Source organism: Malus sylvestris, chromosome 9 (assembly GCF_916048215.2).
Source record: "Malus sylvestris chromosome 9, drMalSylv7.2, whole genome shotgun sequence".
In the NCBI taxonomy this organism is placed as follows: Eukaryota; Viridiplantae; Streptophyta; class Magnoliopsida; order Rosales; family Rosaceae; genus Malus; species Malus sylvestris.
Genome location: NC_062268.1, coordinates 16,730,053 through 16,799,955, shown reverse-complemented (window position 1 = coordinate 16,799,955; position 69,903 = coordinate 16,730,053). Strand labels below are relative to the sequence as shown.

General features: G+C 37.5%; 7 protein-coding genes across 10 annotated transcripts; 2 read left to right on the top strand and 5 right to left on the bottom strand.

Annotated features, from left to right (window-relative positions):
• Positions 1-31,040: 31,040 nt before the first annotated feature.
• LOC126633734 (nucleosome assembly protein 1;4) lies at positions 31,041-34,364 on the bottom strand. Its single transcript, XM_050304303.1, has 11 exons — positions 34,070-34,364; positions 33,791-33,834; positions 33,378-33,473; positions 33,121-33,213; positions 32,862-32,949; positions 32,711-32,772; positions 32,437-32,621; positions 32,173-32,350; positions 32,050-32,093; positions 31,673-31,856; positions 31,041-31,394 (listed from the first exon to the last, which is right to left on the bottom strand). Exons 1-11 carry the CDS (start codon positions 34,134-34,136, stop codon positions 31,326-31,328), a joined length of 1,110 nt encoding a protein of 369 aa, XP_050160260.1. The 5' UTR covers positions 34,137-34,364; the 3' UTR covers positions 31,041-31,325.
• A 1,485-nt stretch (positions 34,365-35,849) lies between these two features.
• On the bottom strand, positions 35,850-40,177 carry LOC126582411 (glyoxylate/succinic semialdehyde reductase 2, chloroplastic). Its single transcript, XM_050246554.1, has 12 exons — positions 39,832-40,177; positions 39,375-39,453; positions 38,623-38,688; positions 38,222-38,297; positions 38,087-38,142; positions 37,784-37,868; positions 37,616-37,676; positions 37,449-37,501; positions 37,298-37,368; positions 37,126-37,198; positions 36,203-36,307; positions 35,850-36,118 (listed from the first exon to the last, which is right to left on the bottom strand). Exons 1-12 carry the CDS (start codon positions 40,004-40,006, stop codon positions 35,960-35,962), a joined length of 1,059 nt encoding a protein of 352 aa, XP_050102511.1. The 5' UTR covers positions 40,007-40,177; the 3' UTR covers positions 35,850-35,959.
• A 694-nt stretch (positions 40,178-40,871) lies between these two features.
• Positions 40,872-44,146, bottom strand: LOC126582409 (uncharacterized). 2 transcript variants are annotated; one of them, XM_050246553.1, is made up of 7 exons: positions 43,962-44,146; positions 43,603-43,860; positions 43,440-43,480; positions 42,364-42,527; positions 42,144-42,246; positions 41,886-42,055; positions 40,872-41,794 (listed from the first exon to the last, which is right to left on the bottom strand). In XM_050246553.1, the coding sequence occupies exons 2-7, from the start codon at positions 43,794-43,796 to the stop codon at positions 41,279-41,281; spliced, it is 1,188 nt and encodes a 395-aa protein (XP_050102510.1). In that variant the 5' UTR covers positions 43,797-43,860; positions 43,962-44,146; the 3' UTR covers positions 40,872-41,278. The 2 variants fall into 2 exon arrangements, with proteins under 2 accessions (XP_050102510.1, XP_050102509.1); XM_050246552.1 differs by having other exon boundaries at positions 43,603-43,834.
• A 1,029-nt stretch (positions 44,147-45,175) lies between these two features.
• On the bottom strand, positions 45,176-46,861 carry LOC126634104 (transcription initiation factor TFIID subunit 7). The gene is made up of 2 exons (XM_050304594.1): positions 46,400-46,861; positions 45,176-45,826 (listed from the first exon to the last, which is right to left on the bottom strand). The coding sequence occupies exons 1-2, from the start codon at positions 46,830-46,832 to the stop codon at positions 45,345-45,347; spliced, it is 915 nt and encodes a 304-aa protein (XP_050160551.1). The 5' UTR covers positions 46,833-46,861; the 3' UTR covers positions 45,176-45,344.
• Positions 46,862-48,736: 1,875 nt separating this feature from the next.
• On the top strand, positions 48,737-51,606 carry LOC126582267 (protein MAIN-LIKE 2-like). Its single transcript, XM_050246339.1, has 6 exons — positions 48,737-49,064; positions 49,425-49,539; positions 49,628-50,266; positions 50,370-50,537; positions 50,625-51,038; positions 51,132-51,606. Exons 2-6 carry the CDS (start codon positions 49,450-49,452, stop codon positions 51,315-51,317), a joined length of 1,497 nt encoding a protein of 498 aa, XP_050102296.1. The 5' UTR covers positions 48,737-49,064; positions 49,425-49,449; the 3' UTR covers positions 51,318-51,606.
• A 128-nt stretch (positions 51,607-51,734) lies between these two features.
• On the bottom strand, positions 51,735-56,776 carry LOC126582266 (serine/threonine-protein phosphatase 7-like). Of its 3 annotated transcripts, XR_007609344.1 has the most exons (12): positions 56,612-56,776; positions 56,301-56,509; positions 56,024-56,188; positions 55,128-55,901; positions 54,340-54,807; positions 53,932-54,072; positions 53,635-53,739; positions 53,248-53,316; positions 52,866-53,063; positions 52,686-52,757; positions 52,444-52,611; positions 51,735-52,331 (listed from the first exon to the last, which is right to left on the bottom strand). XR_007609344.1 is itself a non-coding variant. In XM_050246338.1 (11 exons), exons 1-10 carry the CDS (start codon positions 56,622-56,624, stop codon positions 52,735-52,737), a joined length of 2,181 nt encoding a protein of 726 aa, XP_050102295.1. In that variant the 5' UTR covers positions 56,625-56,776; the 3' UTR covers positions 51,735-52,611; positions 52,686-52,734. The 3 variants fall into 3 exon arrangements, 2 of the variants coding, with proteins under 2 accessions (XP_050102295.1, XP_050102294.1); XM_050246338.1 differs by having other exon boundaries at positions 51,735-52,611; positions 52,850-53,063; XM_050246337.1 differs by having other exon boundaries at positions 51,735-52,611.
• A 7,319-nt stretch (positions 56,777-64,095) lies between these two features.
• On the top strand, positions 64,096-68,746 carry LOC126583145 (uncharacterized). The gene is made up of 10 exons (XM_050247440.1): positions 64,096-64,615; positions 64,994-65,088; positions 65,501-65,568; positions 65,658-65,701; positions 65,897-65,974; positions 66,059-66,212; positions 66,969-67,118; positions 67,242-67,349; positions 67,845-67,910; positions 68,283-68,746. The coding sequence occupies exons 1-10, from the start codon at positions 64,329-64,331 to the stop codon at positions 68,376-68,378; spliced, it is 1,146 nt and encodes a 381-aa protein (XP_050103397.1). The 5' UTR covers positions 64,096-64,328; the 3' UTR covers positions 68,379-68,746.
• Positions 68,747-69,903: the final 1,157 nt, after the last annotated feature.

Genomic DNA, 69,903 nt, shown 5'->3' with positions numbered 1-69,903 from the left:
ACATAAGCCAACTGTGCTTCGAAAGGGTTCAACATACTTTGTGTCATTCGACACTTGCTACAATGTGCCTCGACACCTTGCCCTTATTCTCACCAACCAGGTGATGAAACGTGAAGAAGGAACTTATCTTCATGCCACAAACCAGGTGATGAAATGTACAACCCATACTCTCCTTCATGCCACCAACCAGGTGATGAAATGGACAACCCGTACTCTAATATCATTTGGCAACTTGCCATTCATGCCACCAACCAGGTAATGAAATGTACAACCCGTACTCTCCTTCATGCCACTAACCAGGTGATGAAATGTACAACCCGTACTCTAATATCATTTGGAAACTTACCATTCTTGCCACCAACCAGGTAAAGAAGGAACTCATCTTCATGCCACCAACCAGGTGATGAAATGTGATGAAAGGTGATGAAGGAACTCACCTTCGTACCACCAACCAAGTGATGAAAGCAACTCACTATTCATTCCACTTACTAGAAGACCAGTGGTACAACTTATACATGTGAACTCCTAGCATTCATAAATAATTAAAAACCCTCAAGCTTGACAACTCAACTAGGGGAGCACTTATGCCCAACAAGAGTTATAGTCACCAACAAAGTCTTATTGGAAGCCAACAACAACTTCAGTGCATGGCATACGAAGATCAAGCTATTCAGCCCTCTTGCATCTGCTTTAAACATTTATCCTCCGTAAAAATGCAAACACTACAACTCGTAGAAAGGTTCACACACTCTTGATCAAGACATTGTGAAGCAAAACCAATTTATGGTGCCAACAAGAGCTTCATCAATGGAAGGCAACCACAATTCTCAAAAGCTTCACACACTCTTGATCAAGACAATGTGAAGCAAAACCAATTTATGGTGCCAACAAGAGCTTCATCAATGAAGGGCAACCACAATTCTCAAAAGCTTCACACACTATTGATCAAGATAGTGTAAAGCAAAACCAATTTATGGTGCCAACAAGAGCTTCATCAAAGGAGTTCAACCACAATTCTCAAAAGCTTCACACACTCTTGATCAAGACAGTGTGAAGCAAAACCAATTTATGGTGCCAACAAGAGCTTCATAAATGGAGGGCAACCATAATTCTCAAAAGCTTCACACACTCTTAATCAAGACAGTGTGAAGCAAAACCAATTTATGGTGCCAACAAGAACTTTATCAATGGAGGGCAACCACAATTCTCAAAAGCTTCACACACTCTTAATCAAGACAGTGTGATGCAAAACCAATTTATGGTGCCAATAAGAGCTTCATCAATGGAGGGCAACTACAATTCTCAAAAGCTTCACACACTCTTGATCAAGACAGTGTGAAGCAAAACCAATTTATGATGCCAACAAGAGCTTCGTCAAAGGAGTTCAACCACAATTCTCAAAAGCTTCACACACTCTTGATCAAGACAGTGTGAAGCAAAACCAATTTATGGTGCCAACAAGAGCTTCATCAATGGAGGGCAACCACAATTCTCAAAAGCTTCACACACTCTTGATCAAGACAGTGTGAAGCAAAACCAATTTATGGTGCCAACAAGAGCTTCATCAAAGGAGTTCAACCATAATTCGCAAAAGCTTCACACACTCTTGATCAAGACAGTGTGAAGCAAAATCAATTTAGGGTGCCAACAAAAGCTTTATCAATGAAGGGCAACTACAACTCGTAGAAAGCTTCACACACTCTTGATCAAGACTGTTCGAAGCAAATTCAATTTATATGGTTCATCCAAACCTTCGACTACTACAAGGTGTGGCTTGCATCACAATCTTTTGCTCAACAGTGTGAAAGCAAAATTTGTATATGTTGTCTCTCCCACATTTTCCAATTTCTAGTTTCCCAAAAAAAAAAAAAAAGGGAAATTCAACAAAGCTTCATTAATGGAGGACAACTACAAATTCTCAAAAGCTTCACACTATCTTAATCAAGATAGTGTGAAGCAAAATCAATTCATAGTACCCAACAAAGCTTCACCACAAAAGCTTCACCAACAAAAGCTTCATCAATGGAGGACAACTACAAATTCTCAAAAGCTTCACATTATCTTGATCAAGATAGTGTGAAGCAAAATCAATTCATGGTACCCAACAAAAGCTTCAACTCCAAAGCTTCACCTACAAAGCTTCAACTCCAAAGCTTCACCTATAAAGTGTCAACTCCAAAGCTTCACCTACAAAAGCTTCAACACAAAAGCTTCACCTACAAAGCTTCAACTCCAAAGCTTCACCTACAAAGCTTCAACACAAAAGTTTCACTCACAAAAGCTTCACCACAATAGCTTCACCTACAAAAGCTTCACCCATAAAAGCTTCACCAGCAAAAGTTTCACCCACAAAAGCTTCCCCCATAAAAGCTTCACCAACAAAAGCTTCACCCACAAAAGCTTCACCCACCACAAACCTTCACCCACAAAAGCTTCACCCACCACAAAAGCTTCACCCATAAAAGCTTCACCAACAAAAGCTTCACCCACAAAAGCTTCACCCACCACAAAAGCTTCACCTACAAAAGCTTCACCCATAAAAGCTTTACCTACAAAAGCTTCACCAACAAAAGCTTCACCCATAAAAGCTTCACCCATAAAAGCTTCAACTCCAAAGCTTCACTTACAAAGCTTCAACACACAAAAGCTTCACCCATCACAAAAAGCTTCACCAACAAAAGCTTCACCCACAAAAGCTTTACCCACCACAAAAAGCTTCACCAACAAAAGCTTCACCCACCACAAAAGCTTCACCACAAAAGCTTCACCCACCACAAAAGCTTCACCTACAAAAGCTTCACCAACAAAAGCTTCACCCATAAAAGCTTCACCAACAAAAGTTTCACCCACCACAAAAGCTTCACCCAGAAAAGCTTCACCTACAAAGCTTCAACACAAAAGTTTCACCTACAAAAGCTTCACACTATCTTGATCAAGATAGTGTGAAGCAAAATCAATTCATGGTACCCAACAAAGCTTCAACCTCAAAGCTTCCCCTACAAAGCTTAATATATATATATATTTTCGGAAATTCGAAAATTCAAAAATTTGGAAATTCAAAAATTCAAAAATTCGAAAAAAAAATTTTTAAAAACAATTACCTAGGCCTCCTCTTCTTTGGGCCTAATAACTTTCATAACAAATATATATGAAGGAGGAGTTGTGGGCTACCACTTAGAAAGGAAAATGGTGAAGTTTTGTTACTTTAGAAACTTGGCTACTAGCAAGACACCTCATTCGTCAACTCCCTCGATCGGAGACTTGGGAGACTCCTACCATATGCTACTGCACCTTGATACTCAGAAGTCTCACAACCACTCAGTGACTTGGATTTTTCAAGTCTCCAACCGAGAAGTTTTCCTCACTCGGGAAATTGAGGGAGCATTACCTCAACATACATGCTTCACTCACAAAGCTTCAACATACAAGCTTCAACAAAAGAAAAAATTCAAAGAACTTAGTGAAGAAGGCCTTGGTGTATTTAACACAATACGTTGAAATAAAGCAAAGCTTGTTTATTGATATCTCCGATAAGTTACAAATATGTACATATTCATGAATCAAAATAAACAAACAAGAATGAGCCTTCACAAAGGTTGCTCAGGAGAAATCTCAGCAATCGGCAGAGCCCTAAAAATAGGAGGCACCGAATGGTGATTATTCGGAGTCTCAGTACTAGGCAGAACCTCAGAAGGAAAAGGCACCGAAGGTTGATCATTTAGAGCTTCATTATGCGGTACAGCCCCAGAAGACGAAGGCAATAAATGCCTTTGGAACAAACCCACAAACCTCTGATGATCAAGTAAAATCTAACCATCAGATTCCTGCATCTGGTTAGGCTTCCTCTTCATGTTTGTAGCATAGTCATGTGCGAGCCTGTGCAACTGTTTATTCTCATGCTTGAGCCCTCTAATCTCCTGTTTGAGACTTATCACTTTAGCAGCCAATGATTCAACTTGGCGGGTTCAAGCAAACAAGCGTTGGGCCATATTAGACACATAACTTGCACACTGAACACTGAGAGCTAGAAAATCCTTAACAGCCAACTCATCAGACCATTTAAAAAGTAGTCTGTTATCTTTGGAAGTGAGAAGGTTCTTGGCTACTATCGCAGCGGTCATATCATTCTTCATCACAGAGTCCCTAACGGTAAGAGGACCAGTAGGGGATAAGAAGGATGAGCGCTATATGTTGTCATGAGGAGGCCTGGCTGCCTCTTTACCAAAGTTTAAGTCAAAACGACGGTTGGATGGGCCAAACATTTTCAAAAATGAGGTCCAATAAATCTCTGAAGTACAAAAATAAGGGGAAAATTCCTACAAGCAATAACTCTCTGAATGTACTTCTTGCACATAATTGGTGCCCTTATAAAAGAAAGGGCAATAGGGCCGTTGGTTCAAAAAATCGAAGAGGCACCACTCTTCGGATTTTAGAGAGGCACCACTCTCCACACACAACATTAGCTCATCGGGTACCACAGATAACTTTGCCAAAGATCTCTGACAAAGTTTAGACACATAAATTTTGAAGGTCCAGCTACCCTACTATTACCCACAAGAGTAAAGGAACAGCACCACTGCTTAATAACTGAAAAGTTCTTATGTGTGTCAACCTCGGTGCCCCGTGGCAAGGCAGACTGGCAAAAATGCCCAACTTTTACTCACATTCGAGAAAACACTCCCAACAAGATTGCTTGCTCAAAAATCAAAGAGGCACCGCTCTCCGAATCTCGAAAACCAGACTCCCAACAGGATTACTTTCTCAAAAATCAAAAATGCACCGCTCTCTGAATCTCGAGAGCTAAACTTCAAACAAGATTACTTTCTCAAAAATTGAAGAGGCACCGTTCTCCGAATCTCAAGAGCCAGACTCCCAATAGGATTGCTTTCTCAAAAATCGAAGAGGCACCGTTCTTCGAATCTCGAGAGCCAGACTCCCAATAGGATTACTTGCTCAAAAATCGAAGAGGCATCGCCATCCGAATCTTGAGAGCCTGACTCCCAACATGATTACTTTCTCAAAAATTGAAGAGGCACCGCTATCCGAATCTCAAGAGCCAGACTCTCAACAGGATTGCTTTCTCAAAAATCGAAGAGGCACCGTTCTCCGAATCTGAAGAGCCAGATCCCCAACAGGATTGCTTGTTCGAAAATCGAAAAGGCACGCTCTCCGAACTTCAATAGCCAGATTTCCTTGGATAAATCTTGTCTGCAATCTTCACACGCAACATCAGCTTTGCAGATACCACAGACCACTTTTTCAAAATGCTCTGACAAAGTTAAAACACGTGAAGCTTGCAGCTCCCACTACATTGTTATGACCAAGAAGGTTAAAGAATAGCATTAATACTTGTTGTTGGGGAAACTCTTATATATGTCTACCTCCACCCTCCACAAACAGGCAGACTTGCAAAAATGCTCAACTATTCCTCATATCTGAGAGGGCACTCCCAACGAAGCCTCTCAAAATACTCACATTTCTTCCCCCTCCCAATAATACCTATGCAAACCAGCCATACCAGAGCAAGAGTATCTCATATCATCAGGGTCAAAAGCAAGAGTATCCCATATCATGCTTTTCCCCTGTCTTTTTCTTTGCCCTTGTTCTTACCTGCAAGACAAGGAGAAAGAGAGCAATCAATCAGCACTTGGAATCAAGCTTCCAGTCAGTAATTGACTGCCTGGAACCCCTTGCTTGATTACTTACCTGGCATTACTCTCAAGTACTCATCTTCAACATCTTATGCTTCCAGAGAAGATACCAAATCTGCTTGAGGAACATATAGGGCAAGTAAGAAGGATACAAGAAAGCATGTGGAGACAAGCATAACAGAACACGTGCCGATACATCCACTACTTTGTCAACAGCAAAAATATCCCATATCATTATGGTCGAACGTACAGATTTGATGGAGTTGTTTTGACCTTTAAATTCTTGAGTTAGCCTTATACTCTGGAGGAAACTAGAAAACCCTCTAACCCAGTTCAAGAATAAGCATGTGGAAAGTTACTTCTTCAAAAGCAAAAGTATATCATATCATTTCTTCTCATTTTTCTTCTCTTTATCCTTCATGCTGCCTGTAAGATAGGGAGAATGAGAACAATCAGCCGGAATTTAGAATCAAACTTCTGATTTGGGACTGATTGCTTGAAGCTCTGATTGCTTACCTTGTCTGTCACCTCTTTCGGTAGATCTCCTAGCTCGGCGACTTGGGGGACTCATACTACATGGTTTGTATCGCGTTTGACCAAGCCTGAAACTACAAGGTTCAAGTGAAATTGATACATTACCTTGTGCATCTCCACCGGTTAAAGATACCACCCCTGGATGGAGGAAGAGTACTTCCAGAGAAGATGTCACATCTACCTATGAGACAGATAAGGCAAGTGAAGACGATACCACACTTCGGTACTTAGAAGTTTCGTGATTACTCAACGGCTTGGATCTTGCAAGTCCCCAACCGAGAAGTTTCCCTCACTTAAGAACTTAATGGAGCACTGTTTGTACCATACTTGACCAATCCCGAAACTACTGAACACCAGTCAATGTTATACCGTCAAGGACCCAGAAAATTTTCCCTCCAACCAGAAGGCCAACCACAGTGCGACAAGTGTCGACATCAAAAGCTAATCACAGCGCGACACGTGTCAACATCAGAAGCCAATCACAACATAACACGTGTCAATATCAGAACAAAGCTAGAAACTTTTCTATAAAAGGAGATCATTCTCCCATAATATTGCCTAATGTCATTTGTACTAAATCATTCAAAAGTACTCACAAAATGAGAGCTTGAACCTATGTACTTGTGTAAACCCTTCACAATTAATGAGAACTCCTCTACTCCGTGGACGTAGCCAATCTGGGTGAACCACATACATCTTGTGTTTGCTTCCATGTCTCTATCCATTTACATACTTATCCACACTAGTGACCGGAGCAATCTAACGAAGGTCACAAACTTAACACTTTCTGTTGTACCAAAGTCCTCACTGATTTTGTGCATCAACAATTCTTACTTAACCTCCTCGGTAAAGCAACTTAAACATTTCGAGCCTTCGAACTCCCAAAAATTCCAGTATGTTATTGCCTTCTCAGTTCTTCAATTCTTGCCCCCCCCCCCCAATTCCAACTTTTCCTCCTATCTTCTTCTCAAAGTCCTCAATGGCACCCAAAGTTCCTCAAATCCAAACCTCATACAAGACTGGTGAGTGGATTTCCACCATGCGCCGCTTACTCAATGGCCTTCATTGCCCTCAGGCAAGCCTGCACACTGAACTCTTCTTCGAGGAGGGATGAGTGCATTCCTTGGGACCTGCATAGTGTTGGAAATATGCCCTGAAAGTCAATCTTTGGAAGAAACCTTTTAGGACAATAAATGGATGTATAGATGACTCTTATACATCAAATGGCAAATATACTATTTAGGACTATCTCTATAAACGATATATGTCCTAAATGGTGAATCCATGGACAATGGATCGATTGAAGAAGTAATCTAATGAAGTTAGACTACAGAGACCTTCTTCACATAACCATCATGTCCAAAAGGTTCCTGGTCATAGGATTGTCGGAGGGATACTGACAATGCATAGACCGGTACATACTATGTCCGCTTCAATTAGAAGGATGGAAAGTCTCATCTCATTCGTGTAGTGACACTAAGACAAGTATGTAAGTGCTCATTAAGGGAATGAGTTCACTGAACACAATCGAACGAGAGTACTTGTATGGAGGTCTACTCACATGTCAAGCAAGTAACCCTAATAGTTGGAATAATGTAAGTAGTCATTTGACCTGAGGCATCATCGTTGTCTTGTGGTTAAGTACTTGATCTTTGATTATGTCAAAGTCATTCCATCCGCGGGTGTCCACAGCATAGTCGGGGTTAAGCCACTTAGTCATGAAGGCAAGTGAATGCGCAACAAGGAATCTCTAATCCTCGTTAAGAGAGGATGAATACTCTAAGATATGATTCTGGAATCTTCGGCCGAAGTATCGAGCGTAATAAAGGAAAGCGTTCTTATACGACTCAATTGAATCATATAAGAAGGAATAATCACATTAGGGGTTTGACATAATATATTCATACCCTAGTGATGTGATTGAGAGTATTGTTTTAGAGAATGATCGAATTGCATTGTAATTCCAACTGAATAGGTTCTCTGAACAACTTCTACATTAGCTTGGGTAGCCACGATATATGGTTAGATGTCACTCATGGCTTGTGAGTTCTTCTAGATGATTAAATGTAGTCGTCAAAGAAGAAGGTGAATTAAAAGTAAGTTTTAATTCACTAAGTGATTGGATTAAATATAATCAATTGGATTGGTGCCAATCATCTCACTGCCTTACTAATTAGAACCTAAAACGATTGTTCACCAATACACTCTTGTAGTGAGTAACTGATGGATGATGGAAATAATTAATTGGATTAATTAAGTGTTGTGATTAATTAGAAAGTCTAAAGAAATCATAAAAGCGATATAAGATCGTTTTAGGCTTAAAGAAACGTTCGGGTTTAATTGGGCCTAAACCCATTGGGCTTTTATTCAAGCATTGGATGACTTGAAATAAATAAAAGCCCAAAGCCCAAACAACACAAAGGGGCCGGCCAAAGGAGGGAGAGAAAGGTCAAATGTTGACTTGTTTCTTTTTGGCTATAAAAGGAACTTTATAGCAAATGTTTCATTAGGGTTTTTTGAAGTGTTAAAAGAACAAAAGAGAAAAAGAAAAAAAATCTCTCTAACACTCAAAGGGCCGGCCACCATAGAGGGATTTAGCTAATCATCTTTTCACCCCTTTGGTTATTCCTTCATCCTTCTCCCTACACTAGTAGGTGAGGATCTTTAGAGGTTTTCAATTTTGGAAACTTGAAGAGAACCTAGGAGCACTCATACTAAACAAAGCGGAGGAGGCAAGGAAGGAGGCTAGGAAGGAGGCTAGGCTCAAGGAGTTCAAGGAGCAAAGGGCTTGGAGGTGGTCCATCCTTGGTCTAAGATCTAGATCAAGAGGTATAAAACTACTCCTAAACTTTGTTCTTATATAAATTTGTTTTTGATGCATCTTACATAAACTTATGCATCTTGAAGGGGATTTACATGACTAAAGCTTTGATAATATATGTTGAAATGCTTTCGTTGCTTTCGTATATAAATTTTGAATTGTATATGCATGCTAGTCACTAGAAATCCCACATGAAATCTCATAGTTTTCCCTACACATAGACTTCTCAGGTCCCAATTGTCGTTGAAAACAACATGCCCAAGGAGAAATCAATTTTTATAATATCCTCATAAAGGTGCACTGCTTCCAGCTTCTGTTTCAAGACTTCTATGGCATTAAGGAGTAACCAAGCAGCTTTAATCGCACCGGTAGATTTTACTTGTGGATATAAAGCTATATTTTCTTACACTGATATCCATAAGCCCAGACTTCCCCATAGCCTCTGCTTTCTTGATCACAACATCATCAGGGGTGTATGCTTCGGGATCAACTACCACGACCTTATTGGTTTTAGGATCAACGTCAAAGACTTCGGTAAGACTTGTGGAAAAAGGCTCTGCTATAGAGGCAAGGATCACAGAGGTGTCTTCTGAAAATGAGAGGTTTGAAGAGCAACTATCAAGTGACATTTAGACAACCAAGATTCTAGGGTAGTTACCTTATTCAATGATGAAAAACTAGTGAGCTGATTCTTATGTAACTTCATCATTCAATGAAATGAAAATGACTTCTTTAATTCACTCTGGCTTGCATTTCCTTCTTGAAACTCAACTATGATGAGCACATAAGCTAACTTTAGATTTCTTGCAATGCTTATACTTCTTCAATGTAGAAATCCCTAATATCCCACAAGGTTAGGTGATATTTCTTCAAAAACTTAGGGTTGATTGGATGCTTCTGTAAGCTTCCATCCACATATGCCAAGTAATATCCTTCTTTGTCCAGTACTTGGTTGATAATGAAAGGACCCTCCCAAGTCGGGCTCTATTTCCCAAATCCTTTAACTTGAGCTCCCAAAGGCAGAATTACTTTCCAAACTAACTCTCCTTCCTTGAAGGTCTTTAATTTTACCTTCTTGTTGTATGCTCATGCCACTACTCTCTTCCCTTCTTGAATTTTATCTAGAGCTTCAATTCGGGTTGTATCTAGATCTTCAACTCCTTGACACATAGCCTAAATGTATTCTTCACTGTGTAGCCCGAATTGGTTCTGAATCTTGACAAAACTCACATTAATCTCCATGGGCAGTACAACATCTTGCCCAAAGGTTAGAGCATAAGGAGTAGTTCCAGTTGCTGCCCCCTTGGAAGTTCTATAAGCCCACAAAGTTTCTCCTAATTTCTCATGTAATACCCTGGAAAAAAAAATTAAATATATGAATTGGATATTCATAATTATGAATAGGGTTTTTATCAAAAATGATCCCTGGAATTGACTCACCCCATCAAGATGGTCCCTGAAATTGAAAATCAATCAATGTAGTCCCTGAAAATTAGTGTTGCAAATCAATGTGGTCATTCCGTTACAATTCCGTCAAAATTTCTGTTATGTGCTAACGTGGCACATAACTTGTCCCACAAGTCTAATTAAATATTACTATATGAATTAAAATGTTTAAATAATTTTTTTTAAAGTTTTATATAATTAAAAATGAAAAAAAAAACAAGAAGATGAACATTTCATCTTCTTCTTTGCCTCCCACTGGAGCAACTACCCCAGTCCCCACCCCACCCTACCGAAAAACATGGACGAAACTACAAATCTGACAAGACCGCCATCGCCATCCAAAAAGCAGCCTATTCCGTTGTACGTGAAGGCGTTGTCGAGCTTGCTCGATGGCAATGGAGGACGCGTGTCTTCAACCCATCAACGTCATCAAGACCCGGTTCCAGCTCAACTAGACCTGCACCTATAAGGGAACGTTTAATGTGCAACGGGGTGGGGTGGGCTGTCGAGGTTGCTCGAGTGCAAGCCTGGGAGGGGAAGAAGAAAATGAACAATACATCTTCTTCTTTTCTTTTTTTCCTTTTTTTTAAGTTTCTAATTATATAAAACTAAATTATTTTTTATTCTTTAAACATTTTTAATCCAATGAACTGGGCAAAGGAACAGGAAGTTTCTGAAATAGGAGGAACAAGACCCACACTTTCTGTTTGCAGCTTCCATCTCCAGAAGAGCCGCTACTCCGCCTGTGCTTACCCTGCTACTCGTCTCAGAAAATATAACTAGAGTGAGAAGGCGCTGTGTTGAAAGACTACCAGAACTGGGCGGATTAGGTACCTAAGGAATGTGCCGATGAGGTACCTGGGGTGGTTGCTCCGGTGGGAGGCGAATAAGAAGATTGAACTATTCATCTTCTTGTTTTTTCCCCATTTTATTTCATTTTTAATTAGAATTGTAGAACCAGTTATGTGCCACATCAGCACATAACAGAAATTTTAATGGAATTGTAACGGAATGACCACATTGATTTGCGACACTAATTTTCAAGGACTACATTGATTGATTTTCAATTTCAGGGACCATCTTGATGGAGTATGTCAATTTCAGGGACCATTTGTGATAAAACCCCTTATGAATATGTGGAAAGAATCAAGAATTTATATTAATTTATTTGAATTTAGTTTTAAATTAAACTAGTAAAAAAAAGAGAAGGTTTTTAAATTTACTAGAACGAGATTTGATTTCATTCATATCCACAATTAAACTAAAAATTTTAAAACCTTCTCTTTTTTTTTTTTTTTTTTACTAGTTTAATTTAAAACTAAATTTTAAAAAATTAATATAAATTCTTGATTCTTTCCACATATTCATAATTATGAATATCCAATTCATATATTTAAATTTTTTTTTCCCAGGGTATTACATCTCATGCCACTTTTCTACACTATCGGCCACCATTCTTTTAATAATGTTCACCAAGATCTTGTTGCTGGCTTCTACTTGACTATTTGACTGGGGGTAGTAAGGACTAGACTGAATCATCTTTATCTTGAACTTACATGCAAATTCCTCTACTTCTCTTGAAATAAAAGATGGTCCGCGGTCTGTGACAATTGTTTCGGGCACCCCAAATTTATGTAAGATCTTGGTTTCAATGAACTTCTTGACTGTGGTTGAAGTGATAGTCTTCACAGTTGAAGCTTCTACCCACTTGGTGAAGTAATTCGTCGCCATAATTATGAATGTGTGTCCCTTGCTAGAGGCTAGGTGAATTTGCCAAATGAAGTCCATTGCCCATCCTTTGAAGGGCCAAGGTTTGACCATGGGGTTCAAGGGTATTTAGGGCATATGTTGGAGAGGTCTATGTCTTTGACATTCTTCACACCCTCGAGTATAAGCTTTGCAGTCTTTCTCCATCTCAGGCCAGAAATAGCCATATCTTCTAAGCAACCATCTCATCTTAGTTCCAGCCTGATATGCCCCATAGATTCCTTTATGTACTTCGGCCATTACCCTTATTGATTCTTCCTGGCCTAAACATTTCAGCAAAAGTCCATCTGGAGTCTTTCTTAATAGATTTCCTTCCCACAAAACATACTTAGTTGCTTGTTGTCTATTTTTCTTACTCGTGGGGAAGGATGAATCTTTCAAATACTAAACAATAGGTGTCCTCCTATCCTCTCTCTCTATTTCTTCAGTCATCACATCTAGGCTGAATCCCCTTTCAAAGATAGAGGGGAAATGTCTCTTCTGAACCTCTATATCCCATTTGAACTTCTTTTTTTTTATCTATGCTCCAGAAGCTAGTTGTGCCATCTCATTGGCAATCATGTTTAATTCTCTAGGAATATGGCTTATTGATATTTCAGTGCCCCAATAGCTCAATAGTTGTGTAGATGCCAAATAATAACCTGCCATGGTGATGTGTCTACACTTGTATTCTCCATTTAACTGATTGATCACTAATTTTGAATCACCAAACATCTCAACTTCAGTTGCCCCCAACTCTATTAAGATCTCCAAGCCAATTATCAATGCCTCATACTATGCCCGATTGTTGGTAGTCTCTTGATAATCCATAAGGAATGAATAGCAATGGTGAGTACCCCTGGGATCAATGAAGACAATCCCAGCTCCCGCAGCATTTTGAGTGCAAGAACCATCAAAATAAGTCTCCAATGAGTGATCCAAATGCTAGTTATTCTTTTTATTTCTTGCTGGATCCATTCTTCTCTGCTCGAGAAGGCTTTGCTTTGTGGGATCCACATACTGGCTACCTTCAGAGTTCTTGGGATGTTGATAATCTTTTCTTGAGACTCCTGGTGCTCAACCAAGAAGTCTGTAATTGCTTGTCCCTTTATCGCTCTTTAAGGCATATATTGAAAGCTAAACTCTGATAGTGCTAGAATCCACTTTCCAATTCTCCCAGTTAGCATTGGTTTTGACAGCATGTACTTGATCATATCTGTCTTAGCGATGATGTGGATATGGCAAGGCAACATGTAATGCCTTAGTTTGCAGGCAGTGAAGTATAGAGCCAAGCACAATATCTCCACTGGTGTATATCTCGTCTCCACCTCAGTAAGGATTCTACTGAGGTAGTATATTGCTTGTTCCTTCCTGCCTTTATTATTTTGGGCCAACAAGCTTCCCATTGACTTTTCAGAGGCAGAAATATACAGTTTTAAAGGCTTCCCCCTCTGAGGTGGCATGAGCACTGGTAGGGTGGCTAAGTAAGCCTTTATTCTGTCGAAAGCCTCTTGGTGTGGTGGGCCCTATTCAAATTCTTCCTTGTCTTTCAATCTCAATAGAGAAATTAGTGGCTGAATCTTGCCCGTTAAGTTAGCAATGAATCTCCTCAAGAAGTTGATATTTCCTAGTGGCCTCTGCAGTTGTACTTTATTGGTAGGAGAAGGTTATTCCATTATTGCCCGAGCTTTGTTCTTGTCAACCTCTACACCTCTTTGATGAACAAGGAATCCCAAAAAGTTGCTCGACCTTACCGCGAAAGCACATTTCTTTGGATTCATTTTCAACTTATGGATTCTCATTCTTGTTAAAGCTTGTCTAAGGTCTACCAAGTGTTGTGCTTCAGTTTTAGACTTTACCACGATGTCATCAATGTATACTTCCACGCTATGGCCGATTAAGTCATGAAAAATGGCATTCATCTCTTTGATAGGTTCCATCATTTTTAAGCCCGAATAGCATGACTAAGTATTCATATGGTCCCACATGACCTGGGCACCTAAATGCTATTTTGTGTATATATTTTTTAGCCATTGTTATCTGATTATAACTGGCATTCCCATCTATGAAAGATAAGACTTTATGTTTGGCAACTGCATCTATGGATAAGTTAGTCATAGGCATGGGATATTCATCTTTAGGCGTGGCTCCATTAATAGTCAACACAACATGGAACTGCTTTAGTTATAGCTTTCAATACAGGTACAATGTTGGCCAACCAGTCGACATATTTGGTAGGCCTAATAAATCCTACCTTTACTAGTCTTTCAATTTCTTCTTTAACTTTTTCCTCGATCTCCTTTGACATCTTCCGTGGTCCTTGCTTTACAGGTTTATATCCTTCCTTAATAGGCATCATGTGTTTTACTAAGGTTGGATCTAAACCCAACATCTCAGTGTAATGCCAAGCAAAACAATCTTTGAAGTCGTGCAAAAGGCTGACAATTCTTGCCCGATCCTCCACTTCTAACAGGCCACTAATCTGTATAGGCCTTGGATCTTCCTTAGACCCCAAATCAATAGTCTCCAAGGGGTTTTGCACCTCTGGTGGTGGCTTGTCAAGTTCTGCACATAAAAACTCAACTAACTCTAGATTCTCGGGTAAGTCTTCTGGCCCATCCAGGTCATATATACATTTAGGCATTTGTATGGTCACTTCCAACTCTCTTCTAAAAAACTTTTCTTCACCTCGGTTTTGGCTGCTTGAAGCTTCTTCGCCTTGTTTGTCGGCCAAGCTATCCCTTTCTTGTTTTCTCTCTCTCATACACCAATAGTCTTTTGATTAAATACATGACCGCAATTACTTAGTCCTTCCTTCTTTGTTCTGACATTACTGGTGTTAGGGAGTTGCGAAAATATGGGGTCTATCTCATTCTTCCTTGGTAAGGAACAATCCTTACTCCAAAAGTTTTTGGGTCATCACCTTAATAGGGCGGCTGTTCTTATCAGCTCCTAAGCACTGGAGAATCCAATACTAGGATTGTAAACGCTGGCTTCTGCAACATTAGCTATGGGGAAGAATGACAGTGACTTGGCCTCCACCATCTCCCAAAATCCTGGTCCTGTGGCTCATTCCTCATGGTAAACTGCTACTTGTTGGTGTAGGGAGGAAGGAACATATAATTCAATCTCGGCCAAGCAAAGCTCCATAAGTGGAAGTACTGTCTACCACGAAGAAGGCTAGCATGATTTGCTTAGAACCCAAGTCAACCTCTAAGGGCATTATCCTATAAGTTCTAGTGATGGCCCCGAAGAAGCTGGAAACTGTTAGATCCGTGAGGATGAGATCCTTCTCACTTTTACACATCCTCTTCATTTGCTTGTACAATAACACATTGACCGCAGCTCCTCCATCAATCAAAACCCTCTTGAAGGGCACTCTCTCCAGATGAGCAGTTACATAAATAGGCTTAAGATGGTTAGCTAGGCTCAAGTTTAGGCAACTGAAAACCATTTTGTTCGAGTACACTTTCTTAGGCCCTTTCCTTGTAAGCTCGGGCAAATCTATTATGCCCGACTCCTCTTTTCCTGCTTCTTCAACACTAACATGTGCCATCATAGGTTATGTTGCCAAGTAATCACCCTCCATTGTGGCAATTTGATCATGTTTGGGACAAAACATGGCAGATAGAACATATGTCATGTTTACGTGGAAGTTGATAGGTTCAGGTAAGTCATCATTCTTTCCCCCAATGCGGCTCATGAATTCATTTAACCAGGCTTCTGCTTCTTCGGGTAACATCAGCTTAGGCAACTTTTCTTCCCGAGTTATGTTAAAGTTATATGTCCATGCTGAGTTCTCATAGAAAGTATCAACCAGCAATGGTGCGGGCAACCCTCTCTCAGGTGAGATAGTTTCAAAGCATATTGGTTTTGGACTCCATCTTGGGGTTAGCATCATCACCATATCCTTTTGAGCTCTTCTTAAGATTCTGTACTTCCCATGATAGGGGCTTTGTGGCACATGATCTCATTCCCCTTCGGTCTTGCTATTAGCCATTCCCCTTCGGTCTTGCTATTAGCTTTCTCTACCTCTTTTTTGCTTTTCCAGTGAAGTTGATTTCTTCCCCCATGAGGTACTTTCTCAAACTTCACATTCTCAGCTCTTTCTAAGGCAATGGGGACTTTTAATGAGTTCATGTGGGCTTTGTGCTGCCTCTAAACTCTCCTAATCATAGAGGCTTTCATTTCCTAAATGGGTTTCCCATCCTTTCCAACCACATACCATTTACGCCCGAGTCAGGCAAGATTCTTCTTCGTGACTGGATTCACTATCATTTCCCTACTTCTAACATCTTCACCAGTATAGCTTGGTTAGGGTGGCCTCACATCCACCCATCTTGGTGTTTTGGCTTCTCTATCTTCCACTTTTTCAGAGGCTTCATAATTTTTGAACACTTCTAACAAGCCCTTTAGTTGAGAAACTTATCCCAACCTTTGGAAAACATTTCTCGATGTCTCTTTCTCAGCTGTTCACAAGACACTTATGCAGGTTTCTTGTTATTCTTTTTCTCTTCTTTTGATCAACTCCTGATTAATGATAGCTTCTAATGCTGGTACTTCTAACTCACATTCACACTTAGACCTACTGCATAATACCACTATTTTGACTATGGTTGCTTTGGGCTTATCAGGCAACTTAATAGTTCCTTCTGTTGGCATGTCAACTACTTGCTTCCTTTCTGCTTTTACTTCCCAGGTGGCATTCCCTTTCCCTTTCTCAACTCATGTCAGGTTGATCATGTTTATTGGGGCTTCCGGGAAGAGATATGTTTCAATCGTCATATTGGCATGTGGTTTCTCTAACAACAACTTTCCCTTTACTATAAGGTTTTGTATCCAATCCCTGAACTAGACACAGTTGGTTATAAAGTGATTGAAAGTATAATGCAGCTTGCAATACTTCTTCCCTACCAGCTCTTCTGGCTTAGGCAACTTCTTGGTGCTGTCGGGCACAATCACTCTTGCCCGCACCAACTCCTCATAGATCTTCGTGACCTTGGTTAAATCAATAGACTAACTTTGGTATTTAAAGTGCTTTATGGGGATAAAACCACCATCGTTTATTACCACTTTATGATCCTTGACTGGCTGGACTAACCCCTTTACTATTAAAGGATTAAAGAGGGTAGTCATCTCTGTTGCACATATGTCCATCCCTTCTCTTCTATGGCCATCACTTTCCTCTGGCTCTGCCTCTTCAAACTCCACTTGGCGGATTGCAGCTTTACTTTTGTAGAAATGAGGTACTTTAGACGAGTGATTCACTTACTATTTTTCAAGTAATAGCTTCTCATACTTTGTGGCAGTAATCACCAACTCTTGCAACTCATTGAACTGTACATCATAAAACTTCTTCCTCAAAGGCAGCCTCAAGGCCTTCTGAGCAATGGATAGAAGTTGGGCATGATTGATAGGAACTGGCACCTCATCCTTGTCCTTTTGAACCTCATCATGAAGTATTCTGTAGACTCATGTTCATATTGTTTCACCTCCACAAGGTCATTAATGGACAACTCGAGCTCCATCCTATATAACTGCTCATGGAATGCCATGTCCATTTACACCAAGTTAGCAATAAAATTGAGGGGCAACAAAGAGTACCACTAAGATGCTAAGCCAACCAACGAGTTCCCAAACAACCTTAACTTATAGTTAGGATTATCTTTAAATGCCACATAATGGTTAGAGAACTTGAAGATGTGATCTCTAGATGATACACTGCCATCTTCTCCACTAAAAGTTGGAAACGCGGGCATCTTGAAGTTAAAAAGAAAAGGATTATGCTCATCAATATACTCCGAGTATGGCTTTCGGTAGGTGATCCTAAACAGCGAGCGAGCTTGGGTTGAGCATTATGGGCTATCATCATTCTTAACTCAGCCAATTCATCCATGAGCTGTTGGTGAGCTACACTATCAAGAGGAGTATGAGGAAGTTCCCATTTCAGGCTACAATCATTGCCCGAGAAAGTCTCTTTTCTTGGTTCGGGCTTCTTCCACTTGGCATCTCCTCCTTTATTGGCCAATAGTGGGGGCATGTAAGGAGGAGGCTTATTTGCATTAGTAGGCTCACATTTTCCACTAGATTTCCTGATCAACTGAGGCATCCCATACTTTGTTCTTTCTTGCCCGCTCTGCCCGCTACTATCTAAGGAAAATAATAGGGGGTCGAGCAACTCCGCATCTAGGATTTCCTCCAATACTGGTCATCTAGCTCTAGATTCTTCCTTGTTTTTTCCTTTATCCCTCTTTTCCTCGAGCCAAGGAAATAGAGGGATAACTGGATCTTTCTCAGGACCTTCTTCCCTGGCACAACCATTTTTTGGAGTAGAGTACTCCAAATCTAATCTTCTATGCAAACTTCCTATTAAAGAACAGAGTCTACTTACTTCTCATCTGGTTTCTAGAGTGATCTTCTCCATAGTCCTCAATACTTACACCACGGTGGCTTTCAAGTCCTCATTGGTCATCTTCCCTCCTGACTTCTCGGATGAAGTCGGGATTTCTATAACAGTTGTCCTTACAGGGAAGGAAAATCCTCTGGATGATTTGTCATGCTCACTTTTGGTAAACACTGGGGTGACCTGTATTCTATATTCCACCTTAAGGTTTTCTCCTTCTTTCTTCTTCTTGGCATACAAGACTAAATGTATCCCACTGGGCATGCCAAAACTATGTTTGGGCGAAGATTTGTCCGGATATGGCTCATCAGCACTCAGCATAGCTTACTAAGGGATTGGCACTTTAGATGTGTAGTCAGGCTTTTGTCTGTTGATGTACTGCAAGAAGAGGACAAAGTTAGTTTTGAAAGGTATCTTTGTGGGGCCTTAGGTGTAGGCCTTGAGGCTCGCAATCAAAACTAAGTGTTAGGTGTGCCACTACTATCTCAGTATAGCAGATGTAGAACAAGATTGTGTTTAGTCGATTACTTGCACCCCAAGTTACTCGAACTTCTTGTTATCAAATGATTGTCGTGGACGGGTTAAGTCCACATTAAGTTCTTTTTCTTGCCTTGTGACCAAGGACTTTCAATTCATAGTCTTGTATATTCAAATGAAGGAAGTCCAGATCCCTTAAGTCATTTGTTTGGTTCTTGATTGGTTTTAAATGAAAGCATATCCATTAAACTGATTAGATCCAGATTCAAATAAGACTTTTAAAATAGGAAAACATGCGGATATGACTTGAATACATACTGGAGAATGCATTAAGTAATAGATCTACAAATTCAGAAAGCAAACAAAGAGCTTCGAGCAAGATTTCACCTTGTCTAGCAAGGTTGAACCTCTTGTAGTCACTTCTCTTTGAGTTTACAAAGGTTTCTATGCTAGAAATGGATGGATGGTAAACCAGTTTACACAAGGGAATCAATACTACACCACTAGGGGTGATAACAGAGCTTCTAAACAAGACAAAAGATAGCTTTCATGAGGGAGATATCCTAAAAAGAACTGAGATCTGGGCTGATTACAGCTTTTAGATGCAAATCTGGCTTGAGAGCAAACTTTGTATGTTTGTTTGTTTGTTTGATTGGTTGAGTGTCCTTGTCTCTGAGGCCTCTTCTTCCTTTTATAGGTGAATTAGCCCAACTGCAGTGACTTTGCTTTTACCCGAAAGCACTTGGAGGGTAGTGAGTCATCAGCTTTTTACTTGTATTACCACTAAAAAGTACTTTTTGGCCGATTGTGAGTTAGTCCCCATCACTTGACATTTAAATCATAGGCACATGGCCTATGCATTAATGGGAAGGCGCCAATTTGTCTCTGGGCCTGATGCTTGGACTCCAAGCAAGTCTCCCTTCTAATTGGCATCCCTGGGCTTCCACACACTTGTAGCTCAATGTTCAAATATTAACCCAAACATATAGGGTTTGGGTGCTACGTACTAAATAATTTCTCACGAATCAGGGGATGGCTAGGGTGAACTAGAGAAACAAATTCTACCTAGAATTTGTGTTGCTATAACCTACCATTATTGCACTCCTCTCTCTACCTTGATGTGGCTTAGCCATCCTAATTTTTTGAGAAATTTTTCAGTGATCCAGAACACGACTCGATATACCAAGTGTCATAATATAATTGGTTGAAATTTTTTTAAAATTTCCAATCAATTGTAATATTACATTTAGTATTCCGAACCGTGTTCCCAACACGGTAAAAAAATCTCTCCAAACTTTTGTTGCTGGATCCGTGCATTGGGAGAGTAAGTGTTGACTTCGATTACTATAATCTATATCCTACGTAACGTATGTGTATAATATACTTGGGGTGTACAGGTTCCATGTTCCTATGTACTTATTAATTGGATGATATTAGACCCGGCAGTTTCTGACACGACACGAAAATAACGGATTTCGGGTCAACACGATAACTTATCGGGTCATTATCGGATGACCCGTTAATAACGGGTTTTTAACGGGTATACACACGGGTAACACGTGGGTAACCTATTTCAACCCGTTAAGAAAAAATTTATTTTGATAATTTTAAAGTTTAATTACTAAAAGATTTATTATAAAATACAATAGCCATATTAATATATACAATATATTCTATATTAAATATATAGTTTTGTATTATTATTCTATATAAGTTTTTAAAAAAAGTTTTAGCCATTATTTATTTTTATTATGAGGGTTCCTTATTATCGTTACTAGGATAAATTTTACTTAATATGTTGTTGTCCAAAATTAAAATAAACTAATATAGTATTTGTATAGGCAAGAACTAAGAAGACATACATATAAGTATGAAAAATGTGAAAGAATATATATAACACTCGTGATTCATCATTATTCCTCCACGAGTAGATAATGGTTACACTTACATTATCGTTTAGAATTTTTAAAATCCTCCAAACCTTCATGAATAATGTTTTTTATTTGAGGGCAAAATTAATAAAATTAATAATAATTATTGTAGAAGTGTAAAAAATGTAAAAAAAAAAAAAATATATATATATATATATATATATATATATATATATATATATATATACAAACAATCACTCATAGTGACAAACTTTACAACTTTCATAAAGGGGTCAGCTTCGAAATCCAACACTATAATTCATAAACATTAAATTTATATTTAACCGTCGATTGTCATTTACGCTTTATTCTTCTTACTGAATTTCATTTTGTAAATTTTCTTTTTTGAAAACATGATCATATGGCGGATGTAAGAAGATGAACGGTTCAGATCTTTGATAACACGTTTCGATATTTACGGTTAACTGAAATATGAGTCGATGTCATGTAGTTTGTAGAAACTTTATAAACATCAAGCAATATTTTCACTAACCGTAAAACTCTGACTATAATATCAACGATCCAAACCGTTCATCATCATGCATCCTCTAATAGATCAAGTTTTCAAAAAAGAAAATATGAAAAAACAGAATTTGATAAGAACAATGAAGTGTAAATGTACACAACAATTAACGGTTAAATTTTGATCTATGATTTATATGATTATAGTGGTGAATTTCGAAGTTAAGCTCTTCATGAAAGTTGTAAAGTTTGTCATTACGAGCGTTTATATATTTTTTTTCTATATTTTTTTACACTTCTACATTAATTAAAAAACTATTAAAGACTTAAGGTAAGTGAATATATACTTAAAAGAAAAATACGTTTTTTATGTTTTGGATGTTTGTATATACTTATTTAGTATTATGTTTTTCATTTGATTATTTATTGGTTTAAAATATATTTTCCTTAACGAGTAATGGGTCGGGTCATATTACCTGTTAATATTATCGAGTCGATTTCAGGTCGGGTCGATTTACCCCTTTATTTTAACGGGTGTTACACAACACAACCCGTTAAGATATCGAGTATGACACGAAAATGACACGAACACGGAAAACATGACACGAATGTCAGGTCTAGATGATATGTCGTTGGTAGTTGAACTTAGAGGTGGAAAAAAATACCGAATATCCCAAACCAAACCGAAAAATTCCCAAAACTAAACCGAAAATCCTGAAAATTTCGGTACCCAATACCGAACCGAACCAAAATTTTTGGTACGGGAATCGGTCTCAAGTTTTCGTTCATTCGGTAATCCCTAAACGAACCGAAATAAATATATATATATATATATATATATATATATAATTTAATTTTAAATATATATTTAGAATTGTAACAACCATTGGATTTGGTTGAGATTTAATCTCAACCGTTGAATACAAAATCAAAGTTCAAATCCTAACTCAACTCAGTCACTCTCTCTCTCTCTCTCCGTCTCGACTCTCTCAACTCGACCTCACCTCACACTCACAGACAACTTCACGGTCCTCACCACCCTCCTCGACCTCACCTCAGAATCCGACCACACCCACATCACACAAGTGACTCACCTCTCAAATCTCTCTCTCTCTCTCTCTCTCTCTCTCTCTCGCTCGACTTCTCATCCCTTTGACCCTCACTATGGAGGATCCTTCCTTCACAACACAGAGACAAAGCCACGGCCACTGGTGCCGCTCATCTCTCTAATCTCTTTATCTCGACTTCTTCATCCAGATTTCAATGCATTGTGCACCGATTCCCCCTCAAATCAAGTAAATTTGGGAATTACTTTAGGGTTTGTGAAATTTAGATTAGGGTTTGTGAAATCTAGATTAGGGTTTGTGAAATTTAGCAATTGGAACTGATATGGAGGATGTTGAAACCTGTCGAAATGTGGGCATTATTTTTGGGGTTAAGTTTTTATTGATTTCGGGTTTTGCAAATTGATGATCTGGCTGTATTTCTATCATCTATGTGCATGTGCAATAATTCTCTTTATACATATTGCATTCAAAAGCTTGAAATTTGTGTATATTTAGCATTGGAAAATAATTATTGTCCAATGATCAGAGCTATTCAAATGTTTACCATTTTTTTCAAAGCTGAAAGCAACTTGATTGGCCTTCAATTTCCTGGCCAAAAAGTCTTCAACCATACCTATAATTGGCTTGAGATTGGCACTGAATAATTGAATATTCTCACACTTTGTGTTTGATGAATAGTATTTCGAGCCGGTGGAAGTTGGAATACTTGCTAGGTGCTTCTGTATATAGTATGCCTCTCGTATCTATTCGTGTGGGGAAGATCAACAAGCAAGGGACTCTCTTATGTCCCACTGCTGCTAGGTAAACATCCGACTATCGATATCCATTGGTGCTCTGGTTTGGTGTGTGTGTTTGTTTGAAATGTTGTTTGTAATTGATGTTTTTCATTATTTTTGCTCGTTTAAATAGTTTGAACAAGAACATGATTTTTGAAGAAAGTTAAGAGCTTGAAGTCTTACACTGTCTTAGAAGCTCCTTTGCCAAGGATTTCATTGTACTGCAACCAAAAGCCCAAAACTATTTCGGGATTCCCGAAAGTTTGGTTTGGGATCGGTCTTGAAATTGGGATTCCCGAAAACTTCGGTTTGGGAATTGGGACAAGGATTTCGGTTCTGTATCCCATACAGAGCCCTAGTTGAACTTCAAGTGATCTCATCACACCATGATTATAGAAATCTTCAAACCACTCAATTCACAATCAACACATCTAACCTTATTGGCTCGCTAGATGTCTAAGATTAAATTGGATTTAATAATCTGTTAGTGTGTAAATTGTGATCTGATGTGGCAACTGTAATTCTATCTCATATTGCTAGAATAATTAGCTAAGAGTTAGTTCGGTTGTTTGGTTTCTTATTTAAGTCTCATAAGTCTTAAGTAAGTAAGTTGCCATGTGACTTCTTCTCATAAGGTGTAAGATGGAAGACTAAGATTGCCTTGATGTAATTTGAATACTGCCAAAAGTGTATAACTGTTAGAATCAGAGTGATATTCCCTCACTTTCTCTCTAGCGAATGTCATGGTGAATGTGTGAATGAAATCAGAGTTACATTCTTTGTTGCCCTCTCTCTCTCTCTCTCTCTCTCTCTCTCTCTCTCTCTCTCTCTCTCTCTTTCTTCTCTCTCTTTCATCATCTTCCATTGTTGTACTAGAATTTCATCTAAATTCTTTAAGAATCTGTGCAATGCATCATTATTTTCTCACTCTAACATGGCCTCAGAGCCAAGTTAGGTCTGAATTTTTGGGCGTCGATTATGTGAGTGGTAGTGAATTCATTCTCGCAACATCTTGTTGCAGAGAAACTAGTAGGAGAGGTGTGATCTAAGTCTCACATGGTTGGATCTGGCGGATGGGAGCTTTGAGCTCCGATATTCAACGAAGAGAATTTTGATTTCTGGCAAATCAGGATGAAGACGATCTTTCAATCGCATGAACTATGGAGTATTGTTGAGATGGATTTTGTTTCTCCGACGAAGGAAGAGGACGAGCTTACAAAGGCGGAGAAGAAGTTGCATCGTGAAAATCTAGTTAAGGATGCAAGGGCTCTTGGAATCATTCAATGAGCTGTATCGGATCATATTTTTCCACGCATCGCAAATCAAGAAATTGCGAAGGCAGCATGGGATATTTTGAAGCAAGAATTCATTAGAGACAAATAGGTATGATCTGTGAAATTACAAGGTCTTCGTCATGATTTTGAATATACCCGTATGAATGAGGATGAGTCTCTAGCTACATATTTGGCTAGGTTTTTTTATTTAATCAATCAAATGAAGAGTTATGGAGAAGATCTTAGTAATCAGAGAGTTGTGCAAAAGTTATTGATCAGTTTGCCTAAAACTTATGATAGTATAGCTTATGTTATAGAGAATACTAAAGATATTGAAGTAATTGATGCTCAAGATGTGGTTGCTATATTGAAAATGTATGAACAAAGGCTAACTAGACATGGAGAAAGTAGTATGAGCATGCATTTGCTAGTATGAATATCTCATCCAAGAATGTTAAATTTGGTAATCAAAATAGCAATGCTAGTGGAACAAAATTTCAGAAGAATTTCAGGTTTAAAGGAAAACAGTGGAATAATAAGTCCATTGTAGGAACAAGGAATGAACCTAGTAACACTGAATGTGCTTGCAAATGTTGTGATAGACTCCATTATGGAGAATGTTGGCTGAAAGGGAAAATTAAATGTCTCAAGTGTGGCAGACTTGGTCATATAACCAAGAACTGTAATCTCAACAAGAATGTTCAACCGGGAAATTTTGCAAACAAAGTGGAGGAACCTGGAAACCTATTTCTTCCCAAGCAAACAAGTGAAGTGAAAGTTGTGAGTGATATCTAGTATATAAATAGTGGATGTAGTAATCATATGACATCCAGGGAGGATTTGCTTGTGGATATTGACAGAAACATTAAAGCAAAGGTGCAGGTTGGCACATGAGTTCTAGTGGATGTAAAGGGGAAAGGAACATTAGTCACTAACACTGAGAAGGGAAATATATATATATATATATATATATATATATATATATATATATATATATATATATAAAGGAAGTTATATTGGTTCCTGGACTTGCAGAGAATTTACTTAGTGTTGGACAGATGACTGAGCATGGGTATTTTCTTGTATTTGGTGATTATAAGGTGGATATTTTTTATGATAGAACACTGACAAACTTGGTGCTTAGTGTGAAGAAAAAAGGGAACAAGTGCTTTCTACTAGTATTCAGATCCAATGATCAACTAGTTCTAAAAGCTAATGTACATCAGTGTGCTATAATGTGGCTTAGAAGGTTTGGACACCGAAATTACAAGAGTTTGAAGCAACTACAAGAACATGATATGGTTCTTGGGTTACCTGTGATGCATGACAGTGAAGGTGTGTGTCAAGGATGTGCATTGGGAAAGAATCAAAGAGAGTCATTCCAAAATGAGTCAACATGGAAGGCAAATGTGCCACTTGAATTAATACACTCAGATGTTTGTGGCCTTATGAAAATTCCAACAATGAGTGGAAACAAGTACTTCATTACATTCATAAATTACTACTTAAGGTTATGGTAAAGCTTCAAAGTGGATACCTTATGAAGAAATTGAGAACTCATAAAGGAAAAGAGTTCAATTCAAATGAGTTTGAGAAGTTCTGTGACTCTTTGGGGTTAGAAAGACAACTCACTATTGCATATTCTCCACAACATAATGGAGTTACAAAGAGGAAAAACAGAACCATAGTGGAGATGGCTAAATGCATGTTTCATGATAAAGAACTTCCATACAATCTCTGGGGTGGGAAGCAGTGAACACAATTGTGTATTTGCTAAACAGATGTCCCATAAAAGCATTGGAGAATACTACATCTTTTGAGAAGTTCAGTGGAAGAAAACCTGGGATCAAACACCTAAGAGTATATGGCTCAATGTGTTATTCTTTTATTCCAGGAAATTTAAGACACAAATTAGAAAAGACAAGTGTCATTGGTATCTTTATTGGATATGGTGCTTGTGAGAAAGGATATAGAGTGCTTAATCTTGCAACTCAGAAGGTGATACTTTCTAGGGACGTAATATTTGATGAGAATGGCAAATAGGACTAGGAGAAACATAAAGTCAAGGAAGTGTGCATCCCATTATCTACAATTGAATATCCGAAAAATGAGTGAAGTTGATAAAGGTTCTAAATCCATGGAACAAGTAGTATCTGATGGTTCTCAAATTCGAATTGAAAACTCTCTTGCTACAGTCACTAGTGAATCAACTAGTACAGTTACGATATCTCAATATGATGACACTCCACTCAGGTACAAGAACTTGAGTGAGATCTATGAGAGATGTCATTTGTGCATTGTTGAGCCTGAGTGATATGATGAAGCTGCACAGGATGAAGCATGAAAGAAGGCAATGGAGAATGAAATGAGTATGATTGAGAAAAATCAGACATGGGAATTGGTGAGGAGACTATATGATAAGCCTGTGGTTAGGGTAAAATGGGTGTATAAAACAAAGTTGAATTTAGATGGCTCAGTTCAAAAGAATAAAGTTAGGCTTGTTGCAAAAGGCTATGCACAAAATCCTGGGATAGATTACAATGAAACCCTTGTATCTGTGGCAAGGTTAGACACAATAAGGACCCTTATTGCACTTGCTGCAAAGAACAACTGGAAGTTATTTCAACTGGATATGAAATCAACCTTATTTAATGGTGTACTTGAAGAGGAGGTGTATGTAGATCAACCATATGGATTCATTGTGCAAGGAGATGAAGATAAGGTTTATAAATTGCACAAAGCATTGTATAATTTGAAGCAAGCTCCTAGGGCTTGGTATGGAGAAATTGACTCCTACTTTGCTCAGTGTGGTTTCAAAAAGAGTACTTTTTAGGCAACACTATTTACAAAGTATAAAGGAGACTTAAAGATGGTCATAGTATCCATTTATGTTAATGATATAATCTATACTGGAAGTTCTCAGGAGTTAATGGATGAATTCAAAGCTGACATGATGCATAAATATGAGATGACTCATCTGGGGATTCTACATCACTTTCTTGGTATGAGAGTTATGCAAACTGAAGAAAGTATTTTCATACATCAGAGAAAGTATGCTTCATCTCTATTGAAAAAGTTTGGACTCTAGGATTGTAAACCTGTGAGAACACCACTGGTACCAAGTGATAAATTGAGGAAGGAAGATGACAGTGGAGCTGCAGATGAAACTCAATACAGGAAAATTGTAGGTAGTTTGATGTATCTCACAGCAACTAGACTTGACATAATGTATGATGCATGTTTGTTAGCAAGGTTTATGCATTGTCCTTCTAACAAACACTATGGAACAGCAAATAGGGTTTTTAGATATGTTCAGGGGACTCTTGATTTTGGCTTGGAGTACAAGAAAGGAAAATGAGCAATTCTGATAGGTTTTTGTCATAGTGATTAGAGTGGTTTAGAAGAAGGCATGAAAATCACATTTGGCTATGCTTTTACCTTTGGCAGTGGTGTCTTCTCCTAGGCTTCAGTTAAACAACAATGTATTGCTTTGTCCATAGCTAAAGCAAAATACGTTAGTGAATCTGAGGCAACTACTCATGCTACTTGGCTAAGATTTGTACTATAAGACTTTGGTGAAGTACAATCTGCTACAACACCAATGAATTGTGACAATACCTCAGCCATATCTATCACTAAGAATCCTATATTCCATCAGAAAGCCAAGCATATAGACAGGAGGTATCACTTCATAAATGAAGCATTGCAACAAGGAGTGATCGATTTGGTTCACTGTCCTACAAAGGAGCAAATTGTTTATATCTTTACTAAGACATTAGTAAGAGAGCAATTCACCTATCTCAAGGAACTTCTTGGAGTGAAATCAGTTCACAATTTAAAGGGGGTGTTAGTGTGTAAATTACGATCTGATGTGGCAGTTGTAATTCTAGCTTATATTGCTAGAATAATTAGCTAAGAGTTAGTTTATGCTTTCTTATTTAAGTCTCATAGGTCTTAAGTAAGTAAGTTGTTATGTGTCTTCATCTCATAGGGTGTAAGATGGTAGGCTAAGATCGCCTTGATGTAATTTGAATACTGTCAAAAGTGTATAACAGTTAGAATCAGAGTGATATTCCCTCACTCTTTCTCTAGCGAATGTCATGGTGAATGTGTGAATGAATTGATCAGAGTTACATTCTCTGTTGCTCTCTCGCTCTTCACTCTCTTTCATCATCTTCCATTGTTGTAATGGAATTTCATCTAAATTATTTGTGAATCTGTGTAGTCATAGCTCACAGTGCATCATTATTTTCTCACTCTAACACAATTCACCAAATGCGAGGGGAAAATGAAATTTTTGTTTAATTGAAAGTTAAAAGTGAATTACTCATTAAGCAAATTTATCTTTCTAAATGGTAGGTTTAAAAGGGATGACTAACTTTCATGTCTAATCCTTGCGAAATGAAAAATCATTCACCTCTAGCTTCAATATATTGCAAACTACGAGTAATCCAATCCAATACGAGACATCAAGTCTCGTTTGGTTTACATGATTGGATTGGAATGGATAAGACACCATTTTCAAGGTATGTTAAAAGAAATGAAACAATTGTAACCAACTTACAGATACGATAAGTATTACTTAAAAAGAAAATTTGTCCATTCCAATAATATCCTCCTCAAAATGGGAGGATTAGATGAGTTTTTTTTTTTTTTTTTTTTTTTTTTTTGTCTAATCCTTTTTTAATCCCCTCAAGATGAAAAATAATTCTCATTCACATTCAATATGCATTAACTTTATAGAGTTATCCCTTCTAATTCAATCATTTCTACCGAACTATTCTCATCCGATATTCTTCGGTCTACATGAGAGATTAGCAATATATTCAGGAAATGTAAGAGATGATGAGATTATCAATGAGACCAGATCATAAAAACATGTTGCATTCGCTAAATTTAATAAAAACAAACAATAAAAAGATGTGTCGTCCCCAAAAAAAATAAAATAAAATAAAATGATGTGTTCTTAGGACATGGGCAGCATTGGCCAACCCAAAGGAAAAAGGATCCTCTCACTTTGTCTGAATCCAAGGTTCCCCACATTGTAGTCGTTCATCGTATATCGTGCGGTTAGTTTTTGTCAGATACTATTTGTGTTTAATTTTAAATAAATAAAAAAAGTCAAATGATTTATGACCACATGATATACGATGAATGATTAAAATTTGAAAATCCCTAAGATCCCTACAATTTATATCTGGATGGAATCCAATTCCAACCCAAAGCATCCTAACAGAAGAAATAAAACCCAATGCACAAGTAACAAAGACTATCCTAAACTGGAGAATAATTTCATACGAATCAGGGGATGGCTGAACTGGACAAACAAATTCTACCTAAATTTTTTGTTGCTCTAATCGACCATTATTGCAGTCCTTTCTCCGACTTAATGTGGGTTAGTCATCCTAATTTTTTGAAAAAATTTTCAGTGTGTCTGGAACACGGTTTGGTATATTAAGTGTAATAATGTAATTTGTTGGAATATTTTTTGAAGTTTTCAGTCATCGTATTATTACATTTAGTATTCAGAACTATGTTGTCAACATACTAATATATCTCTCCAAATTTCGTTGCTGGATCCGCTCATTGGGACAGTAAGTGTTGACAATTTAATCAGCATATAAAAACTGTTCGATTACTTTAATCGATATCCTACGTAACGTCTGTATATAATATACTTGGGGTGTACATGTTCCATGTTCCTATATACTTATTAATTGGATGATATGTTGTTGGTAGTTGAACTTCACGTGATATCATCACACCATGATTATATAAATCTACAAACCACTCAATTCTTAATCTACACATCAACTTTATGGGCTGGCTTGTTATCTAAGATTAAATTGGATTTAATAATTCACTAGATTCAAGAGGAAAAATGAATTTTTTGTTCAATTGCAGGTAAAAGAAAAATGAATTACTAATTAAGCAAACTTATATTTTCAAATGGTAGGATTTGAAAGGTTGACTAACTTTTTTGTCTAATCCTCGTGAAATGAAAAATCATTCACTTCTACTTTCAGCATATCTTAAACTTCGAGTAATCCAATCCAATTTAACCCATCAAGTCTCGTTTTGTATACATAATTGGACTGGATTTTATAAGACATCATTTTCAATGTATGTTAAAAAAAATGAAAAGAATTGTAACCAACTTATAGGTACGAGACGTATTACTCAATAAGAAAACTTATACATTGCAATCATATCCACCTCAAAATGGGAGGATTAGATGAGTTCAGCTTATTTTTGTCTAATCCTCTTTTAATACCCTCAAGATGAAAAATAATCCTCATCCACATTCAATATGCGTTGAATTTATGGAGATATCCCTTCTAATCCAATCATTTCTACCAAACGATTCTCACGAGATTTTCTTCGGTCTACGTGAGAGATGTGACGTCATTAGCAATACATTCAGAAAATGTAAGAGATGATGAGACTATAAATGTGATAAGATCATAAAAACATGTTGCATTCACTATAGTTAATAAAAACAAACAATCAAAAAGATGTGTCGTCCCGAAAAAAAAAAGAAAAGAAAGAACAAAAAAGGATGCGTTCATAGGACATAAGACAGCATTGGCCAACCCAAGGCATCCCAACAGAAGAAATAAAACCCAACGCACCCCTACGGATAATGATCTTCCCCAAACAATAACAAAGACTATCCTAAACTCGACTCTCAAGCACCACAAGCCACCAGCACAAGCCCGTCTATGCAAACTCTGTCACTATTGCTGCTTGCACTCCGCAGGCCGCTCGCCTTGCTGACCTTCTGCACCTTGCACATTACCCCTTTTCTGCATTTGGCCAACGTAATTCAAACAATAACTTAGTAACCCCGAGTGAAGCTTGCTTGAAAAATCTTAAAATTAAAACGAAAACAAAGGAACTAGAATGGTTAAATCATCGCGCTTTAGATGCACAGCAGATGGCTGCAAAATCCAGTTGAATTTTGAAAACATATATTAGCAGGCCGGACAGCTTAAAATTGTACAAAATTCTAGCAAACATATTGAAAGATACTGCAGATTCAAAATATTATATCCTAATTAAAAAGATTTATATCTACATATACCTTTTTCGTGCCCTTATCCTCCTCTTCCTCGCCATCGTCCACATCCTCTTCGTCTTCATCATCGTCATCATATAACTCATCGTCCTCGTCGTCATCATCTGAATCGTCAAACCCATCCCCATGAACAGCCTCTCCAGTGAACCATGATGTTGCATGAGGAATGATTTTGTCTCGAATTGTTGAACTACACAAGGCACCAATATTAACATGTCATTCCAATAACAATAGATACAAGATACCAACTGACCAAATTCTCAACACACCCAATCCGTAATACAATTTTATTGTTTCGCCGTAGTGTACTGCCTTTCAAAAGGTCTCAAAAAATACACTGTATGTGCATTAGAGAATCGAAGCAAAAGAAATCATTAACGTACCCAATGTCATAATCCTGTTCCATCTGAGCTTGGAGTTCTTCCGCCTGCCACCATAAACATCAAAGAAAGTAAGAAACTTGCTTATATAATCATCAAACATGTCACGAAAGAAGCCAAACTTACAGACTCTTCATCAAGATCCTCGTCCTCCTTAGGGACCTCAGGAGGGCTAAAGAAGTTAAAGAAGCTTGCACAATCTTCAGTTTTGGTCACAGGTTTCGCATTCTTCGATCCCTTTCTTGGCTTCTTCTTCAAAAGCTTCTGTGTCAAGCATTTACCAGGATACCATTCGATCTCAGTCCTGCACAGCACTCCAACTTAAGAACACGAGGACAAAGGGGAAAAATCAGTAAAACAGCCGTGATGTATTATTGTCATGAGAATTACCCAATAGCCTTCTCCAAAATAGGCTCGTTCTCGTCGACCATGTGATATGTTTTTGTCAGGATGGAATTTTTGAAATATGGATTAGTATCAAAGAAGAACTCCAGCTTGAATCCTTTTGGATCATCTATCCTAGACCACTTGATATCTTTGAGATACTTGAGTGCCCCTTCATCACGCTCGGTAATCTATTCCAGCAAACAGCTGATCACATTGACATATTTCCAAACTTAATTAAAAAAATGAGCATAGAAAAATGGCTTATAGAATCACCCACCTCCTCAGAAAGTACGTCATTAGTCTTCATTGCAGTAAGCCAAAAGTCAGGCACTCCTTTCTCTACATCAAAAGACAAAATCCAACATCAAACTCAAATGTAATGCATGAAAGTCATGAAAGCCATTAAAGATTTGATATCTGATAGGTACCTTCGATGTCCTCGTCTCCTTCTTGGTCCATTGCAGCTTCATTTTTCACTCCTTCAACTTCAGTTATACCATTAACAATCTCATATCTCTGCAATCAACCGTCACATTAACCAGAAAGACATTACATCATCCTTGCATATAACAGCACATTTAAAGCCAATTCAGAAACCTCGATTAAGGCTAAATTTTAAATACAAGGATCCTTAACTGTAAGACATCATACTCAAAGTAATTAGAGATGCCTGTTGAAATTTTTTACCTTAGTGTAGAGAGGTTCATAAAGCTTCTGGTATTTTGCTTCCAATGCAGCTTTCTCCTCAAAAAAATTTGTTTCAATCTCATCATGTTGGCTCTGGAAAATATGGATGTGTTAGGGATACTAAGGAGCTCCGTAATAATTGAGCAAAAAATCACTTCAAGTGAATCTTAGGTTATACTTATACATCAAGTTGTAAGGATTGGTACAGAAATTTCAGAATAATACTTATGCTAGGTGAAATTTAAAGTCAGACCAACCTGTATCTCCCTCAGAACCTGAACACGCTTCCTGACGATGGGTGACAAAGTTTCCAAGACGTCGGTCTGCTGTCCAGCCATGCTCTGAATCTTATCCTGCAAAGAACACCAAAAATAAGTAAACTGAACAAAATCTAGCAGCCGAAGTACAGAAGGCATACCACAGTAAAAAGTGAATAGAACTTTTAAAGAAACCCAGGAAAAACACCATCTGTTCAAATATTTTCGGTTTCAAGAGCTTAAGCTCAATTCATTCACAATCCAAACCAAACAAAGCCTTTATAAGAACTTGTGTTTATTTTCGCTACCGAAACTTGAACTTTATTAATATGATCATCAATTCATCATCATCAGAACAACAAAAAGAGATTCTATTGAGAAAAAACAATGTAAAACTGGCGTAGGATACTTGCCTTGAGAGCATTCACAAGGCCATCACGATCCTCTGCACTCAGAGCTGCAGAAGAAAACCAAACAAACTGTTTAAATTCAAAGTAAACATTCACAATTTCACCACAAAACTCAATTAAAATGCTTTCAATTAGTTCTCAAATCACATTCCAATTTCCCAATGGGATTACAAAATCGAATAAAGCATTAGGGTTCTAGCTTCACCAAACAGAATTCAAAATTCAAGCAAATAATTTCCCAGTACATAGAAAATAGGGTTTAACAGTGAGATAAAGGATTACCGGCTGCGGCGGCGGGGAGGGAGGAGTCGAGCTCGGCCATATCAAAGTTATCCTCGTTGCTGCTCATTGTTTGAAAGAGGTGTTTGGGAGCCGAGAAAATGCAAAACCCTAGAGAAAAAGAGAGGGAAAGTGGACGAGAAAAAGGGAGGGAGATCGCGAAGGTGAGGCGCGTGAGGGTAACGGACCAATGGGGTAGAGGCGTCAGTTGGTTTGAAACAGCCACTGACAAAACTCAAACACAGAAACTAAACCGAATTCAAATCACTGTTATTATCTGCTAATCAGTGATTAGTGAAGAGGAAGAAGGGGGGTTAGGCCTAATTTATAGTGGTGGGGAGATAAGATTTGCATCAATCTAAATTGGTAAATGATAATGGGGGTAATTTGTATGGTAATTACCAATTGAAGTCGAAATGCATCGAACATGAATTTTGAATTACAGTTAAACAAAATAGTGCGGTAAAGATGAAGTTGTTTAGAATTGTCCAATGTCTATAACGACAATTTGAAATTATTGTTTTGTATTAGGAAACATTTTGTTTTAAATAATGTGCGTCTTTACTATTACGTAACGGTAACATCACGTGACATACCGTTATTATGTTTCAGTAAATGAAAATTGTAAGGCGTAAAATTATTAATATTCAACTTTAAATTTAGAATTTTAAGGAATTTAGAACACCTCGTGGAATGGCAACGGGATTTTGCTTGTCAAACAAAATAATATTTTTCATTTATGCATAGGATCATAAAAGAAAAATGAGGTGTTATTGTCCAAAAAAGTCATTTCCCGCCTAGAGTTGGAATTTTATCACAAATGATGGATTCATTAGATTGTAATACTTCGTCCGTAGTACTACGGTTTATTGGTATTTCTCTTCACTTAAAAGTGAGATTTTCTCATCAAAGGAGAATTTGAACCACATTATTGCTAACTTATTGTGAAGCTTAGCCCACCCCTCTCCTTTAGTGTCGATGATATTATTTGTTCAAAAAAAAGAAGTAATAACATATTCCATCTATGCATGGGATTTTTTTATCTAATATGTGCAGATGATTTTAAGAGAAAATGAGATGTTTTTCTAAAAAAAGTCAATTCCTTAGCCTAAAGTTAGGAAATATTTTCTCACACATGATAAATTATATTTCTCAGAATACTATGGGTACATACAACGTTCCTTTCATAATGTGGTAATCTTCTTTTATTAGGTATGCTAGTGAATACCTAAATACCAATTAAAGTCTAAATACATCGAACATGTATTTTTTTATTGATGTGATTGAGAATTGGAAATTTACGTGTTAAAAAGATTATTTGGTGCTTCATATCTCAAAAGTTGATGTTTTAAACTTTTTAGGCAATTTGGATTGACGTAACTTTAATTTGACATGTTGTTTTGAGTCTACAATATATAGATTTGAAGAGAACGACAAGATTTACAAAACATTCTCTTGTTCTCAAAAGGGCGTGCTTCACCGTTTACAGAACTATAACATCCCGCGACATGTCTATGTAGTGTTTCAGACACACCAAAGTATCATGTGTAGAATGATTAATATCTACTGTAGTCGAACACATCTTAAAAATTTTAGTGAACTCAAAATACCAGGTGAAATGCCAGTGCAATTTGTCTGTCAAATATAATACTTCATCATGTATGAAAAATGCTTGAGAGACCAAGGAGTTCAATCATCATTTGCCGCATCTTGTGGTCTGCAAAAGATGGTTTAAAAAGTTGGTCTCGCTGCACGCCCCTAATCATTGAAAACAAAATAAAGATGAACAACGTACCAGTTTTCTTCAGCAAAAACAGAATAACAAAACCGTTCGGGTCAAATTACACACATCGCGAATTACTTCTCTAAAAGTGACTATATCAAGTACTGTGCCTAGTGCTTCAACTTCGGTTTCAATGCTTCAATGACTGCTGAAAAGTCCTCGTCGCTGAGGCCGTGTGATTTTGCGACCTTGTATAGTTCATTTGCAGCTGCTGCAATCGGCGTAGATTGGGAAACAGATTCTGCTAATCCCAGAGCAAGCCTCATGTCCTGAAACCATTCGGGAACTTGTACGATCAGGTCAAGGAGTTATATAGTGTAACTGTGTAAGGCAATAAAGGCGTCTTAACAAACCTTCTGTTGATGCTTCAAGGGAAATGCGGTAGGATAGATGGATTGAATCATTGATGGGCCTTTCATTGAGTACATTGGTGCACTAATGGCTCCCTGTGAGACGACCTGCAATACGATGGGAATGCACAGATTTCAGATTTTCTTGGGACTTTTTTTTTTGCCCCTTTCTGGGACTTACAAACAAGTTTAGCACTGAGAAAAGGATGAAGAACAAACAGCTTCCAATGGCTTCCAAGGGCCTCTACTCGAAGAAACCTAAATGAAAACATAACTAAAGAAAAAACATAGAGAAAGAACAGCATCTCTCATAAAGCTTCTCCAATCAATCCTCCAGTCTATGCAAGAAATCTGCATCTTGAATTCTCAATTACAAATCACCATGCATAGAAGAACTGAAATCATTTTTGTCTTGACTAAATTTCTCGTCCCAACTGAGATTCATTGAGATAATGTCAGTGTCAATCATTAAGAACATGAAATGTTTTTGCTTAAACGCTGTCACCATTAGTCCATTCCCAGATAAAAGAATCATTCACCACACAAGTCATAGCCATATACTGTAGAAACTGGTATGTTTTTTTGTTCATCAAATGCCTTCATAACCTTGGTTCCTTTACCAACAGAATTCGAGCTTTTGAACCCAGTTATTTCAATACAAGGCACAGAAATGAATAGGTGAAATTGGAATAAATGTTTGTGTCCTCCCAAGTTTGTGGGTAAAATACTAGAATTTGTTAACCATAACATCACCTAAACTAACAAAGAAAGCAAAAATCTTGAAGACATTAAAAAAAACCTTGTATCTCAGAAGCTACAAGAACCCATTATTTGAATGAAATAAAAGCTAAGGGACGGAGATATAAATACAGAGACATTTATATGATTAAAATCTAGTTTAAGATAAGGCGTATTGTGGAGAATACCTCAACTAGTACTTTCGGGTCCAGTCCTATTTTCTCAGTGAGAAGCAAGCCCTCAGAAAAGGATGCCATCATACTGAAAATTGTAGAAACTATTAAAGAACACATAATCTGGATAGAAATGAACAACAAGCCCAAACTAAAAGGAATTAACTGGAATGAAACGCTGCATGACCTTCCCATAATCATGTTGACAACAAGTTTCATAGCAGCACCATTTCCGACCTCCCCAAGGTAAAATCTTGACTGAATGGAAGTGTAACGTAAGCATAGAATAGACACAAGTAACTGGATGGCTATATGACTAGCTTGAGAAGAGCCAATACCTTCCCCATGATATCCAAAAGGGATGCAACTGTTTCATACAGAGATTTGTCACCTGAAAGATTTCAGCTTTTTCAGTTTCTCAGAGGTTCCCCTTCATATGTCACAAAATGGGAACAAGCATAAATGGTACCGAGAAATGCATTAACGAAACAAGAAGATTGCATACCTGCAGTAAGAAATATTAGTTGCCCATCTTCAGCTGGTTTTTTTGAACCTGAAACTGGTGCCTACAGGAAAAGAGCCAATATTGGATTAAACATGCTTGAAATGAAATAAAGAAATTATATAGATGCCTTGCATATATATAAGAAATTAACTAACAAAAGCAGCTTGCCTCTAAAAACGATGCCCCGGTAGCCTTGATATTTCCGCCAATCAATTTAGAAGTTGCAACATCAACAGTTGAAACATCCACATACCTGCAGATGACCATATAAAGTTACATAAACGCAGTTGACCAGCTTTGGAATAACATATTTGACAAACCAAAGGTATTTTGTGAAAGGTGAACTGAGAATTCTGAATGCCTAAATAAAAAAATTTAAGTCCTAGAACATGTATATTGTTCATTGTGCCAAAAGCAGCAAATTTGCAAATGTGAAAATGCTTAAGTTAAAGGGACGCAGTTAAATATTACCCTTTTCCTGAACTCATTCCATTGGCAGCTCCATGCTTCCCCAAAGCAACAGCAACCTGTGTTAAAGCAGCGATAAGTTCCTCCAGCTGCGGTAGCAGAGTAAGCAAGAACAAGCCTAAATGAAAACATACGCACAGCACTTTCAGGGTCGGCAAGCATGGCAAATGTGACATCACAAGATGCAGCCACTTCCTCAGGAGAGGGTTTGTATCTGCATAACCTTTCAGGTTAACGAGATGCTCTGAACTGACCACTAGTGGCCCTTGACAGGTTTACATAAATAAAATAATGAAAACTAAGAACACACAGCTAATGTAAATAAAATCTGAAAGAGAAACGCAATTTTGTTGTGGGTGAATTCTACACAACTAGTGAAGACAATAATGCATTGAATGAGATGGTGTGAAGCTGAAGATCTCAACAATGTCATTCAAATATTTTCAAGGTTTAAATTTAATCCCTCAATACTCAAGGGTATTCGAAAAGATGTTAGCACAAAGCAATACTTATCCCATATCCAGTAATTAGGTACTTACTTTGCACCTAAGCTGATAAGTGGATCACATTTGCTTTTGGTCCTATTCCAAACAGTCACATCACACCTACAAAATGCCAAACAGTTAATACGGGATTGGACTCGAGGGGATAAAGTTCGAATCCAACATATCACAAATTAATAGTTAAATGTTTTGTGCACAAGAATTCTAGTACACAACTTTTTTTTCCAGAATATGGTTAAAAATGAGTGTAGCGGAGAGCAAGCATCAACACATGCAAAAATGAGTGTAGCGGAATGTTGGGAGTCGAGCATCAACACGTGCAAAAAAACAAGTGTAGCGGAGATGAGAATGCTTCATTGGTGTGGGCACACGAGAAAGGGCAGGATTAAGATTGAGGCCCGAGGTTAGGTAGGAGTGGTCACAATTGAAGATAAGATGAAAGAAAATCAGCTAAGGTGGTTTGGACATGTGAAACGAAGACCTACAGATGTTCCGGTTAGAAAATGCAATTATGAGACAGAAGCTCGGGGTAGGGTAGAGGAAGACCTAGGAAGACATGGACAGAGACTTTAAGAAAAGACATGGAGTACTTGGAACTAATGGAAGACTTGGCGCAAAACCAAGAGCAGAGGCGTTATAGGATTCATTTAGCTGACACTACTTAGTAAGATAAGGCTTTGTTGTTGTTGTTGTATAGTTAAATGATGAATCACACAATCTTAAAGAGGACTGTATCTTAACCATCCAAGCATGAGTGAATGAGCATCATGAATGTTGAAAATCCATACCCAGATTTTATGAGGTTCTGTGCCATTGGAGAACCCATAATTCCTAGGCCTAGGAACCCCACGCGTGCTGGCAACTCATCTGCATTAATTATTTATAAAAATACAAATAGTACTAATACATCAGTGATTCTGCAAAATTCAGTGTGATTATAAATAGTGAACACCATATCTCCCACTCCCACAACCCCATTTCCACGTTCAATATAACTGCAGATTTACAATTATTAATGAAGAAAAATTAATTACTGCAATATTTTGTCTAACCCTCTGTGATTATAAATAAACTGTGAAAATTTCAATCTTTGCAGCTCTGAAAGTTTGGAACACAAAATCTCCCACAACCCATTTGCATCCTCAGTTTAATTGTTGATTTACGCTTCTTAATTTAACAAAAAAAGCAGTAATTATTGGGAAAATTTTGAGGATTACCCAGTAAAAAGATATAAAAACAAATTACCTTTGGATGAAGCATTGGATGCTTGAGAAGAGAAAGCCTTGAAAGAGAGAGAGTGTGGCTTTGCAGGGAATGATTTTGTAAGGCGGGTTGGAATGTGAGGGCAAAAGCTTGAGCACACTGCCATGGCGGTTGAAGATAAACGGGAACAGTTGGTGGTCTTTACCAACAAGGACATGGCCCCAACAGCTAATTTATATACTCTGGTCTGTCAGTTTGTGGGAAAAAGCTCGCATTTCTATGCTCAGTATCTCCTGCCGCCTGGTTGTTTGGATAAACAGAGAGACGCAGGCACACACTGAATTTTCAATTTATCTCGTTAATACGGTGTTGAATTTGATTTGTATGTATCAGTTAACCGTGTATACTGTGCTAACTAGTATAATTTGCGCACATTTTTTTTCGTCATTATTTTTTATCAAAGGGCATGACATTTACAAAGATATTTTCGCAATGAGTCATAGGCTCATAGCACACCTGATATCAAACTCATAGCAAATATATATCGTCCTTAAATCAAAGTCATCATTCAAGAATAAGATCTCTGAGCAAATGACGACAACTATCGTTGAGCAAAAGACTAGTTGGTGAATTTCTTATTCTTTAGGCTGGATAGGAGACATAAACTCATGATTAAGAGATAATAAAAACCGAAAAACTATTATTGGCAAAACATAAAAGTTATCTCATACAAAACTGATCACATGACAAGTGGCCCTTTGCCACAGTATTGTAAAGGATATGAACCTTGCATGATGACGTGGGTTCAAATTTCATCGGTGGCTAATCTAACACATAATCTAACAAAATCTTTCGTTTGACAAAAAACTAAAAAAACTAGTCACATGACTAGCAAATAAAATAAAAGGTTGAAAAGAGCTGATTTTAACACACCTCATTATTTCAGACGACCCACATAAAATAAAAGATCAGAAAACTAAAAGGGACTTTTTCAAGAGAGCCTAAATCTTGAACATGTTAGTTGTTGTGTACACTTGACATTGTCCCAACCCTGTTAGGATCAAGAGAAGGGAAACCACACATAACACAGACCAACACCATATATTTCTAATGTACAAAGATCCTTTAAAACTACAAACTGGCAAGACATTTCAATCAAAATCAACCCTGGAATTAAACGGTGAGACGTAAATAAACTCTTAGCATTTCTATTCGACTCGCTAAAACTCGATCTGCGCACTAATTTTCTTTACAGGGTGTGCAACGATCCTATAAAACCTCCTAAGTTATGTGACAAAGTCCTAACGGAGACCCGTTAATGCTGCCTAAGTTGTCATTTGCTTCCTCTTCCAAATGAATCATTCTCGTAGGTACGACAGTTTTAACAAATACTGAAATACGTGAATTTTTAACAGTTACAGCCAATTTTGTTGACGTTCCAATAGTCGGTGGGCGCGGATTACAAACGTGTGAAGTTTGTGAAAATTCCTCACTTCTGATATGGATGATATCTTCCAGTAGAAGAACCACCACTCCTATCATATCCATCACTCCTATCATATCCTCCACTAGAACCATAACTGCCACCGCCCCTACTACCACCACGACCAGCAGCACCACTTCCATACCCTTTACTACCTGCATAGGCAGTATTGCCACCATAACCAGCAGGCATGCCATAACCACTGGCTGGATATCCAGCATTGCCATACATGGGCCCACCGTACCCAAATCCATATCCATATCCACCATAATTTCCACCATAGCCCCCATAGAAACCTGCATAACCTCCAGCATAATTTCCACCGTAATTGTTGTAGGCACCATAAGGGCCATACCCACCCCCACCCCCACCAAATCCCCTGCCCATTTTTCCATTGTGCCGACTTCCAGAATTATATGCACCATAGCCAGCTGCAGCACCACTTAAGCTACCATATGACCTGGCAGAACTGCCACTGAAATCGCCACCACCCCTTTTAGGTTCAGCCTTCTTAATCTCTACCTACATTGAACATTAAGGTGAAGAGATCAGAAAATCTCATCCGAAATCCGTACATGAAAAAATAAACAAATCATTTTTTTTTCAGTTGTACCTGTTTGCCTCCAAGTTCATGTACTTTTCCATCAGAAAATATCTTGTCAAGAGCATCTTCATTCTCAAAAGTGACAAACCCAAATCCTCTAGACCTCCCGGTTTTATGATCTAGCATAATCTGGTGCTCAACAATGGTGCCATATGCAGAGAAATATTCCCCCAGCTCATCTGCAATGTTTACCATAATGTCAAAAATGAAAACAAAAAACAATTTCATTACAATCATAATGAACATATAAAGTAGTCTCTACTATACCATCAGTCAAAGACGTTGGTATTCCACCAACAAAAATCTTCTTTCTTTTCGATGCCCCCTTAAACCCTACATCCCCCCTGGGTACTGTCCTCTTCACCTCTACCTGGTACAAGAATATTTTTTCACCAATCGAGGAGCTGAGTTAGACAAAACTATCCAACAATCCATTTCAATTTTCGGGAAAACGATGGCATTATACTATTAGGCACTAGATATTTACCACTCTGCCATCTATGACATGTTCTACTTCCAACACTGAATCAATAACCATTGGATCAGAAAATGTCACAAAACCAAATCCCCTTGGCTTCCCAGTATGTTTGTCGATCATTATAACAGAATCAACTATTTCTCCATACTTGCTGAAGTAATTAGAAAAGTTCTCTGAAAGGAAAATCATCAAACGCTGAGTTATACTAGTCATGAAGGAACAACTATATCTCCCCTTTATCTAGTAATGGTGAGGATACATGGGGAACTGATATTATTGATAAAAGAAAGTGATGTTTAACAAGGACGTCAAAATGACATCAGGACCATAAAATTAGTAAAATAGTCTTATCATATTACCTGAGGTGCAACATGTTATATGATGCACTTTAGCAAAAAGCCAGAAGTACGTGAGTGAGTAAGTAACAAACACATACTAATGGAAATCATAGCAGACAACGACACTTCCCAATAGCATTCAATAGAAACTTATGAAACGAAAATATTTCATATGTTCTCATCCAGGAGAAATTTCAGAAAACTCCAGCAATGAAGTTTTGGGAAGTTCAAACCCTTCTTGCTTGGGCGCCCAGTCTTTCCACCACCCCCTAAAAAACAAACCCAAAATTCCTCCCTCCTCCATCACAACCCCAACATTTAGCCACTGAAGGAAGCTGTCCAAAGTCCCAACAGGACCCATAGCATGGGTAGTTTTACCCAACCGCCACCTTAATTTCTAACGGTGCATACAGAATTACACCAGCCAGCCATACTCAATAAAGAAAAACAACTAATCTGGTAGAAATTATGCATAGAAGTGCGCTGAAATCTAAAATATAAGACGAAAAGTTACGCAACATTGCCCAGCCATGTGAGGGTTCCAAATTCTTCGATATCTCAAACTCAAAAATTCAATTTCACTTTGAATAGCAAAAGCTTACACAAAAAATGGCCCGATCACAAATCGGATTACAAGAAAAATGTACAATCCATGACCTCAACATGACCCAAGATGTAAAACTATGTTCTTTTCAAATTTCAAGTAAATTCAATGCACCACGAAAATTGAAAGCTTAACCAAAATACCTTCAGTAGTCTCCCAAGAAACGCCTCCTACAAATAGTTTTCTACCACATAACAAAACAAACCCAAATGTTACTATCTTATTCTAATCTCAATCGTATCCACAAAAGTCAAAATTTCTGAGAAAGATCAAATCTTTAACTTGAAAGCTCAAAACCTAACTAACCCCGCAGCTGAATCTCGATGACTGAACGAATCCCTAAACTCATTGCCTTCATTATCTAAGTTATGGTTCGATTGTTGCTCCAGCTGCTGCTCAAATTCTTCAAATTGCTGCTCTGGCGGTTGCTCAAATTCTTCGTTTCCATTGTACGCGATTTGGTCGTCGTCGAAACGACTGCGTTCGGGGTAATCTTCCATTGGGTCTCAGGCCCTAATTTCTTCCCCGCCAATTTGACCTGCAAAGGAATCAGTTTGAGGGAGACTAAACCCTAGCTTAGCTTGCAATTACGCCATTGTGGAAGCTCAAATTCTGAGAGAAATAGTTGCGATGAAACCCTAAAATTAGGGATTTTAGTTAATTACCTTAATAGCTAGGGTTTGTGAGAGCGAGAGTGGTGGAACTTGGAATTGGATTTTTGTGGTTGCAGAGAACCCTAGCGCAAAAAACGGCACCGTGGAAGAGAACCGGGCGTCAATTTTAAATTTCAATTTTGCACTTTCAGGTCCTTGTATCGAAAGCCTTGGCGAGACATTGTGGGCGGCGCACCTCGCAACATATACGGTTCAGTACCTCCTGCTACGACGTCGTTGGCAGATTTTTTTTTATTTTAACAAACGAAAATGAACTAGCGTGGTTCAAATTCTTCTTTAACGAGAATCAAACCTAATACATTTCCCTTTCGACTCTCTTCTCAAGTAATTAATATTTTGGGGGTGGTCATTGTGCTATTTTGGATACGTTGTGTCCCTCAAATTGCAACCAAACTAGTTATGATTAAGCAATGTGGTTTGGTTCAGTTTAACTTTAAACTAAAATTATTGTGGAAAGCAACCACAACCGAACAATTTATGAGATTCGACTTGAGCTCAATGCTTCTCTCTAATGACTTAGCCCATTTGTAGTACAAAATCATATCATTATATTCTATGGTACAAACTCATATCATTCTCATGTTCTGTCGTGACATAAAAAATATACAAAATGAGTTTTCGAAATTTTTTCCCCCATTGTTCAATGTGATTGGGAAGGTAGTGTGGCGCAAAAAATGAAGTTAAGTTATAATATGTCATAAGAAAAAAATTCAAATGGCAATATGTTACAAAATAGTTATCACAAGACATGTGCGACTTTTTGCAAAGAAATTTCTAGAGGCTTTTGACAATAAATGATTTTGTCACGAAAATTTACTTTAAGTGATTTCATCACGAAGAAAAAAGTTTTAAGTAGTTAAATTGTCATATGGTTACTTTAAGAAACCAGAATCATTTTGGAAATTATTTTAAGGGTTTTCCATTGGTTTCATATTTTGCCACATGACGCTCACCAAGGTTCACTTTCTTTATCTAAAACTGGGATGATGATGTCGCACTCTCAGATTGAGTGACAAGCTTCCACTTAGTATTACAGTCTAATGGTGTTCCTTTTCACTTGTTAGTGAGAGATCTTAGGTTCGATTCTCGTCAAAGATGAATTTGAACCACATTATTACTAGCCTATCGTAAGGCTTAATCTAACTCATCCCCTTTAGTGTAAATAATATTTTTGTTCAAAAATTAAAAAAAAAAAAAAACTGGGATTGATTTTAAATTTGCAAAATTCAACCATAAAAGGAACATTAACTCCAGCCAATATGAGGAAAAGATAGAAAAAAACATTCCGCATATGATGGTACATATGCTACATTTGGAAAATGTAAAACCAACTACCCATCTTATTCACATTCAAAACTTGCTTGTGTCAATCATCTACTCTTCTTCATCATCATCTTCGACAAATTCCTCCTCGTCTTCCGTTTCCTCTAGCTCGTCTTCTTCCATGTCCTCCTCAGCAACAATGAAGCCTCCGAGCGTTTCGTTATCTTCATCTTCCATTCCCTCTTCATCCACGCCAGGAGTCTTCTTGTGCGCAGAACATTTACCCCTCTTTGTATCCTTCTGAGGTTTGCTACGCGCCTTTGATCTTGTAGAATATTTTGGTGTATTTACCTTTCTTAGTTTTGCAACAGCCTCTTCATCAGCTTCACTCTCCCCTGTCCACTCGCCGTCCTCATTTTCTTCACCTTTTCCCCTCTTTCTCCGCACACCCCTCCTCTCCTTCCTCTCAAATCCATCATCATCGTCGCCTTCTTTTCCAGGTTCCTCGAGGAACCAGTTCCACTTCTTTACATCACGGATCATTTGCTTTGGACAGTGATCAAACTCGTGCCCCATTACAACAAAACCAAACTCTGCAATCACAAAACAGTGCGACATTATCATAACAAGCATAATTGGCATTTCGGCCTACCATAGAAAAAACGACAAGAAATGTGCACTATCATATATACTGCCGCAAATCTTGTATTCTTAAATTCCAAACCCACCACGGTAATCTCTGAAACATTCAATGGCCTAGGAAGTATAAGTAGCACAAATTCTGCAGAACTTTGTGACCTCAAATTTTTCATTACCGTTCTGTGCCTTACAGCTAGCTAATCAAACCCAAAACACCAACCACAACCTTTTTCATAATTTCCACAAATTGTGTATTTTACACCAAGCATTCTCAAAACAATACCAATTCAGAAGATTCAAATTTCATTTTCCCCTAATTTCTCAGCAAACAACGGTAAATTCAGTCATATAATCGCTCTCACAACAAAAATTCAGGATAACTAGCAAGAAAAAACCACCCTAAACATTCAAGACATCATAACTAGCAAGAAAAAACCACCCTAAACATTCAAGACATCATTTTTTTTCCCTTCAATTCATCAATTTTCTCAGCAAACAAGCAAGATTTAAGCAACAGAAAGCCAAACCTTTAACAGGGTCAATGCCGGAAACATCGAGACTCTCCAATTCAGACCCACTTCCCGAACCCTCAGCCAACTCAAGCTCACTCTCCAAAACCCTATTCTCTCTCTCATCTACCCCAACCTTTCCCACTCTAAACCAAATGGGTTTCTTCCCAGACACACAGAACCAATCACCGGCCGCCACCTCACCCTTCTCCGACCTCCTGAAAACCCTAACTTCTCCATCTTTTTCGCTCCGGGTCCACATGGGATTCTTTCCCAGAACCTCAAACGAAACGCAGGGCTTTGTTTGGTTATTCTCAGAAACGAAAGAGACGTGACGGCGAGACACCGTTCGGTCGTCGGTGGTGTACGCATTTCCTCGTCCAAACACAGCCTTCTGACCCTTCTCTACTATAACTGATGTACGGTCTCCGACTACGATTTCCATGGCCATGGACTACCAAAACTTCCAACTTCTGCACGAGTATTTATCAAATATAGTCAAAACTTAATTTCAAAAATATCACTTTTTATAAAAAAAAAATTAAATATACCCAAAATTTTATCTGAATAGACATAAATACCTTTAAATTTAACAATCAAATAAATTAATACTATGTTTGAACGAAGAAATTTAAGATTACTAAGGAATTTTAAAATGACGGAAATTTAAATGATGGAATTTTATTCTATAAAATTTGTGAATTTTCTTGTTTGGGTAACCTAAAAGAACAATGGAATTGAATACTTAATTTATTGTTTTTAAACTCTCAATCATAAAAATTGAAAAATGACACTTATTTACATGGAAAAAAAAACTTGGAATTTCTAAATTTCCCAAATTCCAAGTTTTTTTTCCATGCAGAAATTCTAAATTTCTATATTTATGAATCCAAACAAGGGAATTGGTGCATGTCAATTTATAAATTATGTCTTTAATCCAAATTCCAAGTTTATTTCTCTCATCCAAACATAGTGTAAAGAGCTTTTAGCCAAAATGATTCGTGACATTAACATAACTCCTTAATCTGGTCCTTAACAATTAATGATAATCAATAGTAGTGTTCTTGAATTTGTCTATCATGAATCATTTTAGTTTTTCTTTGAATTTGTCCATCATGATCGTTTTAGTTTTTTCGTGAAAAATATGTATATTGCTCTATTAGTGTGATGATGTGGCGCCACGTGGATCTCATAAATACAATTATATAACGACATGTGGATTCACTTTAAAAACTATTTTTATATTTAAAACTAAAAATGATATTAGTAAGAAAAAAGGCATTGAAGGCATGATTAAAATTTTACTGCTCCCACTTGCGGTAACCGTGGTGGCGCTCAATGTCGGTGATAAGGGGGTTGAAGGGGATATGGTTGTGGTGGTGGAGTGTAGAAGCGAAGGTGAAGTTGGACTAGAGCTTGAGGGGACAAAAGCTAAAAAACCTTTAATTTATTTAATTGTTAAATTTGAAGGTATTTGTATTTATTTAAGTGAATTTTTTGATATATTTGAAAGTTTTCATAAAAAGTAACATTTTTGAAATTAAGAATTAATTTTTAGCTATATTTGATGTGTTTCAGCGTTGTCTAGTAGTTCGTCTGCACGTGTTTGCACGTGCGTATAAAGGTTTTTTTTTTTAGGTTGAATCATGTGGGTATCATTAAAGCTAATTATTAAGTCTTGATAAAAATAAAAAATAAAAAGCTAATTATTAAGTAATTTGAGAATCTAGTCTTAAATTTTGGGTAATTATTAAGTAATTTAGTCTCAATTTCTAAACTAAATTTTGTAATGCAGATGATGTGTGAATGTTGATAATTAAATTATTGCTTAAGTGTTGACAACGTGCCTATGCAGGGGTAAAAAGAAATTATGTACTTAGGAGCCATGCATAAATATCTATTTGGGTGGAAATTTTACATTACGTACCTGTTCGAGGTCAGTTTTTATGAATTTTGAGATATGAGAATTATGTTGTACTCTGATTCAGACTGAAGTTTTTGCAACTTTTTTTTTTTTTTTTTTTCACTAGTAGTTTATGTGACTATGCTCACGTAGGTAGCTATGTATAGTCCAAGTGCAAAAAATGAAAAAAGCAAACCAATGTGGGCATAGTTGATGAGTTAAAATTAAGGAGAAATTATCTTTTTAAGATCGAGAGTAACTTTGAAATAAAAAGAAGGACGCCGTCATCGGATTTAATTGAAAAATAATTAAAATTGAACTAATCCCAAAACTGGGACATAAAATTGAACTCATATCAATTTTCAAACAAAAAAAAAAAAAAAAAAAAAGGAACTAGGGTGAGATGGCATATCAACTTGGTACAAGTCAATCCATCCACAATTTGCAATTTGCAAGTTGCAAAGATTGGTATTTGGGCTTTTCTTCTGCTTTCTTATATCCCGTATGACGTTTATAAGACGAAACGGAAATGATAATTGTCGTTTATTATAACGCAACCACACGACTCCGCAATCTTCGCCGTTGGATAGTCTTCGGCAGCGTACGACGCCATCTCCAGTGAAGTCTCAGAACCCAAGAGGAAAACGACTCTAGTTTCACATCTATCCTCGAGGGTTTCACGAACTTAGACGACACCGCCATCCTCGTCGTTTTCTGGTTCCCGTCGTCTTCGTCCAAGTGCTCCATGATTTCTGATCGTTTCAGCAAACCCTAGCTTCGGTACACAACTAATTTGTGATTAATCTGTTTTGTTGCTTCCAATTATGTCTCTAATTTTGTTGGTCTTCTGTTTGTTTCCCGAGAAAATATGCGAAACAAAAAAAAAACAAAAAGAAATTGAAGTTAATAATAATCTGGGCAGCTGTTGATTGTGGTTTAGATGTTCATTTTTCCATTTTGTATCCCCAAGAGTTTAGAATTTTATCACATTCGGTGTATTCATTGATTATTTTTTTGCATTCATCACAGAGTTTATAATTTCAATTATATTGTATGCATTCATCACAGAATTTTTTTTATTATATATGTATTTATGGGCATAATTTATGAGGCAAAAGTTTAATATTGTCATGAATTTAGGATAATTCATGTTACTATAAGTTTAATGGAGTCACGCATGGATCCTGGACCAGTTGATAAGTCTGTACTTTATGATCAAGAAAATCATATCTCTTCAGCGATTTGGGATGGACAGGTTAGACACCAACTTTTTGCATACAATTCGGGTTTCCCTCAGTAGTACGAATTTTTATGAGTGCTGATAACTCGATTGGAATTTATAGGAGCGTGGCGTGCTTAGATGTCATGAACACACTTCGATGCTTGAGCAATGGAGACTCATACCTCAACAAGTTGAGTTGGTTGAGAAGGCCGGTTTTAAACACTTCAGATCAATACCGACAATTGTTCTTGACAATTCACTAATATCGGCACTTGTTGAGAGGTGGAGGAGAGAAACAAATACATTTCATTTGCCACTTGGAGAAATGACTGTAACGCTTGAGGATGTTGCACTTATACTTGGGCTACCAATCGATGGAAAACCTGTTATTGGTGTACCGGTGAAGACACCCAACTCGGTATGTGAAGACTTGCTTGGGAAATCACCGAAGGACCTGAATGGGGGAATGATGAAGCTAAATTGGTTGAGAGAGTGTTTTTCTAGATGTCCTGAAGATGCACCGATTGAAGAGATTGAGCGCCACACTCGTGCTTACCTCCTATATATTGTTGGTTGTACAATATTTTCCACAACCACTGGAAATAAAGTCTCTGTTACATTTCTTCCGCTGTTTGAAAAGTTTGAAGAAGCTGGAAAATATGCATGGGGTGCAGCAGCATTGGCATTCCTCTATAGAGCTCTTGGTAATGCCTCCCTTAAATCTCAAGGCACGATTAGTGGCTCTTTGACGCTACTGCAGGTAACATTGAGCTTCCTTTTTCTCTTCAGTTTCATGACATCTCTCCCTGCCTCAGTGGCTTTCTGATAAAGGATTGACTTTTGTTCATTATTATTCTTTGTAGTGCTGGAGTTACTATCACCTGAATGTTGGCCAACCGAAGTTCAATGAAGAGCCGAGCGATGGTTTTTTTCCATTTGCTCTTAGGTGGAAAGGGAGATCAACTGGATCAAGATCGAAAACCAACATAGTTGCCTACCGCAAGGCCTTGGATTCGCTTCAACCTTTTGATGTAAGTCCAACTACACGTTTCTCAGTTTATATGATATTCTTTTTCTTGGATGATGATGAGAACAATTGGTATGGTGTTGATATTCAGGTTAAGTGGTTTCCATACAAAGATTTGGATAACACAATTATACCGGAAGATATAAAAAACAATCTGATTTTACGGACTTCAAAAACGATCCTGATATGCTTTGGCAAGGCAGAAAGACACCTCCCTGATCGCTGCCTCAGGCAGTTTGGCATGCTTCAACATATACCAGAGGATGTCCAGAAATGGGAGAGGAAGATTCCTGCAGTTGATCAGGGGGTAGACTTGTCAACGGATGTAGAGTTGGGGGGCAAAGGAAAAATGCGCTCAGAGATCAAGGAATGGCTAGAGCGTCGAGTCCATATTTTGGAAGGTAACGATGGTGTTGATGAAAACACGTACATGGATTGGTACGAGAGAATTACCCGCAAATATGTGGGGAGGCCTGAATCTTTAGAATCTGAGTTTCAGAGAATAGTAAGTTTATGTTTCTTTTTCCTACAAGTCGATGATGTTTAATAATCATTAAAATCATTCTGAGCTACGTTTTCACTTTTCTCCGTCTTACAGGCTGCTTCTATGAGAGATATTGCGAGCATAGCTGATACATTGTCAAGAGACCAGATGAACCCCCAAGATGGGGAGTTACTTGATGAAATCAAGAAGACGGTGCATGTATGCTTGACGGATGTCGTTGGGAATTCTAAAAATGGCAGGGCTAAGAATGCCGTGAAACGGAAGAGAGAGGGAGGATGATCCAGTTAGCAAGGATGGGTGAAGTAAGCGATCCAGCTAGTTACCGAGGATTTCCGAGCATGCTGAAAGGGTTTTGTTTCGTGAGATGCAGTCTCATGGTGCAGCAGCTTAAGAGGTATCCGGATGGGATGTGCACTTCCAGTATCACTGTGGCTAATGCATTTAGCTGCAAAGAAGTGCTTTTTGGTGTAAGAAGGACAACTTATTTTTATTAAAAGAACTGCCAATCCTAGGTTTCGATGATTGCGATTGTTAAAATTTCGATTGAATGGATGGTTATTATGTTGCATATTTGAAATGGTAGTGCTAAATGTTCGAAAGAACAGAACAGAAAATCTCGACGTTGGATCTGGCCATGAGGTACAACTGTTCACAATGAGATGAATCAAGACACTAGCGAAAGGAACTGCAGTAGGATGCGTCGTAAAACATTGGTTTATGCGGCTTGGAAACGCCGTGAGTACGCATCGTTTGTACAATTGTGTATAGAGGACAGGCAGTCCACTGTATCATTTACAACGAAGGAGGAAAATGGACATAAGAGCAATGACTAATCTCTAACACTACAAGATAAAAAATTTTGACGTTTCAAAGCCATCAAGCCAACCGTTCAATTGTGTTCAACATCCTCCATGACAAACCAAGTGGTCTTAGATTTGTTGTCGCCCTTATAAACAAGTTCGTTGTTGCAGGAGACTTCAATAGGCATTGTCCCAATAGCACGAAATTCCACGAGTTCTTACTCGATCTTTCCAGCTCTTCATAAAGGGCAATATTAGAGCAACTGCTTGCATACCGTAAGAACACCAGTGGTTGCTGGCTCACTGCTTGGATCAGTAAAAGGCAAAACTCCAATTGTACCCACCTTTCACAACCTGCAGTAGCTTCTTGATTCAGCAGCTTCTTCATGCTGTGGTCCATTCGACTATTAAGAGACGGTATTGCGAACCAGCTTGGGTTGCTTGAGTTCAGCAACGTAATGGGTGTCTAGTAATTGTGATGGATAGCCAGGACCTGTCCAGGGAACCTCATTTCAGAAGTGTTGCCAAGTTGCCAATCAATCATACTTGTGAATCTGCATCTTGCACCTATGCATTTCTCTTTCGAAAAGAAATCAGATGAATACCAGCTATTGTCCCAGCCACCCAGACACCATCAAAGCCGGCTGTTCTCTCTAGTAATTCATAACATGTCGTGTCTACTCCTCAGGTTTCAAGTTGACCTCTTGTGGCATCTCTATTTGATGCCGAGCTCTCTTTTGCATGGTTGACTCATTCGTCCCAGTCTGAACTTCCTGCTTGACAGTTGACACAACATATTATTTTTATGTGAACGAAGGACCAAGGAACATATATGAAGCCTACTCACCCTTGTTGAAATCATATGCTTCAGACCAGCAATTAGCTCCAAGAAATACTTATAAGCAGCTTTGTGCGGCTCCTGCACGAAAACCATAAGTTTAGACCTCTACTAATAAAGAAAGAATTTTTATAAGATATTTGATAAGAAATTACTAAAGAAAGAATTGCAACCTGAAAGATCTAGCACCTGTAAGTCAGAAGGCAGAGGCAATCCTTCCACCACAGGAGCCTTTGGAACTTGGACAAGTTGGGTGCCACCTGCATCATCTGCCACCATAACACTGCAAGAAGGGGGATTAGAAATGCCCAACGCCTCGAAGTTAACCTCAGAACTACTACAAGGTGGAACAGATGTTTGAGACAAAGAGGTGGCACCAGTTGCAGACTGCAGATACAATATACAATAGAGAGTCAATTGGTTAGACTTGATCTTGAGAAACGGAATATTCCATCTTGATATCAAAATCCCACTCAAGCACTGGAACATAGCATGTTTGAAGTCCATGAACACATTGATCAAAATTGTTAATGAGGAAATGAATGGAAAATGAAATGAAGAACTAACTTACCACTGATGCCAAGTCTGGTTCACCAACAACGACCAAACCTTTGTCACCATTATCAACATAAGCATCTACCTGTTAACAAATTGCATCAAGCAAATTAAATATAATTAGATATATTCATGTATAAGTACACAAAATTCGGGGACTTTTTGGCTTTTGCAAACTTTTCTTGGTCATCACTCAAATTTATGCGCATTTGCACATGTTCTAAGCAAGAAAAGTGGTCCAAAGTTGCAAAAGGGCTGCGTCAGCCTCTTAATTCTCTTAAAAAATCATATGTTGTCCTATTGTTCTCTAATATTAATCTCTTTTCCATAACTTTTCCTTTTCTCCCTCACAAAAATAGAAAACTATCCAGGAATAATATGTTAAGAATGGTCTGGTCTGTACCTTTGGCCTCCCTGCAGCCATGAATGAGTGGAAGGAAGGAGATTGAAAATTAGGAGGCTCCAAAAGAGCATAGACCCCTTCATTGTTATACCTCTTCTTGTCGAACTGCATTTTAGACAAACCAATGACTTAGTTCTACTACTCCATCAGTTTACTCGAAAATGAAAAATATTGCTAAGTTACTTTCCAGAGAAATAAAAAAGAAATTAGATTTAATCAGTAAACTAAAACATAATTGAAAGTTGATGTTGGAATGAAGGTGTGAAAATAAAATAAGATAGTCCGAGGAACCCTAACCTGTGAATAATTTGCAGCACTAAACAGTGTGTACAGTTTCCCCGAGTCTCCGGCATGATCCAAACTGTACCCACTTAGCATGTCACCAAATTCATCTTGATCCGCCCTTACATCTGGGCCTTCATGTGATCGAATGATCAACTATAGCAACAAAGGCAAAATAAAAAATCTTAGAATGATGAAAGGAGCAAGTGATCTTTTCCCAAACCGAGGGAAAGCTTTGATATGCCATTAAATTCTGTCTCAATGTTAGAGGGTGTCATTTTGTAACAAAAATTGGTTCTCCGGTCTGCAATTAAAATTCTAAGTCTCAATTGTGACATCCTGTATGAGAATTACCAATTATAGACAGACAAGTTTATTCTAAATATGTCAACTCGAGTAAAGGGCTATGTTTATAAATATTACCTTTAACTTGGATTGTTTTAGAAAAGCCTCGGTACAATCAGGACCCCACCAAAGACCCCGTTCTCGAAATGTTTTTTCAACTAAACCATCTTCCTTTGATGGATCAGACCATAGCACATCAGTCAGTAATATATTTGGTCCTTCATCTGGAGCATCTATAAGAGATCTTTCAACTTTAGATAAATCTTCTAAACAACCTAGTTCCAGCTTTTCTTCCCTCTTTCTTTTGGATCTTCTCGAAGGGGTAGTACACATGCTCCGAAAAAGACCTCCATGGGTGGTATATACACAATTGGCTATGATCGAAGCCAAAGGGAGCTCTTTAAAGCAGTCAAGACATTTATTATAGACATATTCACCTTGATCACCGATTTTAGCCTTAACCTCTGCCTCAAAACCCCAAATAGATGTGCAATATTTAGACTCCTGGTTCCCACGAAGTAGATATACTCTAGAAGGCATCAAGACCTAAAAATAATAAAACAAAACAAAACAAAAATAATTAAAAATCATTTAAAAATCCCCAAAGCGTACTAAGATGCTTCAGAATCCAAATGAACATCACAATGCAACTTGCTTAGGCTACATAATAAAAAACATCAAAACAAATGAAAAGCATTAGCATGCAGCTTGGCCAGTGGAGCTGGTGCGTGAACATATACAATATAAAAGGTTATAATAATTGTTATGAAATTTCCTTACCGGGTCAATTCACAGATCAAAATACACCAACAGGTCAAAGATTGAAAAAAAATCAGTAAATACAATTACCACTATCTTCATGTTACCTTCCAAGCCAACAAGACCATAAACACATCTAAGCCCGATGCTCCTCTATTAACATAATTTCCATTGAAAACATAAAATTGGTTGTCAGAGGGAAACCCAGCATGTTCAAAGAGATGGAGTAAATCACGAAACTGTCCATGAATGTCGCCAACTACAACAACTCTTGAATCCTCTTTATGACAATCAACTGCCACACAGTTCGGCTCCTTGCAAAGGATACTTGAAGCAGTATCAATCAATTTATCCACCAAAGAAACTGACAACACTGATTGAAAATTCTCTGGTGACTGCTCAAGAGCAGACATCATGCCGCGAACCCACGCTAAGTTTATCCCGTCATCTGAAGGCCACAAAAAAGGGTGCTGACGGGTTGACTGTGACAAAGAATTCTGCACCCCAACTTGACAATCTTCACTCCCAAACTCATCAGCTACCACCACGAGGCAATCATCTTCGAACATCAACCCTTCAACCCTGCCAAAGTGCTCCTCATGGCCAGCATTCATCATCGCGTCCGCAACACTTCCTCCCATCGCTGTCCAACCGTCTTCATCTTTGGAAACTGCTTCCACTGCTGCATACATATCTTCACCAATCGTCCTCCCAAACTCTAGTCCTTCCAACTGGGAATTCCCATTGGACGCATGTGTTACCCCATAAACCGGGCTTTCCCCCAACTCACTTGGGGTCCCATCCTCATTTCTAAACTCGCTTTCTATCCCTCCGCTCCACACATTCTTTTCACTTACATCATAATCATCAACTCCATCACCCTGCGTAACAATCATCAAGTAAGCCAACCACACTAACAAGAACCAAGTCAAAAACAACAAAGTAGACTAACAAATCACAAACTTTGAAAAATCAACACGGTAGCTCACAAACATATACATACCAGTTCACCAGGCTCACAACCCAGCATGGTTACAACTCTGGGTCGTTTGCTCACAATCCCCATTGCAATCTCCTTCATACTCGTCACCTTTTTGACATCCTCCGTACCCAACCCATCACACGAAATCCCACCCAAAATGTTCGCCACCTCCCTACAAGAATCCACCTACAACCCACCACACATCCACACCCAAAACAATCAATCAAACGAGAAAACTACATAAACCCAGAAAAATGAAACAAAACCCAGAAAAGTAAACACAAAACCCATCACTCACCATCTTCTCAATGCTCGAAGACAAGGCCTTTTTGACGTCGCTGGAGGTTACCTTCTCGACCCGATTAGTCAAAACTCCGCGCGCGATTTCCCGCATCAGCACCAGCGAGTGCACCTGCTCGTCGTTCAGGTTCTCGAAACACATTGCATTGATGCTCTCCATGATCTTCCTGCAGTCGCTTTTCATCCTCTCCTTTCGACGGTCCCCGCCTGCAACCCAAAAGCACACAGAAACGATTAGTTTCGCGGTCAGATTATCAAATCATGCGGTGATTTTCCTTGGGTAAATTGGGTATGAGGGAAGCTGCTGACCTTCTCCGTGCATGTTCAGGTTCGAAATTCGGAGACTTTGAGATGGAATTTTGGTGGGGAAAAGGTAGTGTGCTGCGGAGAGAGAGCGCGCAGAGGGAGTTCGTGTTTCAGTGGAATCCAAATTGCAGAAATCAGACGACTCTGCCCTAAGTCGTTTTGACAAGCCTAGTTTTTTCAGGCAAGGATGCATACGACACGATTTGTCTGTCGTTTTGTGAGGGCGCAAGACCTGCTCACATCCCACTTCCGCCCAAGGCCCCACAACAACGCAGATTTCTCGGGGATGGGAAGGCCCAATTGGCAATGTTAGGAAACCTCTATTTAAATTAAATTTTGAAATAATATATGACATAGTTTTTTATGATTGGATTACTACTTAAATATTGATTAACGTATTTTTTTTCAATACGTAACACATTACATGATTTACAAATGCGGTTTGAAAAATTGATCTAAAAAATTAGTCTGCCTAACATTACTTAATGTGATTATTTGTTTATGAATTACAAACTCTTTTTTCGTCAAATATGAATTACAACTTGCAAATAGGCCTTTTGTGAAGGAGTTCACATGTCAAAGGTGATTTCAAAGTAGTCATGGACATTTTAATATTTCATTTAGTTTAAACTAGCTATCTTAAAGTCAGAATCTATATTTGTTTTGACAGCAAGTTTGACACAATACGCTCATATCCAAGCAATGCTAACTATGTGAGAGCACTTCCACTTCTCTCAAATCTCCTAGGGGATAGTATAGTAGATTAAATCCCCTCCCTCCCTCCAAAACTCCTCCGCCCCATCACAATCTACTGGGCTCTTGGGGAGCCTAGTTGCTCACTCAGGCTAAAATCGACTAGCCTAGGTTGTGACGCAAGGTTGACATCAGTTACAATTAAAAAATTATAAAAAAATAAATTAAAAATACAAAAAAATCATAAAATTTAATTATTCCTTTTTAAATGAAGAAGGAGAAGAAGGAGAAGAAGAAGAAGACTGATTATTCCTTTTTAAATGACTTGGCTAGACGAAGTCGTTTTACCCAAGCCATTTGGTGAAATGGTGCGATTTGTTATGGGTTTGAAAACAATCTCTAAGTCACATGGGAGGCTAAGTTTCGTAGGGGCCTGACTTTCAAAAGAGCCCATTTTACCAAATCTTCTTATAACCCTTTAATTGTTTCCCATTGGGCCATTCCTCAATCCCCATCCCACCCAACCGAAGGCACCACTAGCCAACACCAATCACCTTTCCAGTCTTCAGAGACCATGAATATCATGACACATTTTTAGGTATGATACTTTATCATAAACAAATTTAGTCTTTGTTGCTCGTAATGTTGTTGGTACAAAAATTATGAATGAAAAGTTGGAGTTTACGGTTCAATTTTTTAATATTATATTGGGACCATCCGACCTTAAATTCCTGGATCCGCCAAGGATTGAATTGCCTATTACTCGCAGTGGCGAAGCTACATAGGGACGAGGGGTGACCGTTGCCCTTTTGATCACTGAAAAACAAGCCCAGGAACGCCCATTTGGTTCGGCCGGAAACTGGAAAGTATGGAGGTTTTCTGGCCTTTGCAGCTATGTAGCGCCCCCTGCGCAACAAGGTCTGTTTTTATTAAAAAAATTATTTATTAAGTAAAGCGACATCGTTTTACAGCTTTATTAAAATAAAAAAAAATATTGGAGGACCACTAGTTCCCAATAGCATTACCCCATTCAATTCCCCATCTCTCCCATTTTACCAAACACGACAAATTCCCCAATTCCTAGCTTCCATTTCAATCACCACCCAGCCGCCATGCCATCCTTCCCAATTTTAGGTAATTTTTTTATTTTCTAAACTTATATTATTTCAAACCTTATTTAATTATTTAATACAAATTTTTATTTAATTAGTATAAAATCATAGGACAATAACATTAATATGGTTATTGATTATTGAGATGAATTCTATGGTTATTGATTATTGAGATGAATTCTATTATTAATGATGAGAATGAAATTATTGTTTAGTGTAAAAATTGAATTCTTGATTATTTATTAATTAATTGAATTATTGAAAAATGTATCCTATTATTCATATTGATTAGTTGAATTAAATTTTTTTTGTTGAATAATTTGGATAATTATTAGTATTGATTAATTGAATTGTTGATTTGATTAGTTATTAGTCATATCAGTATAGTCTAAGAGTGTAAGAGTTTTTTTTTTCTTTTCCCATTATATAGTTACGTAATGGAACAATACTATAAAAAACAGTGCTTAAATCCTCCTTCAAACTATTCTGAGTATTCCTCCTTCTCCTTCAAATATTCCAAGTAGTCCTTGAATTTTTTGGGTAGTTCACAACAGTGAGGCCACTGAGTTGGATGAATTATTGGCTAATCTTCATACAAACCTTGGACATTGACGTTGAATGATTGCTTAACCACCTAATTATCTCGAAGCAATTCGTAGACACTATCTCCAAAATGATCATTGTCAACCTAAAGACCACATCATGCCAAGAAATGCTAGTAATAATCGATGTTTTATCATCGGTTGGGAGATCAATGGTTGAGTGTTAGCATGATTGTTTATATTGAGAGATGTATTTGCTTTTATTGACAATGAACCTATTATGCGACGTTTTCATGACATGAAATCTCTCCGGCAACAATTGTAATTTGTTTGTTTTGATAAATTATGAAAGATATTACTATATAAAAGGATTTGGTTGTTGCTATTTTTTTTTAACATTGCACTCTTTTAAATTCGCCCCTCCCCCAGCAATTCTTGACTTCACGAATTACTCAAGAGGCTTTTTAAGGGTGTAAATGCTCTGATGGATACCTAGGTTAAATTAGGTCGCTCCATATTCAAGCAAAGCTTTCAGGTAGTGGATGAGATAATGTTTGATGTAGCCTCCACAGATGGTCCATTAGACTTTAGAACCCAGAAATTTTCAATTTTGTATGGACCATGCAAAAGATCATTATGAGGCCTATTTATTAGATTAGGGGGACTTCTCAAGTTTCTCTGTCAATTCATTCCTAAGTCCTTACCACTTGGATCTATTCAACATTTATTACTAAAAATATCTCAACAAACTGAAGGTGAACTTAGGCGCACGTTTTCATTGAACCATTTATCTGGTCTTCTTTCATTTTCTATTTATTTTCTTCATTCCTGCAATTCTCGGTTTTAATGGGGCACTCTTCTGGAGCAGATTAGTCTCGTCCCTGGGGATTGGTATCACTCAAGTTAGAAAAGGCGCTTCAACGTACCGGAAGACAAACGAAAGACTGAAGGAAGATGGTAACCTATCATTCTACAAAACCCCTACTGGTTGCATTGGTTAGTAGATCCCCGCATGATGGCTCGGGATCATATCATATTAAAGTACGGCTTTTAATCACTTAACCTGGATGAGTGATATCACAAATACAACTTACAGAAAGATTAAAGACGTTTACCTTTTTGAAGGGCAATAAGAGTTTATAGTCCATTTATTGAAAGAAAAACTAATGAAAATGACTTGAAAACTTTGAGTTTTAACGATAAGGACAAAATAAAAGGTAAAGTGAATAGTACCATGATTGACTTTTTAGTGTAAAAATATGGTTTTTCGTTAAAATGACCAGTATCGGGAGCTTTTCGTTAAAATTTCCTTTATTTAATCTGCTTACTATCAATAAACCATGTGTTAGGTTCTTGTTTCGAGAGATCTTGGAGCAGAAAAAGCAAATTGGTTGTTCTGATGACTCTACAAAATTTAAATGCTGAACTAACTAAATAAGTAAAAAATTCCTCATAGCATAAACTATCAGTTCAAAAATATATACTTTAATTACAGAAAAATAAAGAAAAAAAAATACCTTCCGAGGAAAAACCTAAACCATATTTATTAAAGCTTCCTTAACAATGTTCGACTTACTTATAGAACCGACATCAATCAATTATTGTCAATTTCTCACGAACTTGTGAGAATTACTGTAAAATCTTTGTCACTCAACAATTGACAGTCTCTCTATGTTGGTGATAAGCTAGACCCTTACAAGCAAGGGAGAGGTCACCCTTCGTCCTGAAGTTGTCGTGGCCCCTTAAAGCTCACGCCAAATGGTAGTGAATGTGACCATGCATATCCTTGAAGCTATATATGCTTGGCTCAGAATCATATAAGATGAGTGAGACTGTTTTCGTGGTAGAGTGCAACCCAACTGCTTAAGAACGTGACATGCACACACTTTAGCCTCTAACTACGAACTTAGGGTCCACACGTACCTAAATTAATCATGCATGTCTAATGGAATCTATGCATTGCTGGACGAACTAATTAAAATCCCATCGATTCTCTTTCTCCAAATCAGAATGGTGATGTTTCATTCCATTTGGCATTAGATGCGATATTACAAGTTGTGTTTAAGATTTAATTTGTGGATTAGGGAATGGATTATGGATGATTTTGCTCCTTAAAGTCAAGACGTGGACAACTGGATTTTGTGCTCAAATATATTCCATGGTTGTGTAAAGTTGTTGATATAATATATAAAGATTGACCCATACACTCAACACTTGCACGTTCATAAACAAAGGAATAAGAATAGCAACAAGCAATCTCATGGAATACAATACCTCTCCCTATTATGGAGTTGTGTTGAAAATGTTAAAATAAAGATAATTTTATCGTGACGCCAGAGAGAATGTACTTTTATATAAATATAAACATGTAAAGGTCTAATGGTTATTGGTAGGGTGTGTTTGAGTGAAGAACTTGAAGATGAAAGATGAGATTTTAGGATCCAAGCGTCTGTGACTAAGGCTTGAGCTCTCATGACTCAGGCCTATGAGCGAACCTCAAGACTCGGCCTGAGGGTTCAACACTTCTTTTCGAAATGCACCGATTTCCATTTTTAGGTTTTGTATACTCATGTGAAAGTTCATGTCGTCTACAAGTGCACTATATATATGGAAGAAGAATCGCATATTCATTCCAAATGCCATAATTAATTAGGGTGAGCGTAAGTGAAAGAGGAGTTCAAATCTTATGCCTCCAAAGTGTAGTCTCCTCTTTATTTCTAATCTAATGTTTACTTGGCATCTAATCGAACAAGTAAAACCAGAAAGCTAAAGTTTAGAAAACAAAGCTAGTTGTAACAATCCCACTCCAAAATGTTTTTACGTTTCATTAATTTATTAATTAAACTCTCCCATGCACGTCACTCCATCCAAAACCATTTTCTTGTCCAATTTAAAAAAAATATATATATATTCCAAAACTATTTTTCTTTTCATTTTTTCACACCCTTCTCCTCTTCTCCATTTTCTTCTCCTTTCTCCTATAGTCCTGTATCATACATTATTTGGTGTTCAGAAGTATCAGATACTTCGAACTTTTTAACCATTTTTAGGTAGTAATTTTTATATGTTTAATAAAAAAATTAACAGTTAAAACATTAAAAATATTCTGTATTTTAAAATATTATAAAAATATCTTACATATAATTTATTGGGAAACAAAAACCTGTTGAAGAGCACAGGGTATATTCAATTAGGATCAGTGAAGTTTGACAACATCGATACAGCCACGATCTGGGCTGCAGTCCACCTTCCTCCCCTTGGAATATATAAGATATTTGTTTCAATCTTCTTTCAGTTCTTTGTCGTTTTAACTATTTGTTCATTTCACTATCCAAAGTTCAAAACACATAATCAAATATATTTTATTTTTCACATTTTCCATTGATTTGCTGTTCTGATTAGTTCACCTTCAAATCGACTTTGGAGTTGGTTAGATAAGGGTTCTTTTCATTTGTCCATCAACATAATATATAAAATATAAAAATTTACTTTAATACTATAAAGTCGTCAACATCTACAACCGGCCTTCTATTGCTAATTTGAGAGTGCTTCTAGATAAATTGCTTGTTGACACGTTAACTATAAATGTTTCTTATTGTATTTAGCAAAAATATTAGAACTACTTATTAGTCATAGAAGTACTTGACACATGCTTCTTAATTTAGGGAATCACATAAGATTTTTATGAAGTACTTGATACATGTTTCTTTTGGAATCATAGAAACACCTTATGAAGAAGTGCTTGATGCATAAATTTTAATCAAAATTCAAAGTAGTTATAATAGAACCATTTGTCATAGAAATGCTTATGAGTAGAGTGATAATGTCAATGAGTTAATAGTTAGATGTTAGGCGGAACATGAATTGGTGGAGATCAAATTCATCACCAAAATGCATATACATAATTGTTTTTCGCTATTGCAGTAAAACACCATTTGTGATAGAAGCACTAATGAGCAAGTGATTTCTAAAAACATATCCCAATTGAGCACTAATTAAGGTTCATGTGTTGCATTTGGTGTGTAAATCTGAACGGTGGATTTAGAATTGTATTGCTACTACTACTAATTGTAAGGAGAAATGTTAAGAAGACCTTCTCAAAGTCAGACTCTTCATAGATTCTCCGTCACCTTATTTTTTTGGCACGGGAATTGTGCTAAAAAGATGAGACGATAGAGAGTTTATAGAGAGTTTCACTTTTAAAATAGTTTCTTTAACATTTATCAATTGTGAGAGAGACTTCGCTTTACTTGTAGTGTTTTTGTAAAAAAAAGAAAAAGAAAAAGAAACAAAGATTATTTTAAAACGAACTCAGAAGAATATGAGTACTTTTGAGAGTATGATTCTCTCTCTTCCTATTCTCATCTCTTCCCTTCCCTCTTCTTATATATTGGTTTTTTGTCTTATTGTCTCTATAAAAAAAATCAATATAAAATATTGACCTAACTTAACCATAACCGTTCAAGTAAGATGATATAAAATGAGAGAGATTAGGAGATAATAAAATCTGATATAAAATGAGAGAGATTAGGAAAGAGTAGAATCATTCTCCTGTATTATATATTCATAGTCCTTGCATAGAATTCTAGCCATTCATTAATTAACATTGTCTTCTTATTACAAATTTACCCATACATCTACCATGTAATTTGGTGACCTTTGTCTCACAGAAAGGATCCCTTTCCTCCTAATTCATCAAATTAGGAGATTTATGCCGTTGAAATTTGATCCAACGGTTATAAGTAGGGATCCACTTTAAAAGTTATAATAACTTCAACCGTTGGATCAAATTTCAACGCACAGATCCCATAATTTAGTGAATTAAGAGGAAGGGATCTGGAAGGATCCGTTTCCTTGTCTCATCTCCCCTTCTTAGATTCTCACCCCAATTTATTTTTTTGAAAAAACTTTATCTACAAATCAAAACTTACCCTTTAATCTTGCCAGATTACAAGCAAAAGTTCATTTGATTGATGATTTCTCAAAAATAAAAAAAATTAAATTAAACAAACAAAAGAAGTTGGAAGAAACTTTGAAAACTTGTAGCTAAAGTAGCCAGTCCCCATTCACATCGCTCACTGTTCTTCTTCCCAATCTCTTAATTGTAATCATAGCAATTTAAGACAAAGTAAGCAAAAGTTCTCTTACCCCTTTCTCTCTCTCTATCTCTCTCTCTCTCTCCCTCTAAAAATAACTCCGTTTGAACCGGTCCATCTATATCACCCATCACCTTTTTAATCTCATCTATTTATTACCACCCTCCCCTTTCTCCCCCTTTCTCTCTCTAGGGTTTTGATTTTGATTTTGATTTCTGTAAACAGACCCAGAACCCAAATCATCAATCTTTCTACCAATCCACCTCTCCCAAGTGTTATGACTTCCACATCTGTGAAACCCAATTTGTTGCCTCCGGGCTTGGTCTCCAATCTGCAAGATGTATTGAGCAAAAGGGCTGGTGGGGAAGGAGAGAAAGCTGCTAAATCCACTGAGCCCCCTACTTCTGAAGCTGCTACCACTGCGGAGGAGGACCCCAATGACAGCTCCAAGCCTATTGTTTTGGTCACCAATGGCGATGGGATTGAGTCCCCTGGCCTCACTTTCCTCGTTGAAGCTCTGGTCCGCCAAGGCCTTTACAATGTCCATGTCTGCGCTCCTCAATTGTGGGGTTTCTCTGAATTTTGATTCTTTTCTATGTTTCTTTCTGTTTTGTGCTATTTGTATGATATGGGTTCTCTGTAAATTTTGATTCTTTTCTTGTTTCTCTGTGTTTTGTGCTAGTTTAATGATATGGGTTCTCTGTAAATTCTGATTCTTTTCTTTGTTTCTAAAATTTTACTTATTGATTGTTTAGTGCTTTTTGGTGTTTTCCTCCCCTTAGTTTTCTCAAATGAGTAGGTTGGTTCTCTTTGATTATCAAATGTTTTTGCTGTGCTTGTTTTTCTTAGTTTTCTCATCTGGGTCTGTGGGATTCCTCCATTCTTTGAATTGGTAATGTATTATCAGTTTCTTTAATTTGCGAAATTGGTTCCTTGCTTTAGGGACAAATCAGTGTCAGGTCATTCTGTGACCCTCCAAGAAACGGTTGCTGTGTGTTCTGCTGATATAAATGGTGCCACAGCATATGAAGTTTCAGGTACAACAATATTTCTGTGTTCGTTTACTCATTTTCTTGTCTTTGTTTCCTGAGTTGTTTCAGTTGGAATTTTCTGATTTAGGATTTGGAATAGGTGAACTTTGTTTTTGTTTTTCTATTTTGTCACAATTGAGGTGATCATTTGTTTCTTATTCATTCTTTTTTTTATTATTATTAGAGCTTGTAAAGTTTAGTACTTGCAATGTGATTCCGATCATTTTGTAGTTTCAGTATTGCAAGAAATGATTGTGCCCGTGACAAAATTCTGCAATTCTATTCATTTCTTGTATTTAATGTTACTCTATGTGACATGCTACAAACCTGCAGGGATTTATTTATTTTTCTTTTCTGCCTTTTCATTTCGGTTTTGGTCACTGACAGTAATAGGTTTTGTTACAATTCTTTTACCCAGGGACTCCCGTGGATTGTGTTTCATTAGCGTTATCTGGGGCACTGTTTTCTTGGTCAAAGCCTTTGCTGGTTAGCATTAACATGATGTCATTTTGAGATCGTATGTAGGTTCTGTTGTTCGGCATTTTACTGAGTTTTCAAGGACAATCTGGTTTCAGGTAATTAGTGGAATCAACCGGGGATCAAGCTGTGGTCATCATATGTGAGTTGTAGTTTATATGGCTATATCATTTCTAATGTCTCTGGTTCTGGTATTCAATATATTAAGTTTCTTTTAATACATTCTCTGCTGAAGTGATATAATTTATTTTTCAGACTTTCTATCTCGTTTCCCTGCTAAAAACGTGTAGCCTGTAATTTGAAGCTAATGTTTTCTGCCAATACTTATTTTTACCAGATTGTACTCTGGTGCTGTTGCTGGAGCTAGGGAAGCATTGATAAGCGGAGTACCATCTTTATCAATATCACTAAATTGGTGAGTTTACAAGCCCTTCAATTTATGCTCAGTTTCTGTTTGCATCTAATGTTGATAAGTTAATCTTCGCTGTTGTAATTGTAGGAGGAAGGATGAAAGTCAAGAAAATGATTTCAAAGATGCTGTTTCTGTATGTTTACCTTTGATAAATGCAGCTATAAGGGATATTGACAAGGGAGTTTTCCCCAAAAGTTGCTTCCTGAATATAGAGATTCCATCGTCTCCTTTGTCAAATAAGGTTTGTGTTTTTGAACCATTGTTTTACATTTGTTTTGGAAATGGTCAGCGATAGTCTCAAGCCTTTAAGATTTTGATATTTTCTCGTTGGCTTTAGGATTACCACTAAGTAATACCTCATTTGATTTTTTACCTTAGGTTGTAACTCTGCATCTTGTTGAGTAGTTAACTGAGAAGTAGGATCCGTGTTGTGTCATGGGCTCCATAAATGTCCACTACTAAGACCACCATGCACCGATATTGTCCTCACTTAACCACCTAGGCCTAATCCCTTAGGTGGTATCAAGCCCAATGGACCTCAGGTGTGGGGTTTTATCTCAAAAGGCCTTGGTGTTGTTTTGGATGGTAGTTACAATCTGGTTTTCAACTCTTAATTGAACGATAAAACTAATCAGAAAATCAGCAACCTTAAAGAGAATTGTTATTGTCCCAAGCTGGGACATAGTAGGTTTTTTGACAAATGATTTTTTTGGGGGGGGGGGGGGGTGGATTCGAACATGGGACCCTAGGTGCAAGGGCGAAAGCTCTTAACCAACTGTGCTACAAGCCACTTGCTTGGGACATAGTAGGTGGATTATCTTGACCTTGCTTCAAATGAGAGGCCATTAGCTCCCACACTTCTGTTGCTCAAAGTACTTTAGTTTTAATTCTATAACCACTTTGTGACCTTTAATATGAATTCGTGATTTCAACATCTTTTGGAAGTCCTATATACTTTGTCGCATACTTATGTATGGTACTTTCTTTCACTTGATAGGGTTTTAAATTAACCAAGCAAAGCAAGTTGAGATCTAGTGCTTGCTGGCAAGCTGTTTCAGCTAGTCGTTATCCTGCTGGACATTTTATGAACAGTCAACAAAGCCTTGGTATTCAGCTTGCACAGCTTGGTCGCGATGCTTCTGCTGCTGTAAGTACCTACCTCTCATTAAGTTGACAGATTTTTTGTTTTTCTGTTAAATTTTTCTGAATAAACAAACTGCAATGCACTTGGTTTTCACTTCTGGATTTATATCCCTGTTCTTTTTCTTAGGGTGCAGCTCGCCGTGTGACAAAACAGAGGATGAATGTGGAGATTGAATCAACTGGAGCTGCGGGAAAATCTGATTTTGAGCGGGTGAAAAAATACTTCCGATTAGAGGTATGCAAATTTCTGGCATATTAGGTTACATTTGGAGGCAACAGTATTGAAGGGTTTTATTTGTTCTAACGATGATATGTGAGAGATATTAGGGGTCTGAAAGGGCAAACGTGATTCTTCATTCTCAGGCTTTCTTATAATCGGCAACCATGGAAGTGATCTTTTCCCATCTGTCAACTTCTCTGTGGGGCAGAAGGTCGCACTTGCTTTGGAAACCTAAAAAACTAAAGTCCCCATTGGAATAGTTAAACCATGAGAACCTATAAAAAATATAAAGGATGGGCTAGGATAGCATAAAATTTTCTACAAGGTTCTTCTTGCACTTATAATTATAACTTTACTGTTCGGTATAGATAAAAATGTTAACTTCTGCTTTCCATTTGTATGATATAGGTTGCTCTTAATTTGTGCTCTTTTCTGTTCCATGAACTGATATTTTTAGTACTTCCATGTATAAACTAACTAATCCATGTGGATTCATATTTGTCTATGCAGTTTGTGGAGAAGGAGCAGGAAGATACGGATGAGGATCTGGATTTCAGAGCACTTGAAAGCGGATTTGTAAGTGGAAAGCGTCATTGCCTCTCTCTAAGTCTAATCTTTCATTCTGATAATTTCTGCTCCTCTGTTGACCACATGAGATATTTGAGATGCTGCTGTTGTAAAATGTGCTTGCATCTATTATTTACGATTGCTTAAGAAATAATAGATAGTAAAATAGGAGGGCTTCGTGCATAGGTCGCAATTCTGAACTAATTTAAAATCTTTAAAGGTCAGTTTAGCTCGTGGAAGCTGTAGCTATATATGATTGAGTGCTCATTAAATTTTTTTGTTAGTTGTAGCCATGCTACATATTGTTTAAGGGTAGCTATATACATCGAACCTTTTTGGACGATATGTTATGTCTGACTCTCTCCTAATTTGGAGTAACAGGTTTCGGTGACCCCTCTCGCCCTTTCACCAGATCTTGAATCAGAAACTCAAACAGCTGCCTCCAACTGGATCTCTTCTGCACTTCAAGAGCAATAAGTTTTTCTCAGTCCAAGTGATTTGTGTACATCTGGCATTCCGATACTTGCGCAGTTCTGATATTTATTACCTATTTAACAGTTGGTCGTGATTTCTGTTGTCCTGCGTTAATGTTTAATTTCTGTAGCTTCCACGGCCGTCCACATTAGTAGTTTCGGCTTGTTACGTCTTGGAGCAAATGCTTCTTGTAATCTTATGGCATGTTTTTGGAATGCCAGTTTGTCATCATTTTTTTTTCCTTTGCACCAGCTTAAACACTGTAAGTTGTATTGTAACTGAATGTGTTTATATTTGATGATTCCATTTGAAAACCAGTAAAACGTTCGGTTAAAGAAGCGACAAGTTATATAATTCTATTTCTTTGACAAGTTATATAGTCCTGCACAGCCTTCTGTTTTTATAAGACGATGTTCTAAATTTATTCTTGGATGCAAAAAGCGAGCACATTGCCCTGCCAACTTGCAAATGCGACCTCTCACTTACAATGTCCTGCAACAAGCAAATTGATTCCTTGTACTGCGCAACATTTCTAGGTTGATTACCATCGCTGGTCATAGCTTTTGGTGGCTTCAGTTTTCTAAACAACTCGATGCCGGTATTGAAAGATAAAAGATAGCAAGTAGTCAATGCATATCCATCTCCCAGAACCCAATATGCGACTCCATTAAACATTGCAGATACAGAAAATGTATCCAGGCCATTGATCCTGCCAGGATTTGCACCTACACTCTTCCATGACTCTGTGCTTAAACTATAAACTTCCACATTAATGGATTTATCCTTGCGAAACGACATCATCCTTACAACCTTGTAGTCATTAAGGAGTGGCTGGAAACCAAATGCAAGACAATGGTTAGCCTCAGGCTTTCTTTGACATTTTGGGGGCTTGTGCGAATTTAATAAAAATGCCCTCTTTATTTAAAAAATAAAAATAAATTTTTGAACAATATATCATACAAAATTCAACTATCAATATTCAAATTTAATTAAAATCAGCATCTTACTCTTACTAATTGAACAATCTCCAATTGCCATGAGATTAGGATTTAAGGTTCATTGATCACGACTAAAAGAGATATGAAAATACGCTTGTGTTTGTGGAAGCAAGTAATACACAAGTTTAGTTTTTTATTGCTAGAGAAAAGTACAAAAAATAATACACAAGTTAGTTTTTGATTGCTAGAGAAGGTGAAAAATTAATATATTTACCATAGGCTCCACTTAATTAATATATTTAGTATTTTTTTTTTATTCTGCTTTTCAGTAAAAAAAAATTTTATTAGAAAATTTGTACTCATATGTAGGCCAAGCAATTCCTAACACGACCCGATAACCAAACATGACACGACACGACACGAAATTAACAGGTGTTCAGGTCAACACGATAACTAATCGGATCGTTATCGGGTAACTCCTGTTAAGATAACGGGTTGGTTCGGGTATACACGTAGGTAACACGATACACGATAAGCAAAATATTAATTTAATAATTTTATAACCTTAAAAAAATACTATAATAATTATA

Bases quoted from the DNA above. Each gene is read 5' to 3' on its own strand.
- LOC126633734 (XM_050304303.1), bottom strand. From the start codon at position 34,136: ATGAGCAGCAACGAGGATAACTTTGATATGGCCGAGCTCGACTCCTCC. The intron at 33,835-34,069 runs GTAATCCTTTAT...TTTCTTCTGCAG, and splicing joins CCTCCCCGCCGCCGCAGCCG to CTCTGAGTGCAGAGGATCGT. The intron at 32,622-32,710 runs GTGGGTGATTCT...TTGCTGGAATAG, and splicing joins ATGACGTACTTTCTGAGGAG to ATTACCGAGCGTGATGAAGG.
- LOC126582411 (XM_050246554.1), bottom strand. From the start codon at position 40,006: ATGTCCTTGTTGGTAAAGACCACCAACTGTTCCCGTTTATCTTCAACC. The intron at 39,454-39,831 runs GTAATTTGTTTT...TAATTAATGCAG, and splicing joins ATCCAATGCTTCATCCAAAG to ATGAGTTGCCAGCACGCGTG. The intron at 37,199-37,297 runs GTCATGCAGCGT...TACAATTTTCAG, and splicing joins GTCAACATGATTATGGGAAG to TATGATGGCATCCTTTTCTG.
- LOC126582409 (XM_050246553.1), bottom strand. From the start codon at position 43,796: ATGGAAGATTACCCCGAACGCAGTCGTTTCGACGACGACCAAATCGCG. The intron at 43,481-43,602 runs GTTAGTTAGGTT...GTTATGTGGTAG, and splicing joins CATCGAGATTCAGCTGCGGG to AAAACTATTTGTAGGAGGCG. The intron at 42,056-42,143 runs GTATAGTAGAGA...TAAACATTGCAG, and splicing joins ACCAACGTCTTTGACTGATG to ATGAGCTGGGGGAATATTTC.
- LOC126634104 (XM_050304594.1), bottom strand. From the start codon at position 46,832: ATGGCCATGGAAATCGTAGTCGGAGACCGTACATCAGTTATAGTAGAG. The intron at 45,827-46,399 runs GTTTGGCTTTCT...TTGTGATTGCAG, and splicing joins CGGCATTGACCCTGTTAAAG to AGTTTGGTTTTGTTGTAATG.
- LOC126582267 (XM_050246339.1), top strand. From the start codon at position 49,450: ATGGAGTCACGCATGGATCCTGGACCAGTTGATAAGTCTGTACTTTAT. The intron at 49,540-49,627 runs GTTAGACACCAA...TGGAATTTATAG, and splicing joins CAGCGATTTGGGATGGACAG to GAGCGTGGCGTGCTTAGATG. The intron at 51,039-51,131 runs GTAAGTTTATGT...TCCGTCTTACAG, and splicing joins AATCTGAGTTTCAGAGAATA to GCTGCTTCTATGAGAGATAT.
- LOC126582266 (XM_050246337.1), bottom strand. The intron at 56,189-56,300 runs GTGAGTGATGGG...GGTGGGTTGTAG, and splicing joins CTTCGAGCATTGAGAAGATG to GTGGATTCTTGTAGGGAGGT. The intron at 52,612-52,685 runs GTGAGTAGGCTT...ACTGTCAAGCAG, and splicing joins AGCATATGATTTCAACAAGG to GAAGTTCAGACTGGGACGAA.
- LOC126583145 (XM_050247440.1), top strand. From the start codon at position 64,329: ATGACTTCCACATCTGTGAAACCCAATTTGTTGCCTCCGGGCTTGGTC. The intron at 65,702-65,896 runs GTGAGTTGTAGT...TATTTTTACCAG, and splicing joins TCAAGCTGTGGTCATCATAT to ATTGTACTCTGGTGCTGTTG. The intron at 67,350-67,844 runs GTATGCAAATTT...TTGTCTATGCAG, and splicing joins AAAAATACTTCCGATTAGAG to TTTGTGGAGAAGGAGCAGGA.